This window comes from Leopardus geoffroyi, chromosome X, assembly GCF_018350155.1.
Source record: "Leopardus geoffroyi isolate Oge1 chromosome X, O.geoffroyi_Oge1_pat1.0, whole genome shotgun sequence".
Taxonomy (NCBI): domain Eukaryota; kingdom Metazoa; phylum Chordata; class Mammalia; order Carnivora; family Felidae; genus Leopardus; species Leopardus geoffroyi.
Genome location: NC_059343.1, coordinates 123,376,845 through 123,445,210, shown reverse-complemented (window position 1 = coordinate 123,445,210; position 68,366 = coordinate 123,376,845). Strand labels below are relative to the sequence as shown.

Sequence of the window (68,366 nt, the reverse complement as noted above, 5' to 3'; positions counted from 1 at the left end):
GTGGACCCCCGCGAGCACTCCTACGTCCTGGTCAGCATCCTGGGCCTCAGCTGCGATGGGACGCCGAGTGGTAGGGACGGCATGCCCAAGACCGGCCTCCTGGTGCTGGTCCTGTGGGTGATCCTCCTGGAGGACGACCGTGCCCCTGAGGAGGCGGTGTGGGAAGCGCTGGGGATCATGGGGGTGTATGCCGGCAGGGAGCACGTATTCTATGGGGAGCCCAGGGAGCTGCTGACCGAAGTCTGGGTGCAGGAAGGGTACCTGGAGTACCGGCAGGTGCCCGGCAGCGAGCCCGCACGCTACGAGTTCCTGTGGGGTCCCAGGGCCCACGCAGAAACCAGCGGCGTGCAAGTGCTGCAGCACATCCTCGCGGTCAACAGCAGGCAGCCCGGGTCTCCGTGTCTGTCCGAAGAGGCTGTGAGCCATGAGGAAGAGCGGGCCTGAGCCCGAGGGGCAGCCGGGCCCGTTCCCACCTGGGGTCGAGCAGCTTCTCCTGCGGGGCACGAAGCCAGGCCACTTCTCCCCTGCGAGTGCGAGCAGAGCGGGCGCTGGGCGTTGTGAGTAGTGGAGGGCCAGGGCGGCTTGGGGCAAAGCGGGGCCAAGCGCACGTTTGGGTGGGTTCTTGTTCTCTGTCTACGTGGCCTCGGAAATCGATCTTTGTTTCCTCGAGGAAGTTTTCAGATGTTGTTCCTTGTCATAGAAGGTTTCGTGAGCTTCGGGCTCAGTGTGGGAGTGGCACCCACGCCACAGGCGTTCAAGAGTCAGCGTTTTGCCGTTTGGTGCAACGAGCTGGGAACCCTTCCGTCCTCGTTCGGGATCCAGAAGGGAATCGCGGTGCCTGGGCTGGGCACAGACAGGGATGTCTTGCCAACGTGAAGACCTTGGCAGTAAACGGATGGTTTCAGGACATGGAGAAATAAAAGATGTTCGTTCTTGCTTCTTGTCCCTTGTCATCTGTCATTCTGGACATGGGACATAGAGATGTGTGCCTGCCTTTGCTTGGGTCTCCAAGAAAGGAGGAGACACTCGATCTGAGCAGAGGTCCCCAGCTCACTGGGACATTTGTGGCCGGACATTCGCTGAGCTCTGCTCACTCTCGGAAGGGCCCTGTGTTGGCAGTGAGGACACTAGGAGAGGCAGGACACGTCCCACCCATAGGTGACTATCTAGCAGCTGCGGTCCCCATGGGAAGGCAGGGAAAGGTCCCCTAAGTGGAGCAGAAGAAATGAAAGAAGGCTGAGGCGGTGGGGCTCCAGGGGGGGAGCCCTGCAGTGGCGATGCCCTGCCCGAGCCAGGCTGGCCTGGGATCTCTGTTCAGTGCGATGCCTTCTGGGCAGCTGATCACAATGTAGCGGGGAGGGGACAGTGGCTGCGGTGTGCTCCCTGCCTCTGTCTCCAGGAAGTCGGGGAGTGAGAGCCTGGATCTGAGGCGCACAGACTCAGCTGTGCAGAGGGCGGGGGCACGGCCCGAGCCGGTCAGAGTCAAGGTGAGGATCCCGGAAAGGATGGTGACAGAGGTGGGGGCCTCGGTCTGGGATGCCTGGTTCGGGCCGGCAGAGAGAAGGGGCCCGGCCGGGCAGCAAGGCGTGCACGTCGACATGTGAGGGAGCACGGCCGGCCCCCCATCCCGGAATGCAGGTCAGTCCAGCCGGCAGCCCGAGAGACCCCGGCAGGGTGGTCAGGCGGAGCCCTTCTCCCAGCGGGGCTAAGGGTGGTAGACTCGGGGCCCCAGAGGGACGGGCCCAGGCTCTTCCTGGAGCTGGTGTCTGGACCTGAGGGAGGGCGGTAGGGCCTACTACACCCACCCACCCTGGGTAGAGGCGCTCAGGCCCCGCTGAGGCCGGGGTTTCTGGAGAGGGCGGCCGCAGGCTGCGTCCACTCAACTGTACCTCGGGGGTTTGAGGGAGCTGAGGACCTTGGGGTGAGGGACAGGATCCCAGGTCAGAAAGGGCAGGGGCACGGGCCGGGCTAGGGAGTCCAGGTGGGGACATGGGGGGAGGACCGAAGGACTCAGGTCCCTAGGACACACAGAAGGGACCTGCCGGAGTTCGGGCACCCGCGTCCTTCTGTGAAGGTCCAGGGGCAGGATGGGCATTTGGGTGGACGAGTCGGGCCAGACTTCCACAGCGGAGTCTCACAGACACGGGGTGTGTGTGTGTGGGTTGGGGGAGGCGGCTGGGACACCTCAAGTGGGCAGAGGGCAGGGCCTGGGTCCTGTGGCCATTCTTGGCGAGGATGCAGAAGGAGGACAGAGGGAGCCTGGGCCCCTCAACAGAGTCAGTCCGAGCCTTCCGAATGCCTGCCCCTCCCCCGCTGACATGGCAGGTGCTCCGTGGAGCCAGTCCGATGAGGACCCCAGCAGCCCCGATGAGGAGGGGTCCAGCACCAGAGGGGCCCCAGAAGGAGCCCAGCCCTCGCTCCCAGATGCATTCGGCATGAGGCTGGCTGACCTGGTGGCATTCCTGCTCCTCAAGTATCGCACTCAGCAGCCGACCGACCACACAGGCGGAGATGCTGGCGGCGGTCAGCCAAGATGACCAGGACCACGTCTCCGTGATCTTCCGCCAAGCCTGCGAGTATCTGCAGCTGGTCTTTGGTGTTGACGTGAAGGAAGCGGACGCCAGAGACCACTCCTTCTTCCTGGTCACCATCCATGGCCTGATATGTGATGGGATGCTAAGCAGTAGGCAGGGCATGCCCACGGCCAGCCTCCTGGTGCTGGTCTTGGGGGTGGTCCTCCTGGAGAACAACTGTGCCCCTGAGGAGGAGGTGTGGAACGTGCGGGCTACCAACTGACACCTACTCTGATGACAACGTGAGCTAGGGGCAAGAAATCAGGACGCGTTATCAGGGCATACGTGAGCAGCACCAACTAACCAGCAGGATCAGTTGGAAGAGACCAAAGTGGGAAGCGTGTGGCCACCATGAATGAAAGGGGAGCTAACAACTGAAAACCAACTCTGAGGACAACGTGACTTGGGGGCAAGAAAACAGGACTTTCTTTTGGGGCTTATCTGAGCAGGACCAACTAACCAGATGGAACAGTTGGAAAAGACCAAAGCAGAAAGGGGGGGGGGGGCTACCAACTGGGATCCTACTCTGAGGACCACTTGATCTAGTGGACAAGAAAACAGGAGTCTTTGCTCGGGCCTAAATGCGCAGGACCAACTAACCAGCAGGAATATTTGGTGGAGACCAAAGATGGGAGTGTGTGCTGGGGAGGGGTGGCTGGAATAAAACGGGGGCTACCAACTGGAACCCTACTCTGAGGACAACTTGACCTGGGGGAAAGATACAAGGACTCATTGTTGTGGCCTATTTGAAGAGGACCAACTAACCGGCAGGAGCACGTGGAAGAGACCGAGGCGGAACTTTGTTGGCGGTAGGAATAAACGGGGGGCTACCCACTGAGAAAGTACTCTGAGGGCAACTTGAACTGGGGGCAAGAGAACAGGACTCTTTGTTGGGGCCTATCTGAGCAGGAACACCTAATCAGCAGGACCAGTAGGAAGAGACCAAAGCAGAAACTGTGAGGGGGGCAGCAGGAATAAAAGGGGGGCAACCACCTGAAACCATTCTCTGAGTAGAACTGTACCTGGGGGCAAGAAAAAAGGACTCTTTGTTGGGGCCTATCTGTGCCGGAGCAACTAACCAGCATTAACATTTTGAAGAGACCAATGCAGGAAGTGGGGGAAACGAATAAAAGGGAAGGCAACCATCTGAGACCCTATCCTGAACACCATTTGACCCGGTGGCAAGAAACCAGGACTACTGGTGCGTGTCTATCTGAGCAGGACCAAGTAAGAAGGAGGAACAGTTGGAGGAGACCACAGCGGGAAGAGTGGGGAAGGGAACAAAGGGGGACTAAAACCTGAAACCCTACTTTGAAGACACCTTGACCTGGGGCATGAAAATAGGACTCTTTCTTGGGGCCTATCTGAGCCGGACCATCTAACCAAAAGGAACAGTTGGAAGAGACCAAAGCAGCAAGTGGAAGCAATAAAGGGGGCCTGCCAACTGAGACCCTACTCTGAGGACAACTTGACCTGGGGGCAAGTCAACAGGACTCTTTGCTGGGGCCTATCTGAGCAGGACCAACTAACCAGCAGGAACAGTTGCAAGAGACCAAAGCGGGAAGTGGGGAGGGGCAGGAATAAAAGGGGTGCTACCAAGTGAGACACTGCTCTGAGGACAATTTGACATAGGGGGCAGGAAAACAGGGCTCTTGGTGGTGCCTATCTGAGCAGAACCAACTCATCAGGAACATTTGGAGGAGCCCAAAGCAGGAAGTGTGTGTGTGTGTGTGTGTGTGTGTGTGTGTGTGTGTGTGTGTTGGGGGGTGGCAGGAATGAAAGTGGGGCTACAAACTGAAAACCAACTCTGAGGACAAATTGACCTGGGGGAAGAAAATCAGTCTTTGTCGGGGCCTATCAGAGCAGGTCCAATTAACCAGAAGGAACTGTTGGAAGAGATCAAAGTGGGAATTGGGGGAGGGCAAGAATAAAAGGAGGGTACAAACTCAGACACTACTCTGAGGATAACTTGACCTAGGGGGCATGAAAACATAAGTCTGTTCGCCCTATGTGAGCAGGAACAATTAACCGGCAGGGACATTTGGAAGAGACCAAAGTGGGAAGTGAGGAGGCAGGAATAAAAGATGGGTACCCCCTGAAACCCTACTCTGAGGACTCCTTGACCAGAGACCAAGAATATAGGACTTTTTGTTGGGGCCTATCTGAGCAGAACCAACTAACAAGCAGGAATACTTGGAAAAGACCAAAGCAAAATGTGTGGGGTGAGGTTGCGAGTATAAAGGGGGGCTACCAACCGAGACCCTACCTTGAGGACAGCTTCACCTAGGCGGCAAGAAACTAGGACTTTTCGTTGGGGCCTAAGCAGAGCAAGGAACCAGCAGGGACATTTGGAGCAGACATAAGCGGGAAGTTGGGATGTGCAGGAATAAAGGCAGGGCTACTGCCTTCAACTCTACTCTGAGGACAACTTGACTTGGGGGCAAAAAACCAGGACTCTGTGTTGGGGCCTATCTGAGCAGGATGTACTCATCAGCAGGAACAATTGGACGAGACCAAAGCAGGAAGTGCGTGGGGGGGGGGGCAGGAATGGGGGGGGGGCTACCAACTGAGACCCTACTCTGAGGGCAACTTAACCTAGGGGGCAAGAAAACAGGACTCTGTGTTGGGACATAGGTGAGCAGGACCAACTAACTAGAAGGAACAGTTAGAAGAGACCAAACAGGGAAGTGTGTGGGGGTGGGAATAAAAGGGAAGCCACCAACTGAGACCCGACTCTGAGGACAACTTGACTCAGGAGGCAAGAAAACAGGACTCTTTGTTGGGGGCCTACCTGACCAGGAACAACGAACCAACAGGAGCAGTTGGAAGAGACCAAAGCGAGAAGAGAGGGAGGGGCAGGAATAAAAAGGGGACTACCAACTGAGAACTTACTCTGAGGACAACTTGTCCTGGGGCAAGAAAACAGGACTCTTGGTTGGGGGCCTATCTAAGCAGGACCAGCTAACCAGCAGGAACAGTTGGAAGAGAGCAAGTGGGAAGTGGGGGTGGGGCAGTTATAACAGGGGGGCTAAAAACTGAGACCCGACTCTGAGGACAACTTGACCTATGGGACAAGAAATCAGGACTCTAAGTTGGGGCCTATGTGAGCAGGACCACCTAAGCAGCAGGAACATTTGGAAGAGACCAATGCAGGAAATGTGGGGGGGGGGTGCGGGAATAAAAGCAGGGCTACCAACTGAGACCCTACTCTGAGGACAACTTGACCTAGGGAGTAAGAAAACAGGACTCTTCTTTGGGGCCTATCTGAGCAGGACCAACTAAGCAGCAGGAACTGTTGGAAGAGACCAAAGCAGGAAGTAGGGGTTGCAGGAATAAAAGGGGGCTAACAACTAAGACCTTACTCTGGGGACAACTTGACCTAGGGGGCAAGTAAAGAGGACTCTTTGTTGGGCCCTATCTGAGCAAGACCAAGTAACCAGCAGGAATAGTTGGAAGAGATCAAAGTGGGAAGTGGGGGAGAGAGAATAAAAGGGGGGCTACAAACTGAAACACTACTCTGAGGACATCTTGTTCTGGAAAAACAGATGTTGATCAAGAAAACAGGACTCTTTGTTGGGACTATCTGAGGAGGGCCAGCTCACCAGTAGGAACAGTTGTTAGACAGCCAAGCAGAACGTGTGCAGAAGGGTTAGGAATAAAAGGGGAGGCTACCAACTGAGACCATACTCTGAGGACGACTAGACCTAGGGGGCAAGGAAACAGGACTCTTTGCTGCGGCCTATCTAACAAGGCCCAACTAATCAGCAGGAACAGTTGGAGAAGACAGAAGCTTGAAGCAGGGTGGCAGCGTTAAGGTGGGGCTACCAACTAAGGCCTTACTCTGAGGACCAGGTAACCTGGGGCCAAGAAAACAGGACTCTTTGTTGGGGCCTATCTGAGCAGGACCAACTCACTAACAGGAACAGTTGGAAGAGGCCAAAGTGTGAATTGCAGGGGCAGGAATAAAAGGGGGGCCACCGACTGAGACCCTACTCTGAAGACAACTTGATATAGGGGACAAGAAGACAGGACGATTGGTTCCGGCCTATCTGAGTAGGACCAGCTAACTATCAGGAACAGCTGGAAGAGACCAAAGCAGGATTGGGGGGCAGGAAAAAAGGGAGGCTGCCAACTGAGAACCTGTTCTTCAGACAAGTTGACATTGGGGGCAAGAAACAGGGCTCTTTGTTGGGACCTACCTGAGCAGGACCAACTAACCAGCAGGACCAGCTGGAAGAGACCGAAGCGGGAAGTGTGGGGGGAGAAAACAATAGGGGGGCCACAAACTGAAACCCTACTCGGAGGAGAACTTGACCTGGGGCAAGAAGAAAACAGGACTCTTTTTGGGGGCCTATCTGAGCAGGAGTAACCAACCAGCAGGAAAAATTGGATTGAACCAAGGGAGGAAGCGGGGGGGGGGGGGCAGGAATAAATGGGAAGCTGCAAACTGAGACCCTACCCGGCAGAAAACTTGACCTAGAGGGCAAGAAAATAGGACATTTTCTTGGGGCCTATCTGAAGACAACCAACTAACCAGCAGATACAGTTGGAACATACCAAAGCAGGCAGAGGGGGGTGGCAGGAATAGAAGGGGTACAACCAACTGAGACCACACTCTGAGGATAACTTCATCTAGGGGTCATGAGAAATGGACTCTTTGTTGCGGCCCATCTGAGAAGAACCAACTAACCAGCAGATACAGTTGGAACAGACCAATGCAGCAAGTGTTTGGTGGAGGCAATCAAAGGGGGTCTACCAACTGAGGTCCTACTGTGAGATCAACTTGACCTAGTGGGAAAAAAAACAGGACTCTTTTTTGGGCCTATCTGAGCAGGACCAACTAACCAGCAGGAACAGTTGGAAGAGACCAAAGCTGGAATTGTGTGAGGGGGTGCAGGAATAAAAAGGGGCTACCAGCTGAAACCCTACTCTGAGGACAAACTGACATGGGGGCAAGAAAACAAGACTCTTTGTTGGAGTCTATCTGGACAGGACCAACTAACCAGCAGGAACCTTTGGAGCAGATCAAAGCTGGAAGTGAGGGGAGGCATCTATAAAAGTGGGGCTACCAACTGAGACCCTACACTGAGGACCATTTGACTTGGAGCAAGAAAACAGAACTCTTTGTTGGGGCTTATCTGACCAGGAACAACTAACCGGCAGGAGCAGTTGGAAGAGACCAGGAAGTGGGGAGGGCAGGTATAAAAGAGGCCTACCAACTGAAACCCTGCTCTGAGGATAACTTGATCTGGGGGCGTGAAAACAGGACTCTTTGTTGGGGCCTATCTTAGCAGGACCAATGAACCAACAGCAGCAGTTGTGAGAGACCAAAGCGGGATGTGGGGAGGCGGGAGAAAAAGGGAGGCAACCAACTGAGACCCTACTCTGAGGACAAATTGACCTGGGGGCAAGAAAACAGGACTCTTCTTTCGGGCCTACATGAGCAGGACCAACTCACCAGCAGGAACCATTACGAGAGAAGAAATGAGGACGTGTGTGTAAGGGGGTGGCAGGAATAAAAAGGGCGCTACCGACAGAAACCCTACTTTGAGGACAACATGACATAAGGACATGAAAATAGGACTGATTGTTGGGGCCTACCTGAGTAGGACCAACTAACCAGCAAGAACTGTTGGCCCAGGAATAAAGGGGGGGCTAACAACTAAGACCTTAGTCTGGGGACAACTTGACCTAGGGGGCAAGTAAAGAGGACTCTTTGTTGGGCCCTATCTGAGCAAGACCAACTAACCAGCAGGAATAGGTGGAAGAGACCAAAGCAGGAAGTGGGGGAGAGAGAATAAAAGGGGGGCTACAAACTGAAACGCTACTCTGAAGACAACTTGACATGGGGGTAAGAAAATGGGACTCTTTGTTGGGACTATCTGAGGAGGACCAGCTCACCAGTAGGAACAGTTGTTAGACAGCCAAGCAGAAAGTGTGCAGAGGGGGTAGGAATAAAAGGGCGCCTACAAACTGAGACCCTACTCTGAGGACAACTTGACCTAGGGGGCAAGGAAACCGGACTCTTTGCTGCAGCCTATCTAACAAGGCCCAAGTAATCAGCAGGAACAGTTGGAGAAGACAAGAGCTTGAAGCGGGGTGGCAGCATTAAAGTGGGGCTACCAACTAAGGCCCTACTCTGAGGACCATGTAACCTGGCGCCAAGAAAACAGGACTCTTTGTTGGGGCCTATCTGAGCAGGACCAAGTTACCAAAGTAGTTGGAAGAGACCAAAGGGGGAAGTGTGTGGGGGCAGGAATAAAAGGGGGACTACCAACGGAAACACACCTCTGAGGAAAACATGCCCTGGGGGCAAGGAAACAGGAATTTGGGGGGGGGTGTTCTGAGTAGGACCAACTAACTAGAGGGAACAGTTGGAAGGGACCAAAGCAGGAATTGTGTGGGTGAGGCAGCAGGAATAAAAGTGGGGCTGCCAACTGAAACCCTACTTTGAGGACAAATTGACCAGGGGGCAAGAAAATAGGAGTCTTTATTGGGGTCTACCTGAGCAGGACCAAGTAAGCAGCAGGAACTGTTGGAAGAGACCAAAGCAGGAAGTAGGGGGTGCAGGAATAAAAGGGGACGCCAACAACTAAGACCTTACTCTGGGGACAATTTGACCTGGGGGGCAAGTAATTAGGACTCTTTGTTGGGCGTATCTGCGCAGGACCAACTAAGCAGCAGGAATAGTTGGAAGGGACGGAAGCGGGAAGTGTGGGAGAGGGAATAAAAGGGGGCCTACCAACTGAAACCCTACTCCGAGGACAACTTGACTTGGGGGCAACAAAATAGGACACTTTGTAGGGACTATCTGAGGAGGACCAACTCACCAGTAGGAACAGGTGTTAGACAGCTAAGCAGAAAGTGTGCGGAGGGGGTAGGAATAAAAAGGGGGCTACCTACTGATATACTTCTCTGAAGACAATGTGCCCTAGGGGGCAAGAAAACAGGGCTCTTTCCTGGGGCCTATCTTAGAAGGATCAACTAACCAGCCTGAGCAGTTGAAGAGACCACCTAGGGAAGTGTTGGGTGGAGCAGGAATAAAACTGGGGCACCCAAAGGAAACCCTACTCTGAGGGAAACTGGGCCTCGGGGGCAAGAAAAGAAGACTCTTTCTTGGGGCCCATCTGAGTAGGACCAACTAACCATCAGGAATAGTTGTAAGAGACCAAAGCAGAAAGTGGGAGGAGGCAGAAATAAAAGGGGGGCTATCATCTGAGACCCTACTCTGAGGACAACGTGACTTAGGGGACAAGAAAATAGGACTCTTTTTTGGGGCCTATCTGAGCAGGACCAACTAAGCAGCAGGAACTGTTGGAAGAGACCAAAGCGGGAATTGGGTGGGGGCAGGAATAACGGGGGGCTAACAACTGACACCCTACTCTGGGGACAACTTGACCTAGGGAGCAATAAAACAAACAATACTCTTGGTGGGACCTATGTGAGCACGACCAACTAACTCGCAGTAACAGTTGGAAGAGACCAAACCTGGAAGAGCGTTGGGGTCAGGGAAATAAGTGGGGCTAACAGTTGAAACCCGACTCTGGACAATTTGACCTGGTGGCAAGAAAATGACTCTTTGTTGGGGCCTATCTGAGCAGGACCAACTAACCGGGAGGAACAGTAGGAAGAGTCTTAAGCAGGAAGTGTGTGTGTGTGGGAGGGGGGGGGAGAAGCAGGAATAAAAGGGGGTACCAACTGAAACCCTAGTCTGAGGACAACTTGACCTGGAGGCAAGAAAACAGGACTCTTTGTTGAGCGCTATATAAGCAGGACCAAGTAACCAGCAGGAACAGATGGAAGAGACCAAAGCGGAAAGTATGTGGGGGGCAGGAATAAAAGGGGTCCTACCAACTGAGCCCCAACTCAGAGGACAACTTGTCCTGGGCGCAAAAAAAAACAGGATTTTTTGTTGGGGCCTATCTGAGCAAGACCAACCAACAAGCAGGAACATTTGGAAGAGACCCAAGCAGAAAGTGTGTGTGTGGGTGGGGGGCAGAAATCAAAGAGGAGGCTACCAACTAGGACCCTCCTCTGGCGACAACTTGATCTAGGCCGCAGGAAAATAGGATTTTTGTTGAGGCCTATCTAGGTAGAACAAGTAACCAGCAGGAACAGTTGGAAGAGACCAAACCAGGAAGTGTGTGTCGGGGGGTGGCAGTAGTAAAAGGGGGACTACCAACTGAAATCATACTCTGAGGACAACTTGATTTGAGGGCAGGAAAACAGCACTTTTTGTTGGGGCCTATCTAAGCAGGACAAACTATCCACCCGGAACAGTTGGAAGAGACCAAAACAGGAAGTGTGTGGGGGTTGGGGGGGGGCGGAATAAATGGAGGGGGTGACAAACTAAGACCCTACTCTGGGGACAACCTGACCTAGGGGGCAAGAAAACAAGACTCTTTCTTTGGGCGTATCTGAGCAGGACCAAGTAACCACAAGGAGAATTTTGGAAGAAACCAAGGAGGGAATTGTGTGTGGTGCAGGAATAAAAGGGGTGCTACCATCTTAAACCCAACTCTGAGGACAACTTACTTTGGGGCAAGAAAACATGACTTATTCTTGGGGCCTATCTGAGCAGGACCAACTAAACAGCAGGAAGTGTTGGAAGAGAACAAAGCAGGAATGGGGGAGCAGGAATAAAAAGGGAGGCTACAAATGAGAACCAACTCTGGGGACAACATGACCTAGGGGAGAGAAAATAGGACTCTTTGTTGGGCCCTATATGAGCAGGACAAACTTCCCAACAGGAGCGGTTGGACGAGACCAAGGAGGGAAGCGTGTGGGGTGCAGGAAACAAGGTGGGCTACGAACTTAAACCCAACTCTGAGGACAATTTACCTGGGGGCAAGAAAACATGACTTATTCTTTGGGCCTATCTGAGCAGGACCAACTAACCAGCAGGAACAGTTGGAAGAGATAGGAATTGGAGGGGGGCAGGAATGAAAAGGACGCTACAAATGAGACCCTACTCTGGGGACAACATTTTCTAGGGGGCAACAAAATAGGACACTTTGTTGGGCCCTACCTGAGTAGGACAAACTAACCAACAGAAGAGGTTGGAAGAGACCAAGGAGGGAAGTGTGTGGGGGTGCAGGAATAAAAGGGGGGCTACCAACTTAAATCCAACTCTAAGGACACCTTGACCCGGGGACAAGAAAATAGGACTCTTTGTTGGGACCTATCTGAAAGGGAACAACTCACCGCCAGGAACACTTGGAACAGACCAAAGTGGGAAGCGTCAGTTGGGAGGGGCATTAATAAAAGGAGGGCTCCCAACTGACACACTACTCTGAGGACAACATGACCTTGGGGGCAAGTAAACAGGACTCTTTTGCGGGGCCCATCTAAGCAGGACCAGCTAACCAGCGGGAACAGTTGTTAGAGACCCAAGCAGAAAGTGTGGGGAGGAAGGAATAAAACGGGAGGCTACCAACTGAGACCATACTCTGGGGAAAACTTGACCTCGAGGGCAAGAACAGGACTCTTTGTGGAGGACCATCTAAGCAGGACCGACAAACCAGCAGGAACAGTTGGAGCAGACCAAAGTGGGAAATGTGGGGGGGACAGCAATAAAAGTGGGGCTACCAATTTACACCCTACTCTGAGGACACCCTGGAACAAGAGAACAGGACTCTTTGTTAGGGCCTATCTGACCAGGACCAACTAGCCAGCAGGAGAATTTGGAAGAGACCAAAGAGGGGTGTTGGCTTACAAGGGGCCTACGGACTGAGACCCTACTCTGAGGACAATGTGACCTGGAGCAGGAAAATAGGACTCTTTACTGGGGCCTATCTGAGAAGTACCAACTAAGCAGCAGGAGTAGTTGGTAGGGATCAAAGCGGGAAGTGGTGGGGGAGGGAATAAAAGGGGGGCTTCAAACTGAGACACTACCCTGGGGACAATTTGAATTAGGGATCAAGAAAACAGGACTCTTGGTGGGGCCTATGTGAGCAGGACCAACCAACCAGCGGGTACAATTGGAGCACACCGATGTGGGAAGTGTGTGTGGGGGGAGCAGGAATCAAAGGGGGGCTACCAACTCAGATCCTACTCTGAGGACAACTTGACCTAGGGGCCATAAATCAGGACTCTTGGGGGGCCTATCTGAGCAGGACCAACTAACTCACAAGAACAGTTGGAAGAGACCAAAGTGGGAATTGGGGGGGGGGAAGAAATAAAATGGTGGCAACCAACTGAGACCCTACTCTGAGGACAACCTGACCTAGGGGGCAAGAAAATAGGAGTCTCTTTTGGGGTCTATGCGCAGGAGCAACTAACCAGCAGGAACAGTTGGAAGAGACCAAAGCGGTGAGTGGGGGGGGGCAGCAGGAATAAATGGGGGGCTACCAACTGAAACCCTGCCCTGAGGACAACTTGACCTGGAGGAAGAAAATAGGACTCTTTGTTGGGGCCTATATGCGTAGGAGCAACTAACCAGCAGGAATACGTGGAAGAGACCAAAGCAGGAAGTGGGGGGGGGGCAGGAAGAAAAGGGGGGCTCATCAACTGAGACCCTACTCTGGGGACAACTTGACCCAGGGGACAAGAAAATAGGACCCTTTGTTGGGGCCTATCTGAGCAGGACCCACTAACTAGCAGGAACAGTTGGAAGAGACCAAAAAGGGAATTGTGTGGGGGCAGCATAAAAGGGGGCCTAACTGAGACCCTACCCTGAGGACAACTTGACACAGGGGGCATGAAAACAGGACTTTTTGTTGGGGCCTTTCTGAGCAGTACCAAGTAACCAGCAGGAAATTTTGGAAGAGACCAAAGCAGTAAGTATGGGGGGGGAGGGCAGGTAGGAATAAACGGGGGCTACCAAGTAAGACTAGGACAAGTCCTCTAGGGATTGCCATCTTCTGAGAGGTACCAACCCCAAGGGTCCATCTGAGCCAGGCAGTCTTGGGGGCAGCCCAAGCCAGGACTAACCAGGGCCTGGCTCTTGACCAAATCTGAGAGACCAGCAACTTGTCTCCCCCATCCCTGGAGTGGGAGTGGACCTCGGATCATGGTTTCTCTTCCCATCCAGGGCCTGATCCCATGAAACAATGTTCCTGGCTGCAGACAGGAGCCCTTCCTGGGAACTCAAACCAGATGTTTGCATATACTTTTGGAAAAGAGAGAAGCTGGGGGCCCTGTGCCCATCCCCTCCCCCACACTTGGCCAGTGCTGCCTTGCCAGATCAGCTGTGAGCCACCTTTGTGACATCACATGACAAATAAAGAGGCGATGACTTAGGTAGCTGGTTGCCTCACTACGAGATTCTAGAATTTTGTGGATGGTATATATTGGGCATCCCCATACTGACCGAAGGCATTTGCGACTTGAGAGGTCAGTGAGACATTCTCATGGCAAAAGTGCTCTTGGTCTAGACTAGCTCCATGGCTAGTCAGAGTGCTAAGGAGATACCCAAAGGGAAGCTGGCCCCATCTGATGATGGAGAGCCAGCACCAGAATTACCATCTAGTTCATCCCAGGATCCAAATTTGGATTCCGGGGAGATTTTGGTGATGAATAGGGACCAAGCAGTGATCCAAGATCCAGGCCCCCAAGACAACCCACAACCACAGGCCCCAAACCACGGCGCCGCCAACGTGGGAGAAAACAACAGTATTCTTGGGCTCTCCTTCCCAAGAAAGCTTTGGATGATCCTGGAGGACAACACCTTCACGTCGGTGCGCTGGAACGATGCTGGGGACACCGTGATCATCGACGAAGACCTTTTCCAGAGGGAGGTTCTTCACCGCAGAGGCGCGGAGAGAATCTTTGAAACTGACAGCTTGAAGACTTTCATCCGCCTGCTGAACCTGTACGGCTTCAGCAAAATACGCGCAACCGACCCTTGGAGGATTCAGTCCCCAGGGAATAAGAGAATGCTGGTAAGTAGAAAGTCCTTGGTTTCCCATGTTTTCTGTCTTTTCAGCACCTTCCTAGTAGACCCCAGATGAATGATCTACTGAAAGGGTTTAATTTCCGAGGACAACTTTCTTTCTCGAGAGACATTATGGAGAGATGAGAAAGTCTAGGCTTTCCTATTAACCTACAACCCCCTTAGATGGAGTGTGCAGGTATGACTAAACATTCAGAGGCCAGGTAACGTCAAATAGGTATGTGAATCCCTTCAACTGGGCTTTATGTGTCTTTATTCAGTGAGTTTAGTTAGGTCCCAGGGCATAGTGAGCCTTGTAGACAACTTAAAAGGATCTTTTCTCCATAGTGGAACCAGACCATTATGACTGCTGTGGGAGGGGCCGGGGGCAGGGAGTGGTGGTGGGGGGATCCAGGGGCAGGGAGTGGGGGGGGTAAGGGGGGAGGGGGAATGGGAGGAGGAGGGGGAGGGGGGAGAAGAAGAGGAAGGAGGGAGGTGGAAGGGGATTGTGGGGGGGAGAGGAGGGAGAGGGAGGCAAGGGGGAGGATGGGGGAGAAGGGGAGGAGGAAGGGGGAGGGGGAGGGGAGGGGGAGGGGAGGGAGAAGAGGGAAAGGAGGTGGCAGTCTCGGTGGCAGCAGACACAAATCTTCCCTCCCAGAATGACTAAAATGATGAATCTCGCATCTCGTTTCAGATTTACCGCAACGCCAACTTTCAGAGAGACAAGCCTTTCCTGCTCAGGAACATTCAGAGGAAAAGTGACCTGAGAGTCACCACCACCTGGCTAGGCACCAGTGCACCAACTCCAAAGAGAAAGAAGCCGGTGGCAGCAACAAGACAGTCCCCACGAATCCATCACAAGGAACCCGCCAACGACGACAAGACGGTCCTCGGCGCAGCCCCAAATGCTCAGGGTCCCAGCGGCAGCCAGTCCTTCGCCTTCTCTGGCATTTGGTCTCTGAGCAGCGCAGCCGGGTATGCCATGGCAACTCATGGCCCGAGTGAGCCAGGTGGCCTGAGTGGGGAGGGCACCTCCAGGAACATGACGTTTGTGCCCCTGGCTACTGCCAGAAGGGATGACGCAGGGGAACTGCCCGTCAGCCCCCCAGTTTACCCCGACTATGGTACGGTGATGTCTCTGTATAACACCTGTTTTTCCATCCTGCTGGCAGCCCTGTCAGTCATGTCCCCAAATGAGGCCCCCAGTGAGAACGAGGAGCAGGAGGGCTCCTCAGATTACAAGTGTGCCCTCTGTGAACATTTCAAGGAAAATCCGGGTCCCTAGGCTCACAGGCCACTGATGACAGCTAAAAACTCACCACTGTAACTGTCAATCTATTTTCGGCTTTAATGGAAACAAACACAACTCCGCGGGAGTAAATAAACAGTCTGACTAGAACGGCGAATCTGTGTTCTTTCTCACGTATGATGCTACACACACCTTATGCGATAAGCCCGGGGAGGCTGGGAATCCTGGCCTGAGACAGGTTCTGGCCCCCTACTGTCCTCTGTCCTTCGAAGCGGCAGCGTTTTTGCAGCCTCGGCCAAGGACCTGGCTAGGGAGCATGGAGGAGGCAAGCCCAGGAAGATCTGGTCCCCTGAACCTCGCCCGCGGGTCAGGAGACAGAACCGCCTCACTCCTGACCTTGGGGGTGTCACCTCGTATCATTCGTGTGTTTGAAACAGGAGGGCTTTTCCTCACGGGTGCCCCTGTGATGCCAGGAAGTTTCTGATCAGCAGCTGAGCGCCTCTAGCCCAAGAGCCAGGGGCCTGCCAAAGAGGCCCACCTAAAAGCAGGGCCACCCCATCTGCCAAGGGACGTGGGGCTACTTTCTTGTTGCTCAGAAGAGACGGGCCATTCTAGTCAATGCCTGGGGGTTGGGGGGAGGGACAGCCCATCTTCCCCATCGGTAAGGACCACCAGAAGCTTTGCTAAGAAAGCACACAACGACAACAAAAGATTTCCCACAGAATACACAACACGACTTAATCATTTTCCCATCGGTGCTGTATTTAGGATCCTTCCTTTGGCCATGAAGTAGCTAGCTGTGGGATGTGTCGAACATGCATACTTCATGGGCCAAGGGACGCTTTGACAACAGAGCAAGAGTCATTTGTAAGAACAGACGGATGCTGTGTCTCAGTCTAATGCTGTCGTCATGGTGAACGGGGGCACCCGTGGCTGGCCACCCCTGCACACCCCTTTAGCGCCCGCTCCCAGCCTTCCCACAAGGTCCCCTGGATGCTGTTCAAACGTCCTATGAGTTCTGAGCAGAACAACGAGAGGAGGAAACACGAACCGGTCGTCTTCAGACCTATGTCTTTGTACGACCCGGAAATCAGAAGGACTCAAGTAGTGGCGGCACCAAGACATTTACTGGCCGCTTCCCCTTTATCCCGAACGTCGAAGTCCTGGAGACTGCCGGCGAGCCCAGACAGGCATCTCACGAGGAAAGTCCCGCTGCCCTGTCCCCTGCATCTGAGTGGAGAGACCTGTTTCCACGAACAGCACACAGTGGCAGGGCCGATTCAGACTGAACCTGGCTTGTAGGTCTGCGGCATGACGGTCAGTCGATGGGTCACGATTTAGCCGGTTTCTCGGTAACCTTCTGCACTCGCCAGGCGTCCTGCCCCAAGGGCATCAGGTGCTCTGGGATGTCTACCTGGAAGATATCCTTTCCGCCTTTCCTGGGTATGGGCTCCAGTAACCACCTGGGGTTTGAAAGCACGGTGAGGTACTTCTGCTTCAGGCTGGTCAGTACAGCTTGATTCTCCAGCGCCACAACCTCATCAGGAGCTAAGTCCTCTGGGCACTGCACGGTTTCCCCAATGTCAACAAGCCCTGAGCACAAAGAGAAGCACACGATGGTTTTTCCTTCCAGAAACCAAGGCCCGCCTGTTGGAGAACATGATTATTCAAAGTTACAACCACCAGAGACCAAGAGGGTCTCCCCAAGGGGACACCGGGTACACTGGGCCCCTCGGACTGAGCATGCCCGACACGCCAAAGTCTGCTTAGGGAGTTCTGGGTGAGGCCGAGGGAGGGAGCGAAACGGAGTGGAGGGCCTCGTCCTCAACGACCACCCCCAAATAATGGGCTGGCCCCAGCCAGAGAGCTTAGGGCAACAGGCAGAGGTCAGACCAGAAGGGCCCCAGATGCTGAGCGGAACAGGCACTCAGGTCCCCGAGCACTTCAGCAGGTGGCAGGTGCTCGTGTGGGACCTCCCCCACCGAGGGCTTAGGGGACTCACCCCGGATGCAGGGACAGTGGGGGTGGGGCATCGCACAGGAAGCCCGGCAACAGCCCGGGGTCTGGAGTCTGCCCCGACCCACTGTGTGCACCATGCTGCCTCCACGGTCTCTGTCGCACGCACGCACGCGGGCACACACGCGCAACCATGAGCGAAGGTCACATGCACACTTGGAACCTGTCCCTGTCTCTCAGGTCAGAACCGGGCACTGAGGCCCAGAGCGGAAGCAGGGTTCACCTGAAGTCGTGGGACCTCAGCAACTCCCCCCATCCCCAGTCCCAGGGCCCCCTGCTGCCCCGCCGAAGGTGTGCTGCTTAAAGAAACCACGGCCCCCACACCAAGCAGCTCACACAAGGGAACAAGGCACAAAACTCCTGAGCAAGGTCCTGGGGAGTAGCCCTCGGGGGTGTCTCAGCAGCATGCGGCTTCTCATCACTTGCCAGCAATCACGCCACGGCCATACTTTTCCCCTTCCAGAAGCAAGGCCTGAATCTGAGCAGGGGTCATTCCAAGCCTCTCCGCCAGCAGCTCCCTCCATGCGGTGTCTTCCCAGTCCCTGTGAGCAACGTGGATGGCGATGGTACGGTTCCGGTGGCTGCTCAGCAGAGGACGCCAACGCGTCTCCAGGGTCTTGACCCCGTTTAAGACAAAACCTGCATAAGGCTGCCGGAAGGAGAGGCAGCCAAACTTCATCTCCCCAGAGCGCCTTGGGCCTCACCAGGCCTGCGGAGACACAGAACCACGAAGGTCAACAGGCATCGTGCCCAGCGCTCCAAGCTCATGACCTGGGGGCAAGACCTCTCCCCAGGGTCCCCCGGGGGTGCCCTGACACCCCACTGACCTGGACAGTGGGGGAACAGAGAGCCTTGGCTCCTCCTCCTCTGTCACTACACGGTCAGCTGACGGGCACAAAGGAAGGGGCCGGCGGTCAGGATGACGTGTTCATCACGTGGAGTCGTTGGGGACCTCAGAGAGGAGGGCGGGGATAGCTAGAGAAAGGCATGGCCAGGACAGCCTGTGGTCAGTTCTACATCGGAGGTCACTGAGCCCCAGGAGAGCACAGATGGCGAGGGGCCCCTCGGCTGGACGACTCAGTGAGCTGGCTCTACCCCTCTCCCAGCACAGACAGGGACATCCTGGGCTTTGCCACCCTGGGGCTGCTGAGCACAAACCCTTGGTATCCGACCTCAGCTCAGCGCTGGGGGCGCCCTGTGATCGCACATGGTCCTGGCAGCTGTCTCCTCCCGACCCCTTTGGGCGCCACTCTCCTCTGACCCCTTCCTGCCCCACTGCTCTCCACCATCAACAGACACCCCCCGACCCTGACCCGGGCCTAGAGAAACCAGGAACCAGAGCAGGAACAACTGGTACCAGGGCGCACGCACCGTCTCCATGCCAGGCACTGGGGTGGGCACAATCAACACATCACAGGATTCGATCCTCACATAACCCAGTAAGGCAGCGCTTCGTCACCCCGCTCTATAGCTGAGAAGGAGGCGCCGAGGGATAGAGAGACAGCACATGATTGCAGGGGACCTGAGTGCACCTACCCCTTGTCCTTGCACCTGGACGAGGGGGTCCCTCCTCCTCACGCACGGCAGAGCTGTGCAGTGGGAGGAGCACGACCCCGGCCCGAGCCTCAGCTGGGTCCTGGCGCCTCAAGGAGCCCCAGTCTCCATCGGGGCCGCGAGGACCGGGGACAAGGTGCAGGGGCACCTAGCCCGGCATGTGGCACCTAACAGGACAGCCACAAACAGTGGCCGCCCCTCATCATTATCATCATCCTCATCACAGGGCCTGGGGCACTGCGCTGCACTCAGGAGCACCCCGAATCTGGATCATCTCTCCTCCCAGTTCTCGAAGGACATAAACCTGGCCTCAACCCCTCCTCTCGTTTAAGAGAACACATCTGCTCTCAAAGATAAGGCCCTGGGATCACCCCTTTCCCAACCCACCGTCCTGCCGCCCTGGCACCACACCCCCTGCGTTCCCTCTGTCTGGGGCTGAGCTGCGTGGCCACCTGCCCTCAGCTGTGCTCTGGGCCAAGCACAGTCCTTCACTGGAGGACCTCACTCCGTCTGCTCTTGCTCAGGCAGCTCTACTCCCCTCCCCTGTGAGTAGATGGTCTCGCTTTCAGAAAGCCACACCTGTACACTCCTCACTGCAGGGGCAAAGAACCCCCCCCCCCCCCAGCCCCTGAGCCCGCACGTGTCTCCAGCACCTGCCAACTTGTCTAAACCTCTGCATAGCAGAGGTCCCAGGAGCAGCGGTCTACACTCACAGTCTCTACTTCTTCGCCTCGCACTGCCCGCCCCCCTCCATGAACACACCGGTTGCCGCAGGCACCAGCGACCTGCCCCCTGCCTGTTCCATCTTCATGGAACTCACGGCCGGACAGCCCTGACGCGACTGACACCCCTCCTTCACTTCTCAGCCTTCCACGTTGCACCTCACTCACGGGTTGGTTCTGCTAACCACATAAGGCCCCAGCCGGCAGCAGAGAAAACCATTTCATGTAAGTGGCTCGTGTTCTCACAGCCTAGCAGACCCGTATCCAACAGGAGAAAGAGGACACCAGGCCCTCACACTGTCACACGGGAAGGATTTGGGGGCCCTACAGTCCAGTTCCCCTCAATCAAATCCTGGAAGCCTCCCCCCCCCCCGAGAGGAGTGCCAGGGGCAACAGGCTGAACCCCGCACAGCCGGCGGCCTCGGTGAGGTCGCGGCCCTAAGGGCCCAGCGGGAGGTGGGGAGGGCCGGAATGACTGCGTGCGGATCGGTGCCCGTGCAAAGGTATGGTCGCGTTTCTCCGCGCACACGTACGTCGCAGGCATGTGACGGTGGCGGGAGGAGGGGACAGGGAAGGGTGTCCGCGGCCGCTCTGCGCTTGCTTCCAGACCTCTGGTCCGGGAACCCCCAGCCCAGAGGCACCGTCCCGCCAAGGGTCGAGCAGGCCGCAGCCGCACGGGCTTCCTGGCTCCCTTCGCGCGTGGCGGGTCTCCCCGCCCCGGCCCCGCCCCCACCCACCGCAGGCGCGCTCGGCCGATTCGGCTGCGGCCACCGGGCGGGACCGTCCGCTTCCCGTGACCCTGCGAGGCCACCAGCGCCGGGACGACCGCCTCCCACGCCCAGGCGAGGAGACGACGCGGCCCACCGAGAGAGGACAGAGCGCCCGGTCCGCGTCGTGGCTGTCCCGCCATCGCCGCGGCCCGACACCAGGAACCGCTGACAGGTGCCGGGCGCCGGCGGCCCCTCACCTGACGCACCCGCACAGACGCTGCCGCTCCTTTTTTGCGGGGCATACGCCGGCTCGTACCCACGTAGTTACGTACGCACACGGAGGTACGCAGCACGCCAGGGCGAAAGCCCGTAGGCACGCAGCCAAGCAGTTACGTGGACACGCACTTACGTACACACGCACATAGGCCCGCAGGCCCCGGTCGCTAGGAGACGTCGTTGGACTCAAGGGGCCGGGAGGCGCGCGGAACCATCAGGCTTGATAGGGAGCTGGCGCTAGCGGCTGGAGCGGAACCGGAAGGAGGATCGAAATGGGGGTGGGGCGTTGGGGGGAAAGAGGCGGGGCGAGTCGAGTCTGGGGGTGGGGCTGTGGGCGGGGCGGCGGGAGGCGGAGCTGGGGGAGGAGTAGGTGGGGGCGGACCTGTGGGTTAGGAGCTGGGGTAGGAGGAGCTGTGAGACAGGGCTGTGGAAGAAGCTGGCGCCAGTTGTGGGAAAGAGTTGGGGCAGGACCTAGGGCAATGAGCGGGAAGGAGCAGGACGGAGATGGGAAAGTTGCGGAGGAGTAGCTGTGGGAAGAGCAGGGTGGGCCTGGGGAGGTGTAACTGGGGGAGTTGCAGGGGGGAGCTTGGGGTGGAGCCAAAGGGGAAGCTGGGGGACCACTGGGGAGGAGGGCAGAGCTGACAGGAGGAGCTGGAGCAGGGGCAGGATGGAGCTGGGGCAGTGGAGGCGGAGCTGGGAGAAACTGTGGGGGATGGAGTCAGAGGAGCTGGGGACCCCTGGGGGGAGGGCCCTGGGAGCAGCTGAGCGGAGTTGAGAAGCGGAGCTGGAGAGGGGCGGGGTGGAACTGAGGAGGTTGGGTAGGCGGAGCTGGGGCAGGAGGGGGCGGAGCTGAGAGAAAGCTGTGGTTGGGGGGGGGTTCAGGGGAGGAGCCAGGGAACCCATGGGTGTGGGGGTGGGGAGGAGCAGAGCGGAGCTGAGAAGGGGAGCTGGAGAGGGGCGGGGTGGAACTGAGGAGGTTGGGAAGGTGGAGGTGGGGGTGGAGATGGGCGGAGCTGGAAGAAAGCTTTGGCGGGTGGTGGAATCACAGGAGGAGTGGGGGAACCACCGGGTAGAAGGAGGCAGGGTGGAGCAGGATGGAACTAAGGGGAGCAGGCGGGGAGGAGCGGGGCGGAGCTGGCGGACGAGTGGGACGAAATTTAGGAGACGGAGGTGGAGCCATGGGAAGAGCTGGGGAAGCACAATGGATGAGCACCTGGGGAGTAGCAGGGCCGGGCTGGGGGACCCTCCAAAGGCAGAAGTGGGGGACTAGGAGGGCGTGGCTGGTGGCAAGTTAGGAGAGAGAGGTGAGGATGAGCCGGTCCGGTCTGAGGGAAAGGTCGGAGAAGTAGTAGCTAGCGCCGGGGGTGGGGAGGGTGGCACGGGGATGGGCAAAAGCTGGGAGAAGGTGGGGAGGTGACAAGCGGGGCTGGGGTTGAGTAGAACGACGTGGGCGGGGGAAGCTCGGAGCAGAAAATGGGGAGGAGTGGGGCGGGGCTTTCGAGGCTCGAAGTGGACTGGTGAGATAGCTGGGAGGGGGAACAGGGCTGGGCTGTAGAGAGGCTGGGCGGGACTGCTAGGATAGTTCGGAGGAGGAGCTGCGGAGGGGCTGGTGTGGAGAGTAGCAAGGTTGGACTCGTAGGGTATCTGGAAGGTGAAGCTGGGGTGGAGCAGGGTGGGACTGGTGGAATAACTCGGGGGAGGAGCTGGGGTGGAGCAGGGTGTGGTAGGGGAGGAGCGGAGCGGGACTCGTGGAATAGCTGGCGGGGAGGGGCTGGGGTTGAGCAAGGCTGTGCTGGTGTAGTGGCGGGGAGGAGGAGCTGGGGTGTCGCGGGGCGTGGCTGGGGTGGAGCTACGGTGGAGGCGGGCGGAGCTGGCAAGGCCGGAATGTTGGACCTTGGGAACCGCGGCGCGGGGCTTAGCAAAGGTGTGCCAGTGGCGCAGACCAGGCAGTGCCCTTTATAAGCGTCCAGTCCGCGCCGCACTCGTAGGCAACAAAGTGGCAGCCCCAGGGTCCTCAGCGACCTGAGGTGACCCTTAAAATGGACCCCGGAGAGCACGGAGGCGGGAAGAGGGTGGTACCCGCAGGTTGAATCCCGCACCTCCGGGCTGAACGCCCAGGCACCCTGGGATGGCCAGTGGGGTCCTGAGGGACGGACTTTATATGAACGTATTTTGCAGGTGAGAAGAAAAATTCCTACTCTGTTTCCTGCTGCCCCTCAGACCTGACATGTGCCAGACAGAGTCAACCGCCCTGTCAGAGCTGTTTCCTGCCCTCTACCTCTCAGTCAGGGACCCAACACACTCCCTGTCGCCCTGCTTTGTTCCTGGGGTTCCCTTACCCTCACCCTCCTTCCGCATTTGCTTGGTGACCAAATCCGGTGTCCCTGCCTCCCAAATGCCTGATCAGAATAGATGCTCCTCTTCTTGTCCCCACTGCTACTTCCTGAGTTCAGGTCTGAGGTCTGGGGCTTTTTACCTGAGCCTCCACACCGGCCTGGATGCCTCCTGTCCTTCCTCCTCCAGTGGGTCCTACACAAGCCATCAGTTCACTTCGGTTTCTTAGCTGCACATCTGTCGTCATCAACCCCATACTGAAAACACCGGTGAGCTCTATCCTTTTTACGCCCCACCACCTGGGAGCTCTGGGAGGGCCATCCAGTGGCACCAGCTCTCTCCCTCCTTACAGCCCAACCCTGTCGGTCACCGTGCTGTGGAGTCCCTGTGCCCTGAGCGCACATACCCTACCAAGACAACCTGCAGCGTGGAATGTTCACCTCTTCTGGCCAGGTCCTGTCCTCCTTCCAGGCACAACTTCATCATCCCGTATACTTCTCCATGCCCAAGCATCAGTCACTCTTCTCTGCTAGTTCAGGTAGCACTCTATACCTCCCTCCCTCCCTTCTTTCACTGGGCTCTTATTTCCCAGTGTTGTAACTGCTCTCCCAGAGTCTGTGGTCCTCTCAGGGGCACTGAGTTCCTTGAAGGCCAGGACTGTGTCTTACTCATTTCTGTAGCCCAGGTACTTGGGATACAGTAGTTGCTTAGTAAATATTAAATCAACAGAGAGGGCTGCTGGGGTGCTTGGGTGGCTCAGTCGGTTGCGTATGACTCTTGATCTCTGTTCAGGTCTTGATCTCACGGTTCGTGAGATTGAGCCCTGTGTAGGGCTCTGTGCTGAGAGCACAGAATCCACTTGGGTTTTTTTCTCTCCCTCTCTCTCTGCTCCTCCCCCACTTGTGCTCAGGCGCGCTCTCTCTCTCTCTCTCTCTCTCTCTCTCAAAATAAATGAAAAAACATTTACAAGAAACAGGAGGACTGCTTTCTCTTCCGGTAGCAGCACCATGTCTTTTCCTGGCAGAAGCGGGAGGAAACAGGAATGCTGGTCATGAGGTGAGGGACAGAGGGTACCTTCCTGGGATTTTGGCCTCAGGGCTGTGGAGACTATTTTTCAGACCACGGTTCTGTCCCCATAATACACCCCATCTTCCTTTTATTTTATTTTATTTTTTATTTTTTATTTATTTCCTCCCATCTTCCTTTTAGGAAGTCCTTGCTGTTTTCACCATTGCCCTTTGCAGGGCCTGCAACCCCAGGACATCACCCCTTTGGAGCCCACGACACCTGCTCAGTGCAGAACTCCCTGTCCCCCATGGCCAGTCTGAGCACTTGTCTTTGGTGTTTCTCATCCTTTTCTCCAGTGACCTCTGTCCACCCAGCCCCCTGGCTTCAGCTGTCCCTTAGGAACTGGCCACCACTGTTACTCTTGGTGCTAATCACTCTGGCTCTGCCATCCTCTTTGGCCCAAACGTTCCCCTGCCTAGCTGATCCTTTGTGCTCAGTGTGATCCCTATACACCTCCTCCCTTCCTCTCCTTCTCTGACCCTGTCACCCATTCTTTCACTTGCCAAGAGGTGCAAACTGCACTGTGGAGAATGTTGCCTCCTCCCCACCCCATGTGCTTCTTTGCCTTTGAGGCCCAGAGAGGCTTCCAGTTTGCTCCTGCTGTGTGTTTTGTGGCACCACTGGTCTGGGACCAGCTTTAGCCAAACCCCTGGCTCCCCTCACATACTTCTTAGCAGGTCTAGTTCCTCCTCTCTGAAGTGCCTTTTGCTCATCTTTATATTGAGTTGCTTGTGTTTTTTGTAGTGAGTTGGGGGAGCTCTTTTTTCGTGAAAAATTTTTAAGTTTATTTGAAAGAGTGAGAGAAAGTGAGAAAGCATGAGCCCTGGAGGGGCAGAGAGAGAGAGAATCCCAAGCAGGCTCTGTGCTGTCAGCACTGAGCCTGAGGCGGGGCTTGATGTCACGAACCGTGAGATGACCTGAGCCAAAATCAAAAGAGTCAGACGCTTAACTGACTGAGCCACCCAGGTGCCCCCTGGGAGCTTCTTTTTATTTTTATTTATTTTTTTAAAAAATATTTAACATTTATTTATTATTCAGAGACAGACACAGAGCATGAACATGGGAGGGGCAGAGAGAGGAGGAGACACAGAATCCGAAGCAGGCTCCAGGCTCTGAGCCGTCAGCACAGAGCCCAACGCTGGGCTCAAACTCACAAACTGCAAGATCATGACCTGAGCCGAAGTCGGACACTTAACGGACTGAACCACCCAGGTGCCCCTGGGAGCTTCTTTTTAATTTTTTTTTTTAACATTTATTTATTTTTGAGACAGAGAGAGACAGAGCATGAATGGGGGAGGGTCAGAGAGAGGGAGACACAGAATCTGAAACAGGCTCCAGGCTCTGAGCTGCCAGCACAGAGCCCGACGCGGGACTCGAACTCACAGACCGCGAGATCATGACCTGAGCTGAAGTCGGCCGCTCAACCGACTGACCCACCCAGGCGCCCCTGGGAGCTTCTTTTTAAATAAAATCTTTTTAAGTAGGCTCCACACCCAACCTGGGGTTGAATTCCCAACGCTGAGATCAAGAGTCACGTTGGGAGCCCTTTTTGAAGTCTGGATACTAAATTGGGCCTTGGTTGTTTGTGTTTCAGATTCTTCCTGCTACCCCTCGGGCTTTTTTCCTCCTCTCTTTGCGGACCTGCTTTGGACTCAGTATTCGCATGGACACTTTGTAAGTGACCCCAAAGTTCAGGGAGCGCCCAGGGTGCTTCCTGCTGGGGGCTGCCATCCACCCCCAGCCGTGCCACCTGAGATAAGCAGCCCCCAAGAGGAGGCGCCGGTGTGCCCAGCACTCTGCCCATGAGAAAAGGCTCCTTCTATTCTTGCCTCTGTAGTTCTCTTGGTTACTGCTTGGCTTTAGTTCCATGCCCTGGACTCACACATGACGAGCGCTAGGGCAGCTGTGTGGCTGTGGAAAGATAGCGAGCCTTGTTTCTTCAGCTCCAGCACTCCCCTTTTATCTCCAGATCTTCATCTGTCCTGTTTCCAAGATGCACACTCCCCTAGCCCCCCTTCCCCTCTGCCCCTGGGCAACTCTTGTTGGCGGTGTCTCTCTCAACATGGCCCAGGTCAAGTGGTCCAGCCTGAGAACCACTTACTTCTGGTTTTGTTTAAATGACCCTCCAAGTCCATGGGAAGAAGCTGCACCGTGGGGTACCTGCGGACATGGGTGGGCTACTTTGACGTCGCTGGTTAGGTCTCGGGCCTGCACACAGAATGTGGCACGGCCCAGTTGGAACCTTGGGAGTTGCTGTGAACTTCTGGAATTCTACACCCTTGTATTTATGTTACAGCTTATTATATCAACTTTAATGGGGGGTGGGGAGATGCTCATTTCCATGTTTCCATCACTCCCGAGCTCTTCGGCATTACCCGGAGGCAAGAAGGCTCATAATTTGGGCATACTTCCCTAGACCTTTCTCTGTGTTTTTTCTTTACTCCTTTGAGTTCATGCTGTATTACCATCTTGTCTTGTATTTTTTCACTTAACATTAAGTATTCTTCCATGTTTGGAAAGGTTCCTCAGAAGACATTTCACTAAGCTCTGCACCTCATCCTGGAGTATATCGGATTCCAGACTTGCCCCACTCAAGGCCAACTGACAGATGCTCAGGGATAGCCCAGCATACCTTGGACCCAATGACATTCTCTTTTCAGAAGGTCCGGCATAGGGGGTCCTCCTGAAGCAGATTTGGAGACAGAGTTTATTGAGTCTCTCATATCAGTGTCAACTTGGACACTGTGCCCAACAGCCTTGAACTGTGGTTATCCTGTTTCCTAGTGTTCATTCACCCAGAGGTCCCTTTGGGAAGGGCTGGGGGATCATTCCAGTATCTATTTGCCATGGTGCTGTGGTGTCCTTCTACCTGGGGACCTGGCTACTTCCCTAGTCCATGGTTCTGATGCCAGCAGGCTAATTCTGAGGACCCAGAGGGTTCCTGCAGGACTAGCCAGGAGTGTCTCTGGCTGCACGCAGAATAGAAATCAAATGCGAGCTAGCAGGAGGTGAATGCAGAGTGTATTGAAGATATAGGGAAAGTGCAAGGACAGAGTATTCGGGAGACTCTGGAAGGAAAGAAAGGAGGGAGTCTCGTCTTTGTCTGGGGTCTGGGGTTTTTATTGAGGCCTGGTGTATGTGTCCCCTCAGGAATCCAGGAACCCTTAGAACAAAGGCGGGGGCCCAGGTGTCATTCCTTAGAGCCAGGGGCCTTGGCATCAAGATGTCTAGCACCAGTGGTCTGGAATAGGCATATGGCAGCTTCGTCTGGTCATTGTTACCTGGTACTTCCTTGGATGTCATCTACTCTAGAGAAATCATTATTTGCATTATGAGACGTGTAAAGTAGGGGTGCAGGTCCTACCAAGAATAAAAGCAGGAAAAGGAGCAAAAAAACTGATTTTTATGGAGTCCTTCAGTTTCCCTGTCTCAGTCGTAGGTCTCAGAACTGGCTCAGGGGCAGAAGTGGGGCAAGGGATCATGACTTGTTTATTGGGGTGGCTGCACTCAGCTTCTTACTGTGTATTCTTGCTCTTTTGAATATCCACTTGAGGCTGTACCTTGGCTGGTTGCCTGTCCATTACATCGCTAGGAAGGCCTCCACTTCCACCACGCTGTGGGTCAGACCTCCTGGTCAGTGATGTCTGTGATCATGAGCCCCTGGCTTCTGGCCATTCGGTGCTACCCCAGGGCCTCTACTGCAGTCGTGGTGGGGGAGGGGTGGGAGAATTACCTCTCCCGCCTTTCCTCCCTGACCAGGCCTGGTATGCCCTGCCTGTGCTGGGCATGGTGACTTCACTCTGGTTGAGGACCTGGCAGTAGGCTGCCCATCTCTTCCTGCTTTTCCTGGAACTCTTCTGGCTGGAGCAGGGTGAGTTCTGTAGCAAATCAAGATGGTTGGTCACCCTGCCTCCTGGGACGGAGGGCACCTCTGGGGAAAGACTTGGGGAATGTGTTGCTCCCTCAGAGCTATGGTGGACATACTAGCTCTTTACTATGGGAAGGGGTGGGCTGCTGCCACAGACTCAAGTTTCAGAGACCTCTGGGGAGTCCAGCTCTTCCCCTACACGTCCCTCCCTGTTCCTTGTGTCAGGGATGCAGGTGTTCCCAAGTGGGCTTCTGATGTTGGCATGACAGGCCTGCCTTAGCTGAGTGTTCAGCCATCTTTGAAGTTCAGCCATTCCTATCAAACCTGAGCTTGACCTTTGGCCACTGCCTGAAGTGGGGCTACTTTGTAAGCTACCAAGGAAACTCTGGGGCTCCCCCTTCATTTTCAGCTTGTTAATCACCCGCAGCTTCTCATCCCCTTGTAAGCCACTAGTGCAGAGAAGTCACCTCCATCCATTCCCTTCGTCCTTAGAGTTGTCATTCTCATACATTCCACATACTTGGATCTTCTCACCTGCCAGGAAATTACTCTCCACCTGCCAGCTCAGCAAAAAGTTCTAGTGTGAAAGTTTTAGCGGCTCGACTGTCTCCTTGTGCCTGGGGTTATCTGCACACTACCCGTCCTCCAGGATGGGTCGTCATTGCCAGTAGGGTAGGAGAAGAGTAATCCCATACTAGACCCCATCTTGCCACCTGCTTTTTGGACCACTCTGGAACCAACGATGTCAGATTAAGTCCTTCAGGGAGCTGACCCCAAGAGGGAGTTAGGGATGCCAAAGACTGATTGGGGTCTAACCCCCACTGAAGGAGAGGGAGGAAGCAGAGTTGGGCAGGGTGTTCCTTCAAACTGGATGCCCACCTGACAGTCTACCAGTCCACCAGGGAGCTGCAGAGCAAGAATTATCATTCTAGGGTCAGCATCCCGCTGGTGTGGTCAGGCTCTCGCAGTGCTTGAGGCTATGCAACCCACACTGACTGAATGGATAAATCTACACCTAGTAGTACCTGAGGAGTGGGTGTAAGCTAAGCAATGTAGGGCACCAGCTGCCTTTGCTCAGGCGCACCACGCTCTACCCTGCGGCTGGCTTGGTCAGAGGTGCTTTGGCCTCTTGTACATCAGATACCTGCTGAGGTAGGAAGGGCCTTTGATAACCACGTGTCTGTTAGCACTGGTGTAAACATAGGCTGATGGGAGAAGGCAGATCTGGGGACAGAACATCGGGAGGCAAAGCACATTTAAGCCAGTAGACACCCACCTTGTGAGAGGTTCCTTGAAGGCGTGCACTCTGTGTTCCTCAGAGCTGAGAGGAGGCAGCTTCCAGGCAGACCTGTATGCTGTGGAGCCTGAAACAAGGCAGAATGAGAGGCAGTCAATGTGAATAGGAAGGAACTACCGACTTAGGATGAGGGGCTGGGGCTTGAAGGCAGATAGAGGCTTCTTAGGTTGGAAGTGGGGGAAGGGCTGCTGGGAAGGGCCAGATACCTGCAGGGAACTGAAGGAAGGTTCTTGGCTGGAGCAGATGCATTTGTGGAGCACCTCCAACCTGGCACCATCAATTCAGGTCTACTGTACAATTTTTGGCTTAGGAGTTTGAGAGATTTTGATATGCTGTGGAGTGGCATTCATTGCCTGTAGAGGGAAGTGTGTGTGTGTGTGTGTGTGTGTGTGTGTGTGTGCGCGCGCGCGTGCCCATGCGTGTGTAAAGCAACCTAGATGTAGCTGGTCAGGCTCCTGTCCTCCATAGGGGGATCATAGCAGGAAGTCCAATGTCTATTCTATGGTTACGAACCTGGGATTGATCTGTGGCACCCCCACTACTACAGTGTGAGCCCAAGCAAATCACTTTACCTCTCTGAACCTCAATTTCCTCATCTGAAAGACAGGTCTAATATAAAAATCTACCCGAAGGAGTGATAATATTTTCCAGGTTAACTCCTGAGGGTGAGGATCACATGAGGTAATTCACGTGAGCGCAATCTGTAAACCATAAAGCATTCTACTACTAATAGTGGTTGAAGAGGCGTCTCTTCCCAAGTAGGCTTTGCTAAGTAAGAAAGGATGTGGGGGGTACTGCTGGCCTGTATCTTGAAGCCTACCGATGGGAGATGGGCAGATACTGAAAAGTCTGTAACAGGATGTGGCCTGGTTGGGGTCTTGGGTGCCGTGCATGCATTTTGACCAAAGATGTATGGCGGCCCCTGGGACCAATGGAGAGGCTTTGTGAACCTACGCGAACTGACAGGGTTTGAGAATTGAGGGCTATGTCAGTGCTGGGAATGCATAAATCTGGGAGCTTCTTCCCAGCTGTGTGGGAGTCGACGTCAGCCTGCTGCCTCAGGTAATACAGGTCCAAGATCTGCCACCCACGATTCTGTCATCCATAAAGCTTTGGTAACCGGAAGTGTTTCTGTAAGCTTGACCTAAACGCTTCTGGTGGTAAAACCAAAAATGGACGGCATGAAGCTATTTAGAGAATCCTGAATTTTCTTTATTTTTTTTCTTTATGTGCCTTATTATTAACACTTGGGGTTAATAGTCACTTTTTTTTAATTCTTTATTTGCCTCATTATTAACACTTGGTGTTAATAGTCACATGTTTCCCTGAAGTGATGTCCATGTGTTTGCTAGACCCTGCAAGGGTGTCACTGATACGTGGCCCTTGGCTCTGTCACCTTTCTGAATTCTGAAATTCATCTGGCCCAAGGTTTTGGATGAGGCATGGTGCACATGTGATACTAACACCAGTAAGAGGCAACATTTGTTGGATTTATAGAGGCCTAGAGTTCCTGGATGTTTGTCCTTCCTCCAGCCTTCGGCCGCCAGGGACACCCTTCCCAGGACTCAGGCCCTCCCTGGGTCAACCTGGATGGGTGGATACCTCACCTCCTGCCATACCGCACCATGATGGGAAATCTCATTTGATACCCAGCACAGTTTTCCGTGGTGGAAATGGGATGAACGCAGAGCTCAACATAGGAAGGCCCCTTGGCAAAAGCATGTACGTACACTAGTCATTTACGTTACACATGGTCTGCCCGCAGTCTTGCTTCAGGTGAGTCTCACGGTGCAGCCACCCGGAGCCTGGGCCCACTCACATGACTCGGGTAGTGTGATCTGGGGTCTGATTTTGAGAGAAAGGTGATGACGAAAGCAGCTTGGCAGCTTCAGACGCCCAAGTGCTGCTTCTACAGCTCTTTGCCAGCATCGATAGGGAAGCATGGCTGGAGCAGAGGGGCAGAGAGGACGCCACACAGCCTGTGCTGGTTACTCTTGCACAGGCCTCTGCCTGGGGAGCCTGTCAGTTCTCTCTGGACAGGATGAAAAGATGCCAGAGAGCAGCTTGTTGAGGCTGGTCTGCAGTGGTCTTGTTTTCGTTCATCGTCTCCATTTTTTTCTCGAAGGATTTTGGATATTTTCCCCTCACCCGGGGGTGTCTTGACTAGTGATCTCATGTCTTGCAGCTGACACAGGTAAACATTAAGGAGGCAAGGAGGTTAGGTGAGGCCAGGCAGCCTGGAGGCTGAGGCAGGCAGCACGGGGCCTGGCGCGCTGTGAGTGCTTCCTGCAGGGGAGTGCCTCGCGGTCACACATTTGTTCATTGTCTTCCTCTTCACCAAAGCAGTAAGTGAGAGAGCGGGTCTGGAGTCCTGTCTTTGTCAGTCTTTGTCACTGACAAACTGTGTGACCTTAGCTCACCTCCATTTCCTCCTCATGTAAAATGAGGGTACTAGAACCCACACCCTGGTTGGGATATAAACTTCAGGTAGTGCCATATAGTTCTCACTCACTGCATACTCGGCGACTAATGATATTATCATTAGAATTCATTTGGGCCCCGAATTCCCAAGTGAATGTTTTCCCTGAGCAAAATTAGGGTTTTCTACCAGCCCAAGATCTAGAAGCTCTCTCTTACCTGCCCATCCAGCTTCTGTGCCTCAGTGACCCTCCGTGTACCCTGGTTGCCTGGGAGGACATACAGTGATCACCCTCATAGTACAAGGCTCATTCAGCAGCCCAGGCAAGGCCCTGGCCTGGGTCAGTCTGTGGCATTGTGGCATCGTGGCTAAGAGGTCAGGGTTTAAGTTCCAACCCTTTTGGCTGTGAGACCTTGAGCCAGTGATGCCCCTTCTCCAAACCTCTGTCTGATCATCTGTGTACTGGAGCTAATACAGAGCACACAGTCCCTGGGGCCGCAGTGAGGACTTAATGAGTTGAAAAGGCTGGAATGGATTTGGTGCACAAAGATGTTACAGGAAAGAGAAGCGAGACAGTGGTGCTGTCATCTTTCGTTTGACTTGACCCCCCGCCAACTGACAATGGCATGAGAAGTGCTGATGCCACCCCACCGCCATCCCACCGTCACATCCCTCTGGGAACTTACTCTTTAAGCAGCTTGTTGATGTAGAAGACCAGTTACACAGGAAATGGAAAACCAGGATCCCCCTGATCTTAGTACTGTGAAAGGCACACTTGGGAAACGCCACATGTGCTCCCTGGAGCCTATCTGGCATCTGGACAGGCATCACTTGGGTGAAGACTGAAGCCCCCCCACCCCATGCCACAGGCTGTGGCTTTGTAACTGGAAATGTTTCGCTGGCCCAGCTGGCATCTCTGTGAAGTTCACGAGCCACGGTGTGAGGCTCAGGTGAGCCGGTGATCACTGCAGCTGTGCCCCCGTGGGGCTGGAGCCGGAGGAGGCGGGGATCTGGGACTCCATGGGCTACACACAACCCCTGTTCACTGAGTGCCTACTGGAGGCTGGGGAGTGGCACCAGCTGGTCTCTGTGGGGTTCTTACTTCCAGGAGACCCAGGGAAGGTTAGCAGTAGGCGACGTCCACGCTGCAGACCTGGGATTGAAAGCAGCTCTGTCTGATGGCAGAGCCCATGCTCTTTCAACTGTCCCATCTTATGGCCACTCAACACACTGTCACTCAAGGGGGAGGACTGGGACTTATGAGGCTTTGCTCCTGCCCAGGATTCAAAGGCTGCCCTTGGACTCCAAGACTCAATGGAGAGACATCCCAACTTTGAGGACTTTTGAAAACTTTAAGTGTGAACGGCACATGCCGTTTAACAAGAACCCCCTTTGGTATGCCTTCCACCCCTCAGTGTTTTTATTGGTCCCTTACAGGCCCTTAGAGAAGTTTCTCATATTGACAGGCTTTGCAATGATGTTACAGACATATCACATCACACCAGTTCCACAAGTGATAACAGCCACTGCTTCCCAAATGGCACATTTCTTCAAGTAAAAAGCAGATGGCTGCATGTAGCATAGAAGGACATCATGTCTTGGTAAAGACAGAATTGAAATTCTTGGCAAAGCAGGACATCCCTTTTAGTACTTGGCCTTGTGTCATAGCAAACAAAGGCCAGTTTTCCTCATCAAACCAGCAAGATAGCTCTTACTACCTTTTTCAGTGTCAGCTACTAACTTCATGAGGGCATATGTCTAACAAGGCATATGGTAATTGGGTGCAACTCCGAAGATTCCTTGTATGCTCCTGTTTTTATCCCTTGATGGTGGCATATTTCAAGCCGTCTTTAGCTGTTCCTTCTATCGATGCATCTATTCACGCCTGAGGTGTGTTTCATAAGGGCACCAGCAGAAGGCCCCCTGGAAGAATAGCACCAAACCTTACAGTGTTTCCCACTCTGACTCGTCCTCCGGCTTTTGCTTCAGAAGTGCAGGGGGTGATGGGAGCTGCCTTGGCAACCTGGCTGTGGGCTCCCCTTTGCAAGAAGCATCTGCTTGTCAGAGTCTGAGTGTGCAAGCTGGCAACGCCCGGTGACATCTGGGCTTTGCCTGCAGACCCAGCGACCAGAAGTGCCTCTCCTGGCTCAGAAAGCATTCTACCAAGAGTCCTTTTTTTTTATTCCAAGAGAGCTGTCATTGTTTCTGTTCCCTGAGGTTCTTTGTCAAACTGGATCTGAGGGAATAAGCAGAAATCCTCCCTAAATCCAAGAGGAACTGGGAAAAGGGAGGAAGGGGAGTGACCAAATGTAAACTCATCCCGATGAATGCAACGCAAACGGAAAAAGAACCGGTCATACCTCAACTCAGTGACAAAGCAATGCTTACAAAGGTCTGATTCGGCATTTCTGTTTTACTTATTTTGTTTTAAGCTCATGCTCTACGAAAAATGCATACTTGTGAGGAAATGAATCACCTAGGAAGCGTTGCTAGCAAACACTGGCTCTCGGGAGACACCTGGTGGAAGATTTTAGAAATGCTCTGCTTCCTGGCTCTGACAACAGGAGGTTTGCTTGTTCCAAGCCCAGCCTGTCCACCCAACCCCCGCTGAGCTGGCGGGATCAGTGAATAACAAGATGGAAAAGTCTGGGCTTTAAAAGAAACAGGAGAGGGAAGGGGGAGAGGAGGGGAGCAAAGATGAGGGAAGGGAAAGCTTGCTTGCAAGATGTCCAGAGGCACATGGGACTGTGACTAACCCCTTCCATATGAGAGAATCCTCTCACCTTATGGTCCTTGGCACAGAGCGCGACCCAGGGTAGGAGCTCAGCAACTGTCAAGGCTGCCGTGATGCCTAGCCCTTCTACCCCGCATGCTCCAAGGGGCTTCTACTTCAACAGAATCAGATGCCGGTTGTGATCCAATTCACTTTCACCGCCTTGAGCCCCCAGCCAGGAGCCAGGATGTTGCCACTGCATCACAGACCTCAGGGCAGCCCAGGCCATTGGAGAGCAGACCCCCAGAACTGCCTCACACGAGAGCAACTTCCAGGAACGGGGTCCTCGGTGCCCAGCATATTTGGTGGCAGTCAAAGCCCACATCAGGCTCCTCAGAACCATTTCACCTGCCCACGGAGACCAGGGCCCTGCCCGCCACTCTGTGTGGGGTTGAGACAGCCCCTCTTCGCGGTGGGCTGAGTACAGCCTGGGCCGCTCTGCTTTCTCATCCAGGTAATTCTGATCATGGCTCTCATCCCAGTCATCCTCTGAAACCCAATGAGCAGTGCTAGTCCCGGGGACACAGCAGCAAGTAGAAGGGGCGGGGCCTGTCCTCAAAGAGGGCCCACCTGAGGGTCCTGGCTCCAGAATGAAAGCTAAGCCTTGAACTCTCCCCTGAATCCTCACCCTTGGGCTGTGGTGAGGTATCATGTAGTATTTACCAACTTACCGATGTGTGCTGCCCTCAGCCCTGAGTTAGGGTCAACGGTGGGAATGCAGTAGAAGTCCAAGGGCAAGGGACTTGTGTTCTCTTGCTGGACTATGGAAAGTGCACTGAGTCTTAGAATTCCCCTCACACTGGATCAGCATGGCCTAGCTGCATTAGTGCCTGAGGCAGCACCCGCCCCCCCCCTCACCGACCTTCCTGTGGCCCTAAAGTGGCATGGAAAAGCAGCTGAATATACCTGTTCCCTAAGAAGGGCACGGAAATTTTGTGTGTGTGTGTGTGTGTGTGTGTGTGTGTGTGTGTGTGTGTGAGAGAGAGAGAGAGAGAGAGAGAGAGAGAGAGAGAGAAGCACCCTCCAACGAATGTCACAGTGGAAAGTGGTGTGGATTGCATACCAGGTTAGGCTGATGCCTCATTGAAAGCTGGCATGAAGGCGTGCTATCTCAGGGCTGGGTGGGATTGCACATCACAGTGGAGGCCGGCATGGACCAATGACAAAGATCAAATGTGCTTGCTCACTGTCTCTCCAAATGTCATGAAACTCTGCCTCACAGGATTTAGGTGGTAGCCTAGGCATAAGAAGGAGAAAATCCTGAATTGCCTGATAATGCTATTTGGTAATTAGTAAGAAAATCCCAAAGTAACTGGAAAAATGTGGAATTGACTAGATTAATATTTCTGATATGGACTTAAGGCTCAAGAAAGACAGGGTTCCTCTGTGGTAGCCACAGGTCTATATAGCCCTTATTATATAGCTTCCTACTTCTGTAGTGTACCTGTCCTTGTATAATCCCCTCCCTTGGTCCTTGTATGGGCAGAATTCACTACTTATAAACAATAGAATGTAGCAAAGCTGAAAGGATTTTGCAGATATAATTAAGACCCCTAATCAGTTGCTGTGAGTTAATCAGAAGGGAGATTATCCTGGGTGGATCTGACCTAATCAGATGAGCCTCTCAAAAGAGGGCCAGGCCTCCCCTGAAATTAGAGCAATTCCCTGCCGGCCTCAAAGAAGTAGACAACCATGTCGTGAGAGCACCTATGAGAGGGTCATCTGGCAAGGAACTGTGAGTAGTCTCTAGGATCTGAGAGTGGCCCACGGCTGATGGCCAGCTAGCAAACAGGACCTCAGTCCTACATCCACAAGGAACTTAATTCTGGCAACAGCCAGAGCCAGAAGGGAAGGGAAGCCAGAGCCTCAGATGAGAACACAGCCCCAGCCAGCATGTTGACTGCAGCCCTGTGAAACTCTGAGCAAAAGGCCCAGCTAACTTGCACCTGGACTTCTAACCTATAGAAACTACAAGGTAATAGATGGGTGCTGTTTACAGCCACTAAGCTTGTGGTACAGATAATGCTACCGGGAATTGTACGTGTCTTTTGGTGGCCGTGAGTACACTCACACGTTTTGAGTATATGCACCGGTGTGGCATTGCTGCTTCCTAGGGCAGGCACACGTTCAGCTTATCCTTAGGAAATACTTCCACCAGGTTTTCCAAAGCAGTTGTAGCAATTAGCACTGCTACAAGCAAGTAGGAGAGTTTGAAGTGCTCCATGTTTTTGGTAGCACTTGGTATCATCCTTTCCTGTACTTCTGTTCTCTGTTTTTTAATGTTTATTGATTTTTGAGACAGACAGAGAGAGAGAGAGAGAGAGAGAGAGAGAGAGAGAGAGAGAGCAAGCACAAGCAGGGGAGGGGTAGACAAAGAGGGGGACACAGAATCCGAAGCAGGCTCCAGGCTCTGAGCTGTCAGCGCAGAGCTCGACGTGGGGCTCGAATTCACAGACGGCAAGATCATGACCTGAGCCAAAGTCGGAAGCTTAACTGACTGAGCCACCCAGGTGCCCTGTTCTATATATTTTAAGTTCCTCTCAACTTGGTTCTTTTACTGAATTTTTAATTTTTCAATTGTAGTTTTAATTTCAAGTGATCCTTCACGTTTTATAGTACTGTTTTTATACCAATCTGTTTTTGTTCTATATATTCAATATCAAGTCTCTCTGAGGATATTAATAAAAGGTATTTTTTTAAGTTTTTTAAATGTTTTTTTGTTCTTGAGAGAGAGTGAGCGAGCGAGCGAGCAGGGGAGGGGCAGAGAGGGAGACACAGAATCTGAAATAAGCTCCAGGCACTGAGCTGTCAGCACAGAGCCCAGAGCGGGGCTCGAACTCATGAACCGTGAGATCATGACCTGAGCCAAAGTCAGACGCTTAACCGACTGAGCCACCCAGGCGCCCCTAAGTTTTTGTGTTTTGGGGCTTTTTTTTTAGGTAATTTATACACCCAGCATGGGGCTCAAACTCATGATCCTGAGATCAAGAGTCTCATGCTCCACCAACTGAGCAAGCCGTGTGCCCCAATAAAAGGTCTTTTTGTTTTTCCTTTTTAACTTGTTCTTCCCTGTCCCTTAGTCATCTCTTTCCTATAGGGCCAGCTTTGCTATTTCTTTTTCATGATACTTCTCTGTCATCTTGTACACCATCCTCAAATATTTAGCTTTTCTTTGTTGTCTGGTTATGCTTAAGAATGAGGTTGACCCGCAGCTCTGTGGCCCCAGGACTTATTCAGTGGCATTTAGTGTGTTCACAGTGTTGTACAATCAGTGCCTTTGTCTAGTTCCAGAACATTTTCAGCACTCTCAAAGGAGACCCTGTACGTGTTCAGCACTTGCTCTCCGTCCCCTCCTCTAACACCTGGCAACCATCAATTGGTGTTCTCTCTGTAGATGTACCTATTCGAATACTTTCTCTAAATGGAATTATACCATATGTGACCTTTTGTGTCTGGCTTCTTTCCATTGGCATGATGCTTTCAAGAGTCCTCCATACTGCAGCACGCATCAGGACTCCCTTTCTTCTTTATTGATGCATAATAGCCCATCGTGTGGCTAGACCACAATCCCTTTATCTGGCGACGGACATTTCAGCCAGTTTGGCTGTTGTGAATAGTGCTGTGTTGAACACGCATGTACAAACACTTGTTGGAGCACCAGTGTTCAAATCTTCTGGGTATATATGTAAGAGTAGAACTGCCGAGTCACATGATACTTCTATTTTCAACTTCTTACAGAACTGCAAAACTATTTCCACAGCAGCTGACTCATTTTGCATTGCCACCAACGATGTCCAGGTTTTCCGATTTTTCTCCACATCTTCACCAACGCTTGTGATTTTAAAAGTTTTTGATAATGGTCATCTTAGTGGGTGTGAAGTGCTACTTCTTTGTGGTTTCGATTTACGTTTCTGTAATAACTAATGAATTTGAGCATCCTTTTCCATTCTTTATTGCCATCAGGCTATATTGTTTCTGTTCCTTCATGATTATTTTAAAGGGAGGAAGAGGTGTGGTGAACAGAGGGATGTGTCACCCAAACCCCCTTTCAGTGATGGCCTTCTTGCCCCAGTTGCTGAGAGGGCACCTCCTTTGGGGCTGTCCACCCCTTCAGGGCCTGCCTCAGCTGCACAGGGCCACCTTGCCTAAGTTCGGACCCCTCCCAGGGTATATCTGCATTCAATGACTTATCAAGGTGATGTAGAAATATCTGGCCATATTGGCCTAACCCCCATGGGGTTAGCCGGGGCCTGAATCACAGCTCAGCTGCTGCCTCTTTCCACTCTTGCTCCCTTCTCATCCTTTCCACAGGTATGTCTCCCAAAGGCACTCACTGCGCACTTCACTCTGTTTTAGAGTTGGCTTTTGGATGAACACAACCCATAAAAGACAATAAACGTATGTGTCTGGTTCATTAACTTAAACTGCAGGTGGAACCAATCATGTTTTCTTTAACATTCCAGAAACTTAGGGCACCCAGGTGGCTTAGTCGGTTTAGCGTCTGACTCTTGATTTCAGCTCAGGTCATGATTTCATGGGTTCATGGGTTTGAGCCCTGCATCGGGCTCTGTGCTGATGGCATGGAGCCGGCTTGGGATTTTCTCTCTTCCACTTTCTCTCAGGCCCTCCCTCACTCGTGCTCTCTCTCTCAGAAATAAATAAATAAACTTAAAAAATTAAAAAAAAATATTCCAGAAACGTAATACTTGCTTATGTATATACTGTATGTAGAAAGATTGGGGCTGTTTTCTTTGGATGCCTCTATTAAATCTCATGCAGGCACTGAGCTACAAAGTGGCGCCTGTCTTGAGACATTGGAGGCCTGTTTTTATGATGCTCTCAGCTGAATATTTTAGTCTTTAGTGAAACCAGGCTACTCCCCTAAATACTTCTCAGTGAGCTGAAGCTACTGTGTGAATGTCCTTGATATTTAGGAGGGCATTTCATATTCTGGTCTGCTGGGGTGTGTAAGTACTTTGGAAAAATATCTGCTTTGTGTTCCTTAAATTGGACTTTGTGGTCAAAAATTCAGTCTTCGGCTTTGCTCTCACTTCTCGTGCATCATCATCTCACTCTACTTCTGCATTTCATCCTTCACACCGCTCCATTTGCCCTGCAAGTTCAATCTCAGCCGTGTCTGTGACCTCTTGGGCTTTGTTGGAACATTGAAGGGACCCCCTTCTCCATTGGTCTTTTCTTTGCTTATGTCCATAGCTAGATTGAGGACAGAGAGGCCATCTTTCTGCAGAGAATTGGGTAGCCATCACATACCCTGGCTGCAGTCCCTTCTGGAATTCAGAGTCCTTGATCAGGCTCATGTGGTTGTTGGCCGAATCCATTTCTTTGTGGTTCTAGGGCCAAGTTTTCAGCTTCTCACTAGCTGTTAGCTGGAGGCCACCCTTAGGTCCTAAAGCCATCCAGAGTTCCCTGCCACGTGGCCCTCTCCAGGGACAGTTACAATATGGCATTTCCACGACCAGTGGGAGAATGCCTCTAAGTGTGTGCTAACAAGATGGACTCATAGATACATCCTACTGTAGTCACACATGTGAAATGCTATCTCACCTTCACCATATTCTACTGGTTAGAAGCACAGGTTCTACCCACGCCCAAAGGGAGGGGATTATACAAGGGCACGACCTAGTGGGGGTCACCTTAGGGTGTGTCCACCGCAGCTGTCAATGAATACTAATGAGGCTTTGCCTGACCACCCTATCAACAATAACATGCAAATCCACCTGGCCTTATATTTGTCCAGACCGTGTGTGCCCACGGGCGTTCTTTGTTTATTTGGTTATTTAAGGTCTGCAAGCCCCACCAGGGCAGGCACTTTGAACTCCCGAGCCGCCAACAGTGCTTGGTATACGTATCTGCGATACTTAGTAGGTATCTGTCGAACAAATGCATAAACGGGGGGACCTTTCAGATGGAGGAAGGCAGCTTCTCAAAGAGCTGCATTGAAGGAGAATGTCATTGGGCTGGTCTGCAAGGAAGTGTAACTTTTATGGAGTGATGACGGAAGGGAAGGGCTTCCAGGTGGAAGGCATAACAGGAGCAAAGGCAAAGAGGCAGAAAACTGCTGGATAAGGACAGGGGTTGCATCGCAAAACTTTGGACACACCTGGAAAGATTCCAGCATAGCTCCCCAACAAGGGAGTAACCCTCGGCTTGGCTGGTCTGCCAAGCGGGCGGGGCAGCTGGGCGGTGCTGGCTCTGCGCTCGAACCACGGCCCCGCCCCCTATGGCCGGGATCACGCGCAGGGGCCTCGCGCAGCACTAAGCCCCGCCCCGGAGGGGCGGGGCGGGATACGAGGTGCGCAGGCGCACTAGCATCCGGGCCGGCTCCAGGGCCTGTGGGGCCGGCCGCGGCCACTTCGCGCAGATCGCTCAGGTGACGCTGGGCTAGCGGCAGGCCCATCCGCCGCAGCCTGTCACCATCGGCCCGGAGTGGCCGCGCCGGGACAGAAATGCCGCCGGCCGGCCAGTGTCTGCTTTGGCTTGGCTTGGTCCTGGCCTCCGTCTGCGCCTCCCTTGAGTCTGCGGCGCCCAGCAACTCGACCACAGGTGCAGCCTTGGCTCTCGCTCAGATTTCGGGTTTCGTATCTCCTTTCCTGCCTACACCGGTCCTTAACTTCCTGTCTCCGTCCCATCTGCTATTCTAACATCCAAACTTACTTTCCTCCCTCTCTCTGTCCCTCCCTCCATCCATCCTTTCCTCCCTCCATCCATCCTTCCCTCCCTCCCTAAATTCTTCTTTCCTTTCGTCTATCCTTCCCTCCCTCCCTCCCTTCCTCCCTTTCTCTCCCGACTTCGTCCAGGCTTGAGGCCATGCCCAGAGCCGAATCTTGCCACCCAGGACTGGGGCTGCTTCTGTGCACCCACTCCCACCCTCCCTGAGACACAACCTTCATCGCCCCCTCCCTGTCTTGGTTGGCTGGGCTGTCCAGGGTGCAGGGGCCAGCCTAGGACCATTCAGTACCCTAGCACCCCCCATGGGTGGGGGTTCACTGTCAGTGCAGGTGATCTCACTGAAGCTTCTTTCTCCCATGCAGGTCCTCTGAATGTCCTTCTAATCATCGTGGATGACCTGCGCCCCTCCCTGGGCTGTTATGGGGACAAGGCCATAAGGTCCCCAAACATTGACCAACTGGCATCCCGCAGCCTCCTCTTCCAGAATGCCTTTGCCCAGGTATGTCTAGGGACCTCTAGGTGTGGATGTGTACCTTGTGCACTGAGGGTTGGGGGATGGGGTCCTCTCAGCTATGCTTAGGTGACACTGATGGTGCCAGGCATGTGTTTTTTAGAGCGAAGCATAGTCTGGAAAATGGCAAAAGAGAAAACTTGGTTTTGCACTGGCAAAGAAGTTTGTGCCTTCAAGCTTGGCAGAGGGTGACCATCCCCTAACATGCTCAGGATGGTCCTGCCCAGCTTGCTTGCCCAAAGAGGATTGTCTGGTGCTGAGAAGGAAGGGGCATTGCAGAATGCCGCTCTCCGGTCTGCTGACCAAACTTGGGCAAGCACCATGCAGCTTGCCTTGGTGGCATTCCTCCCTGAGCCCCCTCATGGGTCTGCCCTCAAGACCCTTTCCTGCTGTGTGTACCTGTAAGACTCCATCACATAAAAGGACACAATCATCTGCTGGTTTGAGGGATTGAGTCCTCCCCTGCCTCTTCCTGGGAAGACATTCCTGGCATCTGGGTGAGGCCCAGATCCCACTGGTTGGCTTTGAGATCTGCATGACTCAGCTGCCAAGCTGTTTACTGAGGACTCTTGAGGTTGCCTGGTTACCTTTTAGCATCCAGACTGTTTTCCTCTGAGGACATTTTCCTCTGCTTCTGCTCCCTTACAGCAAGCAGTGTGTGCTCCGAGCCGTATATCCTTCCTCACTGGGAGGAGACCAGACACCACCCGCCTGTATGACTTCAATTCCTACTGGAGGATACATGCTGGAAACTTCTCTACCATCCCCCAGTACTTCAAGGAGAATGGCTACGTGACCATGTCGGTTGGAAAAGTCTTTCACCCTGGTACTGCCTGCCGTCCAAAGTCTGGGTTCTCTTGTGTTCCGTGCCTGAGGGCCAGAATCCCCTGCTGGGGCTGAGGCTATCTTTGCAGAGGGCTGTATGGGTTGGGTGGACCCCTCATTAGTCACCACTGTCTTTGTACAAACTCCTACTTCTCACCTTAGCTTCCTGTCCTCACCATACATGAAAAAGGGTAGTGGGACTTTCTTCTTTCAGAAACGAGTCATGATGCTGTTTGGTTCCTTCGACTTCTCACGCAGAAGGAAGGGCACTGGCTGGGGAGGTGCCAATGCTGGGTGTGAGTCCGGCTCTGTGCCTGACCCTCTGAACCCCAGGATCCCTGTCAGTAAAGTGAGACCAGGGCAGCTATGCTGATTTGTCCAGTGAAGAGGCTGTGCTTTGGTGGGGCTACTGCTCCCCGCCTGTAAGGTCAGAAGGGAGAATGTAAGCTGGTGCCCTTAGCCTAAAGAGTGCCAGGGGCCACCAGCACTGACTTTCAAGACTGCCTGATAAACTGGCTCTCTTGAATGCCAAAAGGGGAATGCTGAAGCACAAACTTTAAAATGGTTTTTAAACGTACTGAAGCTAACGCATGATTATTTGACGGAAAGTTGGGGGGGGGGGTGGGAAGGAAAGCAGGAAGTAAAGGATATGAATTACTTGTAATTGCACCACACTGAGGAGGACTATATTTTGAGGTTCCCTTGTTGCAGACATATTATTTTTCTGATTTGAGATTTTTCCTGTACAGACAGCTTTATGTTGTGAATGTTTTAAACATAAACTCTTCCCCACATAGCTGCCCTTCGTGCAGAGTCACTGTTAACGACAGCGTGGTAGTCTCACGTGCAGATATGCTGTGCTTTCATCCAGGTTGATTTCAGGTTTTCTGTGTCACACGGAACCCTGGGTTGAACATCTCTGCAGGCAGGGTGAACTGATGGGCAGCAGCACCAGGGGTCCGGGCTCCCGCGTTCCAGTCTCAGCTCTGCCACTTCTGAGCTGTGCGGTTAACCTTGGGCAAATTGTTCTTCCCCCTTGAGCCTCAGATTCCTTCCCTGGCAAATGAGTTGTAGCTGCCTTGATCACCTCCCAGGGTAGCGACCCAATCCAGGTAGTTCAGGAGCATGAAAGGGTGTTGAAAGCCCCCTTTATACGACAGTGGTGCTTATTGCTAGGGACTACGACTAATGTTTTCAGGAGCTTTCCCTTTGCTCACTGGTTACACGGGCAGGCTCAAGAGCCTTCTGGAGCCCAGCTGGCCGGTGCAGGTTGAGGATAACGCGTGGCTTGGCTGAGTCGGGCCTGGTTTTAGAAAGCAAGTGTGTCAGGAATGACGTTGTGTAGCCAAAGGCCCACCATCAGGGACTTCCTGCGCTTGGTGCTTACCTCATACTACCCCTTGCCTGAGCACAGCTGGAGGGGAGAGACGAGCCTGGGGAGCAGAGGGACTAGAGCAGAGGGGAGGTTGTGCTTCAGGAAGGGAGGCTAAAGAAGGCCCGAGTGGCGTTGTTTGGCTTCATTCCTCCTGGTAATTAGATTGTGGAATCCGGCTGTAAGCACCACGTCTTAGCCAGAGAGCGAGAGCTTTGCCTGCGGTCCTTGTGGAAATCCATTTTTCAACTGGGTCTTTGTTCTTAAGACCTTGTTCCATGAGGCAAAGACCTGTTCAGGGAAGACAGCAGCCACTGTTGATTGATGGCCAGCCCGTGCCAGTTCTTGGGCTGGCCACTCCTGTAATCCTCTCCTCAACAGCAAGCACAGTGGGTTTTTATCATCGTCATCATCTTCTGAGAAGGAAATTGAGGCTAATGGAAGTCAAGTGGCTTGCCCAAGGTTGCATGGGTGATAAGGAGCAGTGCTGACATTTGAACCCAGCCTCCTCTGGGTCCAGCGGCTTCCTCTGCTCCCTCCACTGTGCATTCTGTGTCGATGAGCCCTCCACCCACTGCCCCCTTTCCCTCCAGTCCTTCCTTGCCCGGTGCTCCCTGCTGGAGCCCTGGGTCACTGGGCTGGGGATGCTCTTTCTCCTGTGGTTCTGCCTACATTACCCTCCCTGCCCCCTCCTATCTCATCCCGCTGGGCAGCACTTTCTGTCGGGTCCCACACACGCCCCACTGCCCGCTGTCACTCGACCCGTCGTGTCTGTGGCTTCCCTACTTACACAGTACTTCTACTGTCTAGACAGGGGGCTGTCCTTCCATGGTTTTGCTGTTATTTTGTCTTCCCAAATAGACGAAGGCTGCTGAGCTTAGGGGTGGGTTTCTGCTTTGTGAATGAGCACTGAACCAGGTGTCCTAGGGCATGGGTTTGAGTCCCAGCTCACTCCTCTATATCTGGTTGGCATCAGCTAAGGCACTGACCTTCCCTGAGCCTCCCCTTCCCCACCTGGCCCGTGGTGGTGCTGCTGCCTCTGCTCCTCCATTGTAGGACAGGGTAGAGGCTCCAGCGAGGGCTCTGTGGGGTTCTGTTGCTGCAGCTGGCTGGCTGACCTGAGGGGGCCTTCCTCAGGGCCTAGCATGAATAGCTAGGGCTTAAGGGACTACGGGGTCGGATGCTTACTACTCAAATAGAAACCTAGTGAGTTAGCTTTAAGGTACATTTTTTAAATGTTTATTTATCTTTGAGAGACCACAAGTGGGGGAGGGGCAGAGAGAGGGGGACAGAGGGTCTGAAGTGGGCTCTGCACTGACAGCAGAGAGCCCGATGCAGGGCTCGAACTCATGAACTACGAGATCATGACTTGAGCCAAAGTCGGACGCTTGACTGACTCAGCCACCCAGGTGCCCCAGAAACCTAGTGAGTTGGCTTTAATGGGGACTTCTCATCATCTGCCTAAGCTCTTGATTTTATAGATGAGGAAACTGAAACCCAAAGAAGGAAGATGATACTTCCCTCGTTCACAAAGTTTTAATTTGGAGTGGGGAGGGCATTGGAGGACCCTTCAGATTTTATTTAATGACTTTCTTTTTTCCCCTCTCAAGGAATATCTTCCAATTATAGTGATGATTCTCCATATAGCTGGTCATTTCCACCTTATCATCCCTCCTCTGAAAAGTATGAAAACACCAAGGTAAGGATGTGAAAGAGGTGGTATTCTGTAGAGGAACTGCTTTTTTTTCCTGTTTAGCAAATTAAGGTTAACTGCTGTGTATGTCACATGTTCTTTCAGGTTGGTTATACAGTGAAGTCTGTGATCGTGACGTGGCAGAGACAGATGTCAGGATCTTTAGCATTAGATCCGCTGGGAGAGGTGGCTTCGTTTTAGAAGCACATGGATATGGCTTGTTCTAGAACCTTATGCTCTAGTGTGTAAGGCTCATTTAATGGCTGCCGGGTGCTTACTCTGGGTAGGGAGAAGAGTGGCTTGTCCTCCAGGGGCCTTGGCCCAAGTTGGGAGAAAGACATATGTACATATATATGTCTGTCTCTCTGTCTCAGGCCTAACGGATAGGATCAGGTGCTGAGACCTTTGACGGGGGTTTTGAAATTTTAGAGCATTACAGAAAAAAAAGGAGTCTGCAGAGAACTTTAATCTTAGTGTAGAGGAACCTGCAATGTAGAAATGAAACTAAACACCACATTTAAAACATTCAGAAAAGCAGCTGGAGAACTGAGATAGGACATAACTCCTCTGAGGTTTTTAAAGACCTCATATGGAGGAGGACGTGGATTTGGGGGAGGCGGTTGGTCAGGGGAGAGGAGTATTCTAAATTTTTGACAACCTTCCATTTCAGAATACACAGCAAGAGCTCAGGGCTCTGGCCTTTGGCCTGTGCCTTGAGTACTACCAGAGTGACACTGGGAAGACATGTCTCAATGCTTTCATCCCCTGAAGCCATTTTGAGAGTTTTTAGTGACCTCACTTATAAATGCTGGCTTCTGTCCTCACTCCCCACATTCATCCTCAAAGCAGTGGGTCTGACTGTCCCAGACCCCCGTGAGTGCTGCAGCTCATGTGTAGCTATAGGGTGAGCAGGCTGGGCTGTCTTGCCTGGGGGCGGTGTGGCCAAGATTGGCCTGTGAAAGAATGCTGCTTTTTAGGATGGGGCAGCAGCAGCTGGGTGTTTGTGAGGCCAAAATCATGGTCAGAACTGACCTTGGCCTTGTGGGCACTATGACCACTTTGGGCAATGAAGCAATAGGTTCCATTCTGTGTATGGCATCGTTGAAGATGTGGAAATTCCATGGATTGTGACCTTATCCAGTTGACTGGGACTTTGTCACTCATAAGTCTTAGTCTGTCTTTGAAATTGAAGACGGGTTTTTTTGTTGTTAAAAAAATGTTTTGAGATATAATCGATACACCATAAAAGTCACCCTTTTAATGTGTGCAATTCAGTGATTTTTAGTATGCTCAGGGTTGTGCAACCATCAACAAATCCATTTAAGAGCATTTCCATTACTCCGGAAAGTACGTGGGTACCCGTTACCATTCATTCCCCATTTTCTCTGAACCCTCGGCCTGTGGCAACAACTGATCTACTTTCTTTCTCTATGGATTTGCCTATTCTGGACATTTTGTGTAAATGGAATCATACAGTATATGGCATTTTGTGTTTGGCTTCATTCATAGTGTTCCTGAGGCTCATCCACGTTGTAGCATGTATCAGAACTTCATTACCTTTTTTTTTTAAAGATTTTATTTTTAAGTCCTCTCCACCCAGTATGGAGCTTGAACCCACAAACTCGAGATCGAGAGTTGCATGCCTACTGACCGAGCCAGCTAAGCTCCCCAAAGCTTCATTACTTTTTATAGCCAAATGGTATTCCATTGTACGGAGGAGATAACACGTTTTATTTATCTGTTCATCAGCTGATGGACATTTGGGTTTCCACTCTTTGGCTACTATCAGTAATACTGCTATTCACGTACAGGTGTTCGTGTGGCTTAACTTTTCATTTCTCTTAGGTGGAACTGCCAGGTCAAGTATCTGTGTGGACGTAGGTTTTAATTTTTTCCCGGTATCCACCTAGGTGTAGAATTGCTGGGTTACACACTAACTCTATGTTTCACTGTTTGAGGAACCCCCTGGGTGTTTTCCACAGTGACTGTAGCATTTCACATCCCCAGCAGCATGTATGAGGGCTCTGGTTTCTGCCCATCCTTGCCAGCACTTGTTAGTGTCCAGTTTAAAAAATTCTAGCCATCCTAGTATTCTTGTCTGTCCAGTTTTAAAAATTCTAGCCATTGTAGTGGGTGGGAAGCGGTATCTCATTTTGGGTTTCACTTGTGTTTCCATGACGACTAATGACATGAAGCATCTTTACATGTGCTTTTTGGCCACTTATCTGTCTTGTCTGGAGAAATCTCTGTTCAAGTACCTTGTCCATTGTTTAATTCGCTTATTTTTTTTTTTTTTTTTTTTTATTGAGCTGGAGACAAATTTGTTTTGGTCATTCGTTTACATGGGCTTCCTTTAATTAATTAAGGCCTGGAGACAGAAGATGAACAGCAAGAAGCTAAGTGCTGGTGGATTTCTGGCCCAGGCCCTGCCTGCAAAAGACGAAACGTTTCTCTGTTTTAGTTCTAGTTCGTGTGTGCCCGACCACTTTGAATGATGAAGATTTACAGGCTAGTGATGTGAATGTTAAATCCTCTGTGTGTGTAGCATTCATGACTCCTGTTTCTTGCATTTCAAGAGCTGACAGCGTTACATGTTTTGTTTTCAAAGACATGCAGGGGGCCGGACGGACAGCTCCATGCCAACCTGCTTTGCCCTGTGGATGTGGCGGATGTGCCGGAGGGCACCTTGCCTGACAAACAGAGCACCGAGCAAGCTATACGGTTGTTGGAAAAGATGAAAACATCAGCCAGTCCTTTCTTCCTGGCTGTTGGGTATCATAAGCCGCACATCCCCTTCAGATACCCCAAGGTGAAGATCTGGCTGAGGGTTGATCCAGCACAGCTGTGACAGCTCTGTCCTTTCTCGAAGGAGAGATTAGTGTAGTGAGGGCGGCCACATCCTGCCGGCCCTGTCGCTGGGGTGCCTGATGGCACTACTGTACTCAGTGGTGTGGAGATGGGATGCAGAGGTCAAGGCTAAGAAGTAGACTTGGAGTATGTAAGAATCTTGTTGGAAATGCTTGGTTTTCTGCCTCCCCCACTGGAGGGTTTTAGTTTTTTTCTCTTGGACTCCGTGAGCATGTGCTGGGTTGGATGGTAAGATCACCAGAGAGAAGGGAGTCAGAGCCGGCTGCCAAGGCCCTCGGTAAGGGATGGTCCTTGGGGGCACGGTTCCAAGGAACGTGAAGCCGTGTTCAGTAGTTGGCGCTCCCCCTGAGCCTGGTGGGTCAGATCCCTTCAACACAGGGCACTGCTTGCATGTCTGTCATTCAGAGCATGTAGTCTCTGCTGTTTAAAAATCCTTTTCAGTTTTTCCCTGTCGTGTCTTCCCCAGGCCTAAGCAGCCCATTCTTTTGACTTTGTAAAGAATGCCCCTCACTAGTGATGGATGTAGAGAGCAAAAGACATGTTCTTTGATGCTCTGACTGGCGCAGGGGATCTGGCCCTCCCAGCCGGGGTTAACCTGGCAGGCCTGGCTGCTCTCCTTAGAAAGGTCTGCTTGCGAGGCTGGGCTTTGGCTGGCCCCTGGGAAGCTGGAGTTGGCACCGCTCCCAGAGCGATGAGTGGCTTTCTGTGCACAAACTGTTGACGCAAACCCCCACTCTCCTGCCTGGAGTCTGCAGTTTGGGTATGTGAGGGCAGAGGGTGCCCGGGGGAGTAACCCCAGGAAGCAGCCCGGGTGCTGAGGCTTTAACGAGCTTCTGTGTCGGCAGCATTTCACACATGTTGGCACACCACTCCCTGCTGGGAGGATTAAGCACATCCTGTGTGACCTCACTGGGAGAGGATTCTGGAAACTTGTGCCTGGTCTCCCTTGGGCATTGCCCACGTGGCTTTGCTGATTGTGTCTGCTGCCCTTGCACTGTCATCAGGCACAGCCACGGGCGTGCCTGGGCACGTTCTGTGAGCAACTCCCAGGGTGTTGCCAAACCGGAGGGAGGTTTTGGGAACTGGAAACACCCTTCCACGCCTTTTCCACTTGGAGGGGAGGTGGGAAGTGGGGATGGGAATAGGAGGGTATTGATATATAGGAGAAAAGAGAGCCGTTGCTGCTTGGTTCATAGAAAACGAGTGGCGATGTCATTACCATTGGCATCTTGTGAGTGTGACCTCAAGTCTGACTTTGTAGTGTCAGTGAGCTGCCGTGTAAGTGCATCACAGGCTTAAAAAGGCAGTATAAATATCTGTACAGTCCCAGCCTTGTGCCTCTGCCAGAAAAGAATGACAACCTGGTGTCTTTGTGTGCTTTTCCCCCAAGGAATTTCAGAAGCTGTATCCCTTGGAGAACATCACCCTGGCTCCCGATCCCCAGGTGCCTGCTGGCCTCCCTCCTGTGGCCTACAACCCTTGGATGGACATCAGGCAGCGGGAGGACGTCCAAGCCTTGAACCTCAGTGTGCCCTATGGCCCAATTCCTGTGGATTTTCAGGTACCAAGGACATATTTGAGGGAATTATTGGGCACTTCTGGTGTGATGTCATTGGTGACACCACTTTTCTCCGTAGACACCACTCTACCCATCGTGTTTTCCTAAGAATCTTCTCTGTGCTAGGTGTCTTGTGAGGTGCTGGGGGTGGGGTGGTCTGGAGGAATTTCGGATGTAGGGGGTGCTGAGTGGATGTAGTCTCCCAATCAGTGTCTCCACTTCCAAAGAAGGAGGCATCTGGAGATTTGGTGATTCACCAGACGTAGGCACCGGGATAGGGAGGAGGCCTGGACGACCATCACTAACTCATGGGGGGTGCTGTTCAATCCAGGTGACAGCTCATCAGCTATGGGACGGCGGGCAGCTCCTGTGTAGCCCAGAATGTTTGTTTTGCTGGCACTGGCAGGTCCTCTCTGTGGGGAAGCCTGCACAGGTACCCATCACTCTCAGGCAGTGGTGTGTGGGCAGGGCCTTGACACAGAGGGAGCTGGGGCACCGACGTGGCTGTCCCGCTGCGACATCTGATGTCCCTTTGCCATCGCGTGGGGGTGGAGCAGCCAGAATTAGAATCCTCATGCTGACTCATCAGTCACCCTCCCCCTGGAGTACAGAAACCGTGCTGACCAATGCTCTTTCTGGACTATTCCACACGCAGCCCTGCCCTTCTGTTACTATGTGAATACACCAATAGGCAATCTACCATGGATGGTAGATGGCAGTGTTTTTAAAGGCTGCTTCCTGGACCGCCTGCATCAGAATCCCCACAGGGGCTTCTTAGAAGCACAGAGTCCTGGCGTCACTCAGACTTAGGGAGTTGGGAGCTTGAAGTGGTCCTGAGAACTTGCATTTGCAAAAGCACACCTGGCGATTCTGATGCACTCAGAGGTTTGGAAATACTGCTACAGTGCACAGTTCCAAACACCACAAAAGGGTGAGGGATGTGCGCCCCTCATATCTGTTGGACTCCTGAGGTTCGGAGGGCAGTGGTGAGAGTTTGGAGAGGAGTAGATTCACCACTTGGTCCCATTCCTAACTTCCCGATGCCGGGGTTCTGAGAGCAAGGCTGCGCGAATCGCAGCTCTGAGGCCACACCTGGATGTTAGTGACGGCCACTTAAAATGTTCTTCAAATGGGACTGTGTCCCAGGAAGGGTGCCCAGTGTTTAATGTTGCTATCTCGCTTGGTCTGCATGGGAAGCTAGTGAGGTACCTGCCGTTGCTGTTGTCCAGGCTTCTCAATGGTCTGGGTTCAAATTCCCGTTCTGCCCCATACCAGCTGCACAACCCATGGCAAGTCATTTTACGTCTCTGAGCCTCAGCTTCCTTCTCTGTAAAATGGAAACGAGGTGGAGAAAGGTTTTCGGCAGGGAGCACAGAGCACATATGAAAGCGTCTAAGTGCGAGCTGCGTGTGGGAGCTCCTTCAGGTGCTCTCCTCCCCTCCCCACACCCCTCCTCACGGGTGGTGCAGCCGCCCAGAGGACCTCCCTGGTGTGCTTGTGTGCTCCTGCCTCTGCACACTCACCTTGAACTTGGGCCCTGCTCACTGTCCTCTTGCAGCTTGGGGTGTCTGTGCCCAGGCCGCATCTCACTCCACTCTTGAGTGTCTCAATTCTGCCCTCTCCAGCCTCTGGCCCTCTTCCTCAGCTCCACATGAGCCAGTGACCTCAGGGGCCACACTCGGGGTTTGCCACCTCCCGGGTCCACTCCTGCTCGGTCATCACCCCGACTGACCGCAGTCTCTTCTTCTCACAGCTCCCTCGCTCCATGTCTCCGTTCTCCACATGCCTCATGGGGATTGTGAGTGTGGCCCTCTCCTCTCCCCCTGGGTCCTGTCCCCTCTGGAGTCTCCTCCTGGGCAGGTCGCTTACTGTTCTTGCCAGCTCCTCAGTACACTTGTGCTCCGATCCTTGCCTCACCTGCAGTGCTCCGATCACACAATGGTCCCACCACCCACTCTGCTCTGAAACCCAAGTCCTGAGGCTGCTGGAGTGAACCCGGGCAGCCATGAGGTGGAGACACACTCATGGGCCCAGCCTCCAGCCCCAGCAGCCCATCCATGGGGGCTCTCTGCTCAGCACTCCCTTGACCTGTGCGGCCGCTCAGAACCCGTGCCACTCTCCTCCTGCCCCTTCTACCCCTCTGCCCCATCTCTCGGCAGATGATGCCACTTGGGATTTCAAAATGGAGGCTGGTGGACAGCCCCGGGGAGGGGACACCCAGGATGTGTGTGGGTACTGACCTGGGCCATGTCCCCCTGGCCAGCTGTGTGTCTCCAGGCAAGTTAATCCACCTCTCCGAGCCCTGGAATCTTCCCGTGTCATATGGGAATGTTAATGCTCACCGTAAAGGGTGGCTCCGGGGATCGGGTGGCACCCGGCAAATATTTGGTAAACAGCGCTGTTGGTAATGCCCCTTACCGGTCGCCAGAATCGTGCATGCTCGTGTGCTGGGCTGTGGCCATCTCCCTCATCTCGGAAGAAGAACAGCAGGGGCCACCCCCACCCCACCCCCTTGTCCCATCGCCATGAGCTCCTCCTTCCTCAGAATGGAACCTTGTTTGGAATCAGGGTCATTGCAGATGTCATTAGTTAAAATGAGGTCATACTGGAGGGGCACCTGGGTGGCTTAGTTGGTTAAGCATCTGATTTTGGCCCAGGTGATGATTTTGCGGTTTCGCGAGTTCAAGCCCCATGTCAGGCTCTACGATACAGCACAGAGCCTGCTTGGGATTCTCTCTTCCCTCTCCCTCTCTCTGTCTCTCTGCACTTCCCCCGCTTGTGTGCATTTTCTCTCTCTTCTCTCTCTCTCAAAAATAAACATTTTTTTAAAAAAAAGATGAGGTCATACTGGAGTCGCATGACCTGTGTTCTTGTACACAGGAAGAAGGCCATGTGAGGAGGGAGGCAGAGATTGGGGTGATGTGGCCACAAGCCCATGGGCACCAAGGATGCCGGGCACCAGCATAAGCTGGAAGAGGCAGCCCCCTCCCTCAGAGCTGGCAGAGAGAACCTGGCTCTGCCGACACCTGGATCTCGGACTCTGGCCACCGGAACTGGGAGACAGAACAATTCTATTGTTCTAAGCCCCCCAGTTTCTGGTCCTTTGGGAGTGAATGGAGCTTTGGTGGGGTCTTTGGTGCCACCCTCAGTGGGAGTTTGGAGTGCCTGGGGGATAAGTTTTGGTGTACGGGGCCATTTCCTGGGACCCGTAAGATTATGTGAAGGAGACAGAAGGGGATAATAAGTGGCACATCCATCTGCTGTGATCTGTGCCCTAAAGTGAAATCTGATTCACTTAGAAAATAATCTTCCTTTTGGATCTGCTGCGGACCCAGATTTCGCCAGGACCATGTGGGCAAGGGGCTATGGATGGTGGGGAAACACACGTTATGTTTTGGCTGAGAGAGTTAAGGGCGTCAGTGGCGGAATGCTCAGGTGACACTCTTCTGCGCGCCACTGCAATTCCAATTGCACTCACTCTCTTTTTTTTAATGTGCAGCGGAAAATCCGCCAGAGCTACTTTGCCTCTGTTTCGTATTTGGATACACAGGTTGGCCACCTTTTGAGTGCTTTGGATGATCTCCAGCTGACCAATAGCACAATCATTGCATTTGCCTCAGATCATGGTAAGCATTTTCAAATACCTTGGTGAGTCACGCAAAACATAGGAACTTTTCTGTGAAATGTGCTTTTCTAGATTGCCTTAAACATAGGCGTGTTCTCTTTTGGGAATCAGCAGTGCCCCAAGTCTGGGGTCTCAGGGTGCTTTTATGATTGTCTTATTAGTCCTGGGACCTCTCTCCGTGGGGGCGGGGCCTCTTTTGGGTACAAGGAGCGTCTTGGATGCTTGGGAGGGGACCTGATAGCAACCTTTTTTTTTTTATTGATGAACTCAGCAGGAACCCTCCATTTGTGTCGGGAGCCCTTTTAACCCACGCTGCTCATCTAGACTGTTGGAGGATTTCAGTTTTTCTTAGGAGGATCCAGAAGAATCCTGGCAGGGCCCCACAAGGCCCTCAGACCTGACTGCACCCCTCTACTCCCAGCCCCGATGTTCTCTCTGCCAAGAGCCTGGGGCTCGCAGTGCTTTCTCTCTTTTAATTAAGGCAGTTTCCTACTTTTCCAAAAATGGAAACAGTTTATTTAAAACTTTATTTCTTAATTTGAAATTTTTATCAAGCTCAAGAATAGAGGCTAAACAACACCCCCCAGTCCCCATCACCCTGCTCCCACATGCCCAAGGCTAACTAGTGCTGACAGATCTGGGATCCGTTTGGCAGCCTTTGTTTATACATATACATGTGGCGGTGGAGTGTGTGTGTGTGTGTGTGTGTGTGTGTGTGTGTGTGTGTCATATATAGTCATGGAACAAGGCAGAATCGATTGTGCTTATAAACTGTTTTGTTCCCTAGTTTGCTTTTTCCACCTAATGTCACAGACAGTTCTCCATGTGATTTCTCACAGGCCTGCCTTAAGCCTTGTAAAGTCCCACATCATTTTGTCTTCTGTGGAGGCATCCTAAGTTTTCGCTGTTTCCTGATGGTTTGCCATCCCCTCTGGCCCCTCTTTCCCGTGCCCAGTTCCTCTTCCAGTGCTCACACAGTCTGGTGCACCCATGAAGGCCAGGCCCACATGGAAGCTCTCTTTGCTCTGAGGCAGCTGCACTGATGACAGATGGCCCTCCTGAGACTTCCCACCTCCCAACCACAAAAGCCTTCTCCAATCCGTACATGACAGCTGGATGTGGCTTTGGTTATTTTGTAACACGAACTACTCAATGTGCAATCTCTTTTATCTTTTTTATGTCAAAACGGGTGCTCCGATGCAGACATTAGAAATTTCCAGCTTGGGGTATTCAAGCTGTCTTTTGCAAGGGATGGATGTTTTAAGTCAGGGTTAAGAGGTTTTTTTTTTTTGTTTTTTTTTTTTTTATCAAGGTTAAGGATCTCAAATCAAGTTATATTTGTTTGGTCTGTGGTATATTTTAAAAATTGAATAAGCTATCCTTGTCTTTTTAAAATGTGAGTGATAGTGCCACAGTGTCACAGCTCATTGTTCGGCGGCATGCCATCAGGTGCAGACCTGAGCCTGCGGGACTTGTGTCAAGGGAGGCCAGCCCAGGGCTGGGCAGCGGCAGTGCTGGCTGTTGGAGCCCCCGTCCAGGCAAGGGGAGCCCCTCTCAGCAGGGGCGGCATGTCTGTGCGGGGCCATGGGTCCCTCAGCACCCAGCCTGGGTGCAATTGCTAGTTGTTTGCTAAAAGAAGATAGTTTCATTTGAGAATTTAATATTTTTTTTTTTCCTTTTAGAGTTTCCTCATTCGGGACAAAGGTCTAACTTCAAATAAAGCAATACTTAGATTTAGGGGAAGTCCCCTTTTTGTGGTCATTATAGAGGAATTTCTTCTGATGAGTGTTTGTTTCCTCTGGTTTTTACAACAGGAAATGAAACGGTATCTAAAGTGGGCAATGAATAATATCATTATTCGTTTTCTGTCGTTCTGTGCTTTTTATGACCCAGGGTGGGCTCTAGGTGAACATGGAGAATGGGCCAAATACAGCAATTTTGATGTCGCTACCCGCGTGCCCCTGATGTTCTATGTTCCCGGGAGGACGGCTCCGCTTCCAGAGGCAGGAGAGGAGCTTTTCCCTTACATCGACCCTTTCGATTCTGTGTTGGAATTGATGGAGCCAGGTATAAAATACACCGGAGTGATGTTGCTTGATAGTAAGCTTTCTTTAGTTTACATGTAAATCACCTTACCAGTTCAGAGCCCAGGGCTTACCCGGTCCGTCTTCCTGCCCGGTGTTGGCATTCCTGAGTACCTCCGGGTCAGAGAGGGGTGGCAGGGCCAGAGCCACCAAGTACGGCCCTCGTGCACGAGGAGCATGGAAGATGGGGAGTGAGGAAGGAGTAGGTGGCACCCCCAGGATGAGGAGGACTATCATGGTGGTGACAATAGTGCGCTCCAAAGCTGAGAGGCGGGGTGACAGACTCCACCAGGGCCGGGGCTGTCCCCCTACAGATGAGCATAACTCTTGCCTGCACACTTCTACGGGGACTCGGCCCTTTGTGAGGAAGACATTTGCCGTTTTGGCAGCTTACCGGTCTAGTGAGCCACTGGATCTATCAAGTAGGCCAGGTGACCTGCTTCTGCACTCCGCAACAATGAGCAAGTTTCCTTTGACTTCCACGTGCCAGTCCATCCCAGCCTTGAAAATGACACCAATACCTCTCTTCTCTAGGCTGAGATCCCCAGGCCTGCAGCCGTTCTTTCAGGCCCACGGTTATTGTGGCTTCTGTCTTCCAGAAACTCCAGTTTAAGAAAAAGATTTCCAGAAATGTCCCTTGAACAAGATACCCCTTGCTACAGCATGGGGCAATCTGTGCAGGTTCTTTGTGAATTACTTCCTAGGTTGATCTGCTCAGCGCAGAGACGAGTCATGTACTTCAGATGACATTTGCTTTTTTAGGGGTACGTTTTCCATGAACTCTCAGAAGCCAGGTTGTTCCCTTTCTGGACTTCTTTCTTTATTTAATCCATCTAAATCCATTTAACATCTAAATCTTGCCCTTTATATTGATTTCTATTAAAAATTTTTTTCCTTGGTTCTGGCCTATCATCCTGGCCTTTCTGGATCTTTCTCAGTTTGCTTTAAACAGCCCAATTTTATTTTCTCTACACGTGATTTTCATGTGCTGCATGCTTTGCCTTCTTTCAAATCATTGATAAGGTTAAACCTTTTCAAGGCATGATTATAGCCCTTTGTTTCCTTGGAGAAATCTGACCGGTTGAGAATGTTTTGTGTGTTTTTTTGAAACTTTTTTGGGGAGGTGTTCAGCAAGTTGTAAATTCACATAACTGTACTGTTCCCAGTTTATGCCCCAGTTTTATCTCCAGCCTCTGTCTCTTCCCTGAACTTTGGGACTTGGGTTTCCAACAGCTTGTCCCACTTGGCCAGCCTGACGTGCCCAAGCTGGGCTTCTGGCCTTTCACTGTAAGACCCTCTTGGCCCTCTTTTCCTTCTCAGGGAATGGCTGTGCTGACTCAGGCCAAAAAATCGTGGAGTCCTCCTGACCCCTGCCCCTCTTCTGTCCTCCATATGTAGTACGTAGTCCTCGTCAGCAAGCCTGTTGCTGTCCATTCAGTCTGTCTGTACTGCTTCTCACTGAGTCATGCTGCCACCCTGGGCCACACCGCCACCATCTCCTGCTGGATTCCTGCAGTGGCTTGCTGAAGTCTCCCTGGTTGTGCTCGTGGTCCCCTGGAGTTCCTCCTCCTCGCAGTGGCTGAAGTGATCCTGTTAAAACCCGAGTCAGGTGGTGTCACAGCCCTGCTCTGGAGCCTCCCACATACCTCACTGAGTGGAAGTCCTTATAGCAGCTGACAAGTCCTGATGGGATCTGGGCCCCCATTTCTCCCTGACCTCACCTTTTTACAGGCATCTGGGGTACCTGTCTTGGGCAGCAGCCCACAGTCTGGATTTGTGTCATTGCTTCCTCATGACTAGATTCAGGGTAAACATTTTTGACACACACACTGGACATGAGGTTGTGTGCTTCCTTGGTGTCACAGTGGGGACACTTGGTGGTGGCATGTGCCATTGTTAGTGATGCCAGATTTGGTCCTGATTAAGGTGGCCATGTCGGCCAGGTCTTGCCATTTTGTAAAAGTATCTTTCTTTAAGCTTCTTTTCTTTTTATTTAACTTACAAATTAAATATGTTGAAATAAAATTGGGCAGTATAAAACGAATTCTTAAAGATCCAGAAAGGCCAGAATGATGGTCCAAAGCCCAGACCGGTTTTAATAGGAATCAACAGAAAGTATAGGATTGAGACTGTAAAGGTGGATCCACCACAATGAGATGCCATTTCCTATCCATTATCAAAATCAACAGAAAACTCTAGCACTGGGATGGTGTGGAGAAACTGGAACCCTCACACTGCTGGTGGGGATGTAAAATGGTGCAGCCACTGTGGAAAATGGTTTAGCCATTCTTCAAAAAGTTAAAGGTAGAGTTAGCGCGTGACTGGGCAATTCCACTCCTAGGTATATAGCCCACAGAATTAAAAACAGGTATTCAAACAAAAACTTGTATCTGAATGTTCATAGCATTATTCATAATCGCCAGAAGGCTCAAGCACCCCAAGTATCCACTGCCGCATGAATAGATAGGCAAAATGTCGTCTCCCCACACAGCGGAATGTTACTCAGCCTTCAAGAAGGCAGGACATTCTGACACCTGCTACAACATGGATGAGCCTTGAGGACATGATGCTCAGTGAAGTAAGCAGTCCTAAAAGGACAAATACTATGTGATGCCACTTACACGAGGTCTCTAGAGGAGCCAATGTCATAGAGACAGAAAGTAGGACAGTGGGTGCCAGGGGCTGGAGAGCAGGGGAGATGCGGAAGGTAGTGTTTAATGAGGAGAGACTCCGGTTCAGGAAGATGGAAACAGTTCTGGGCATGGATGGTGGTGATGGCTGCGGAACAGGGTGAATGTTTGTGATGCTGCTGAAGTGGACGCTACAACATGGGTCAGGTGGTAAGTTTGATGTTGTTCGTGTTCTCCCACAATCTAAAGGAGATGTGCTGACATCCAGGAAGGAGTCGTCTGCAGGTTGACACTGTTGAGATTCTGAATATCCTGTCCCACAACAGATTTTTACCTGGTGGCTTGGGCTTCCGTGGGTGATCCTTGCCTGAATCAGTTATTACACTGATGGCTCCAAAATTCACATCATTTTTAAAAGTGCCAGCTGGTTGCGGGCACCTTCATTTTGTATCCTCTAACTGGGTGAGGTGCCGAGTTGGCGTTGTTCATAAACTCTTGGGCCAAAAATACATGTAAAAAAACAAAAGACAACGCGTGGTGCCCAGATGGGCTCCTGTCCTCATCCTGTTGGCTGTGCAGGCTTCCGTAAAGTAGTCCATTCAGCAGGATCGCTTCCTGTTTCAGGCCGGCGAGTCATGGACCTGGTGGAACTTCTTTCTCTCTCTCCTACGCTTGCGGGACTTGCTGGCCTGCACGTCCCACCTCGCTGTCCTGTTCCCTCGTTTCATGTACAGCTGTGCCGAGAAGGCCAGAACCTTGGGAAGCATTTTCAACTCCAGGACCTGGGAGAGGACCCGCACCTTCGTGGTAATCCCCGTGAGTCTATTGCCTATAGCCAGTACCCCCGGCCCGCAGACTATCCTCAGTGGAATTCTGACAAGCCGAGCTTAAAAGATATAAAGGTCATGGGCTATTCCATACGCACGATAGACTATAGGTACACTGTGTGGGTTGGCTTTGATCCCCGTGAATTTCTGGCTAATTTTTCTGACGTCCATGCAGGGGAACTGTATTTTGTTGATTCCGACCCTCTGCAGGACCACAACATGTATAATGACTCCCAGGGCAGAGACCTTCTCCAGTCATTGATGCCTTGAGTCTTGCCAAGCACTGAGGAGGGCGTACGTAATGTGCTCCCTTCCAGCTGGGGAGAGGAGGAGTTAGAGCTGGTTATTTGGCGATTACCCACAATATTGGAAGCAACCTGGGGGTAGGCAATCAAAGCGTGCATCAACAGTTTGGCCTAAGAATATGTAATAGCCCAGCCCTTTGATTCTTTATTAATTTGAGTCTTCATTTCTACTTGGTGATCGGACTGAACCATTCTTTCCCATTTTGAACAATCATAGCTTATTTATCGAATGGATAAGTGTAAAGCGAGCAAATGAAAATTGTCATTCTTTTAGCCATCAAGACCATAATAACCTAACGTAACGCTATAGTCAAGAAATACTGGAATTATTTGCGGAATTTAGTGCATTTCAAAGAGTAACCGTATGTCACATGCTGTTTAACACTAAGTTCCTGGTTGTTTTGTTTATAATTTAATAATTTATGTAGCCCAATATATTCAAAATATTATGTCAGTATTTCAGGTTTCTTTTTAAAATGTTAAATAATAATGCCAGATGCATTTAAGTCTTATCTTCAATTTTTGTTCTTAAGATTGCAAATTTTCAAAATCCAAAGATAAAACAGGCATGAAGTGATTAATGTGGAATCTAGGCATGAAGTGATTAGTGTGGAATCTCTATATCAAATGATACGTAATGCTCAGTAAACCAGAGGCATGAAATGTATGGGAAATTCAGTTAAAAATGTTCAAAAAAATGTTCAGAGATGTCTGGCCCAAGTAATAATTTGTTAGCAAGTAATATGACCCTTGACCTCAGAGATCACCTCTTGAAAGGCACTGTTATGTGTTACGTTATACCTGTATCCATGAATTGAGTCACTCAAAACTGTTAAGTGTTTTCCTTCTTCAGGAATAGTTGGTTGCAGATATCCACTTATCCAGGAGGCCAGAAATATTTGACTTTTAATTGCTGATTAAAGACAACACTAATTTTATTAAATTCTAAATTATTTTGAGAATTGTTAAAACTTCATTAGCATAATATTAGGTGATTTCTAATCCCCTGGAATGTAGTTCCGTGTTCCCCAAACATGAAAGTAACCAGAAGGCAGGTGGTAGTAATAAGCTTAGCCTATTAAAGAGGGTGGGATCGTCACAACTCCTGTTAATAACAGTGGAAGCTGATCAGTTATCAGTAGTCATCAGAGGAGTCAACCGCATTCTAAATCAATATCATGTGTAGTCCTGTATCAAAGTGAGTCATTTCTAGTAATTGTGTCTTTTAAGTGCATCAGTGCTTAAAGGTAAATGCTTGTGAAACAAACTTCAGCAAATTAGGTTAAGTTACTTCTGTGTATTAAATTGTAACAAAAAAGACAAGATATCATGTTAAGAGATTACTTCAAATCAGTAGTTTCAGACGGTTTTTTGTTTTTGTTGTTTTTTTTTACTAATTAGCCTACAGTAGAGGTGCATATGGTAACACAATGCTCTTCTAATTGATTGTGACTTAGTGTCCCGGCAACAACGGTTTCTAGTTGAAGAGTGAAGGGCCCTATTCATCTCTCCTGATCCTGAGGCTCATCTTTCTTCTGGATGCCTACGCTTTACTTGTCGGTGGGTTCCCTGGGCCTTTTATTTCTCCTTCTTTGTCCTTTTTACCGCTCTCATCACTTCCATGAAGATTTTTACAATCCAGTCTGCAAATTCCTCGTGACATATGTTCAATGTGTTTAGCTTTATCTCCTCCTCCACAGTTACAATGATAAGTTTGAACACAGGCCTTTATCTCACATCCGTGTGCTGTGCCTGTTGGCTGCAGTATGTACACTTCCTCATTTTTTCTCGCTCTATTTCTTGAGGCACAGCTTTAGTGTCAAAAATCGCCACGTTCTGCTTTCGCCGAAGTTGTTAGCTGAACTGCGCCAGAAAAGAGTGACGTGGCAGATACATTGGGTGTGCAGCTGCTGTTTTGGCCCGTAATTCGCCAGGGTGACCAAAGCCATATCCGGAGCCGGGTCCACGTGGGGCGCTTTTGTGTGTGGATCCGCCTCTACCGGAAGTGCTTCTGTCTCGTCTTTCCTACTTGAGCACGCGGCGTCAGAGTGCTCCTTAGCTTTTAGTTTTTCTTGGCCTTCCCTTTACAGATCTCTCCCTTTAGAAGTTAAGGCTGCATTTCACATTCGATGGGATGCACATACTCTCACAGGTTGTGGGGGGGCTTGCTATTTTTGGCACCGAACCCAATTTAGAGCCACTTTTTGTTTCCTTTTGCACGTCTCTGGCACACGTTGGGATGACTAGCCGCTATCTGGGTTTCCGATGTCCAAGCTGACCACGTTCCTTATCTTGACTCGGCCTAGAGTAAGCATATCTTTGTGGCTCCACGTGACCTTTCTCTGATCTCACTGAGCTCGACGTGTTTTATTAATGGTTCCACAGTCACTTTATTTGTAGAAAGCCCCATATCACCTGAGCAGGGGTTCTTTGATACAGTTCAGTTGAAACCAGACTAGTGACCCAAGAAAGGTTGAGTGGACCTGTCTCCATGGCTCACAAACATGAGGGTACGCCAGAACCACCCGAAGCCTTGCTAAAATCCAGCGTGCCAGACCCTGCCTGCTGAGGTTCTGATTCATTGCATCTGGGTGGGGCCTGAGAATGTGCATTCCTTATAAATTACGCTGCTCCCCCAAAGGCCACACTTTGAGAATCACTGCCCCTAGTTGTGTGCTGTCCAGTGGCAACTAGGCACATGCAACTGTTTACATTAATTAAAATGAAATAAACATTTCAGAAGCAGAATCGAAGTTGCACTTGCCTATTTCAAGTGCTCATCAGCCCTGTATGATTAGTGGGCACCATATTGGATAGCACAGATCTAGAACCTTTCCATCGTGGCAGAAAGTGGAACAGAGCTGCCCAAGACTAACTGCGTGAGCTGGGTCCACCTAGCTGTTGGCAAGTCCCTTCTGTGAGCCGATTCTGCACCCTAGGTTTGCGTGTGAAGACTTGTCTGGAGGCGAGCCAGGGACGTCAGGTTGAAGCGTGGCGCCGGGAGCGCCCTCTGGCGATCGGCTCTTTCCTCCCCCACCGCTAGTGCCATCACCATCTCCCCAGCCCTTCTCACCTCCTTCCGAGTAGCTTACCTCCCCCTCCTCTTTCCTCCCTTGCCCCTGAAGAATCCACGTGTCTTCCTGAACTCCCTCTTTGATCCTGCCCTTTGAGAACACCGTCAGTGCCTACTACTGGGTCTCCTCAGACCTTCGTTGAGCAGTCAGAGTCTTCCCTGACTCCACAAAGCCCCTTTCCTCGGCTGACCAGTTTTCATACTGGTCCCTGACTCTCCCTGGCCAATCCCTACCTCCTTACCCACCCCTAGGTTGTCCTACCCCCCTGTCCATTCATGACCATTCTTCACAGCCACTCACCTGCTCCCATCTCCAAGAAGCTGAGGCTTTGTGACTCTAGAGTGTGTCATGGCATGAAATGAACAGGAACATCACTAAAGAATCTTATGGCTGCTTTGGAAAAAGGTATCTTTTTCTGAACGCAAAATTAATGTGTTAATTACAGAAAAATTGGAAAATAAATACAGTAAAAGGTAAGAATATGCATCAGTATTTTGCCCCAAGATGGTCACTGAATATCGTGTCTTCTCTGGGGTATGAATGTTTTACATTGCTGTGATCATGCTCTGTGTTTTATCGTGCAGTTTTATATTATTTTTTTCACTAAGTATTATGTGTGGTTACTGCAAATTTCTGCAGATACTTTATGATGGTGGTAATATATTTTGTTGTGTACTTTTACCATAATTTACTTAACCTTCTTTCAAATTATTGAAAATTTAGCTTATTTCCCGATTTCCAGTATTGTAAATAATGCTGTGATGAACAACTTTGTGAATAAAATGTTTTTATGTACATCAAATGACTCCCTTAGGCTGGTCTCTCAGTGCCAAATTGTCAAAAGCTTCTCGATTTGGCCCCTCTCCCCACTCTCCTGCTACCTTAGGGTAGTAAAACTAAAAATAAAGCAAACAAGCATACAATAATAAAAAACATAAAACCAAAAACCCCCAGCAGACCCCACCCCTAATGATAACAGGTGAAAGTGGCATCCTGTTTTACCTTCTAACTCTTTGCTTATTACCATCCTTAAACATTGCTCTCTCTGTAAAATTGTTGGGCATTTGTATTTCCAGTTGTATTTCCAGTGAATTTGCCTTTAAATCTTGGTTATGGGTTTCACTTTTTAAAATAATCAAACAAATTACTCTTTCCCTGCATGATTTTTTTCCCCGGTAAACACGGGGATCCTTCCAAATCTGGAGATTGAATAAATATTCATTTTCCTTTCCTGATTTTGTGGTTGCTTTTATACTTAAGTTACCCTGTCTCTTCACCCTGTTATCAGAATAATGTATGCTCATTGTATAAAATTTGGAAGACATACATGCCAGGTGGTGAGGATGACCACCATGTCCAGAACATAGCCACTGTAGACATGTGTGCATTTCTCTTGGCTCTTTTTCCTACCCACATACATATGCACAGATGAAGACGTTTTTATCTGTACACAGATGAAATCCACATCCAATCCTGTATCCCACCTCTGTGATCTGAAATAACGTCGGCATTTTTTTTACATCATTAATGGCTTTTGGCAAGAAGTCATGATGAGTGTGCCACCCTTCCTACATTAATCCTTTTTTACTGAAATTTTCAAATTTTTGTATGCAGTAAAAAAATTGTGGTAAAGTGCGTATAACATAAGATTTACCATTATGTGTGCAGTTCGGTAGGTAGCATTAAGTCCCTTCACGATGTTGTGCCATTGGAACCTCATCCACATAACTTTTTCCCTCTTGCACAACTGAAACTCTGTCCCCATGAAACACCCAACTCCCCATCTCCCCCTCTCCCCAGTCCCAGGAACCACCATTCTCCTTTCTGTTCCTACGAATTTGACTACTCTAGGAACCCCATGGAAGCCAAATCATAGAATATTTGTCATTTTGTGTCTGGCTTCTTTTACTTAGAATATCTTCAAGGTCCATCCATGTTGTGGCATATATCAGAGTTTCCTTCCTTTCTAAGGCTGAATAATACTCCATTGTATGGATAGATGACACTTTGTGTCTCCATTTGTCCCCTGATGGACACTTCAGTTGTTTCTACCTTTGGACTATTGTGAATAATGCTGCTGTGAACATGGGTATACGGTTATCTGTTCAAATCTCTCCTTTTAAGTACTTTTGAGTATATATCTAGTCTGCATTCGTCTTTAATCACTTAAAACTGTTGGGGTGTATGCTGAGAGATGAGCAAGCTGGTTGGCGGAGCCTCACCCTGGCTACAGTGGGTAAGGTTTCTCTGAATGATGGCAGCAGGCCGACCTCACTGATGCCTGCCGGGGTTACCAAGCCATCATTGCTCACTGTGTGAGGGGGGCTTTGGGTATCAGTTCCAAAATGGAGCTCAGCCCCTTCTCCTTGCGCAAGTCCAGCCTGCAGATTACGGCTCCTTTGCAGAGTCTCTTGAATTTGGCCTGGGATTGGAAATTGAACTAGAACCCAGGTGCCCCCTTTGGCTCCGCCCATTATCTCTTTTGGCCTTAGGTAGAGCCCATTGTGGTTGAGCCTGCTGTCAGCCTAGCCCCCTTCTGCCCCAGTGCACTTGGTGTCCCCTCACCTCTCTCAGGCAGTCTCTCCTCTATACACGAGAACTTGTAGCTGAGAGGGTTGTCACTAGCCAGTGCCCTGGGATTGCCTACAATGTTACGATGATGGGTAAGAGCCCTCACCGCTCTCAGGACTTGCCTCCCACGTGTATCTGAAGTTCCTGCTGGTGTCCCGCCCATTTGCCTACCTAGTGGGGCAGATATTGCTTTCCTCTCAAGTGTCTGCTGAAATACAATCCGATGTGGTGGAAAGCCCATCCTTGAGGGCTTTCCTTGGGGATCTGAGTTTCCTGGCTGTTGCTCCATATCCCACCAAGATCGCTGGCAGGCACTGCTAATAATCATGAAAGGATATTTGACTCCGGATTCTGGACCGTGGTCCTAGGCCTCTGATGGGGGCGATTCCAGGCTGGAGAAAACAGACATGGCTTCAGTTGGCTCTGGGTGCTGTGTCTGGGAGGCCACCTGCAGGTGCATGCAGAGGGCAATGTGGCACACCCCGGGCAGAAGGGAGCCCTGCTGGCAGCAGGGAACAAAGGCTCCATGTCTAGTGTCTTTGGCACCTGCTAGGAAGCCAGAGTTAGGACGTGGACAAAGAGAGGAGCAAAGGCCAGGGGTTAACGCTTTTGCTTTTTCCTGTCTGTAAAAGTCAGGAAGTGTGATTTATGCGGGTGAGATGGTTTAGAGCAGGACTGGGGCTGACATTTACAAAACCCTTGCCCTAATTTATTGTCGTTTCGGGTGTGCTTTGGAAAGAACCTTTGCAGGTGATTTATATTCAAAATTCATTATTTACTTAACAGGTTTTATGAATTCATCTCCTCCACACTATTGAAAAAGGTATCCTTGTATTTGTGTTAAGTGCAGCATGAGTTATTGTATGAATAAATCATATTAAATTTGCCATTATCATTGTGTGTGCAATTCTTGCTGCTGTTTTGGGACTGCTTGATGCAGCCTTAAAATAAGTGAAACCATTTAACGGCCCTCCATCCCATCGTACGGTTTTGCCCCCTCACAGTACCCAGCCTGCCCCCACCCGTGTGAGGCCAGGGCAAGTGTGCTGTGGGATTTGAGAAGCGGCTGAATTATGGGAGGGGGGCGGTAAGTTGCACTTGGGCATAGAAGCGCCTTGCTGGGCAGTGCTATTTCTCTCAGCTTACCCTGCAGTTAGAGACTCCCCAGAAAGAAGGAGGAAGTGGGGTGGCCGATCTAGTGGGCCTCTTTAGGGAAACCAGATGTGCAATAGCAGCCACTGAAAGGAGTGCTGGCTTGTCATCTTGAAGGAAATGGGTGGGTTTGTGGGGTGCCAGCTGGAGAAGCCCCCACTTAGTGCCTTAAGTACCTTAACAAATCCTGGCTTGTCTCTTCCGCCTTTCCTTGTTGATGGCTTTGAGTGAAGATTTGGATGGCACGCTTCTCATATTTGGGGAAGAAAATGAGGACACTGGAAGACATCGTAAGTTTCCAAATGGATCAGGACAGGCTGGGAGCATTGGGTGAATCTGAGCAGGTGAAGTATGTCCAGTGTGTTTATTGGTTGGCTTATTTATTGCGACTGGGCAATATACAAAGCTTACTGGCACAGAGTTTTAAAAAGCACACATGTGTGCAGCGATGAGTCATTTTCTATCCTGTCCCATTCCCCACCCATCTCTGTGTCCTCAGGGGCAAGCATAGGTACCGATTTCTGGTGACTTGGTGAAGTTTGAGAAGGATAAATATGGGCCTAACAATTGAGCCCCGGGACCCAGGTGTCAAGGAGGGGTGACCCAAGGGAGCAGTGTCCCCTGTGCAAACCTTCAACATTTTGGTCCACAGCTCAGCGTGGGACTTAGTGGGGCTTCGCTGCCCAGAGTGAAAGGGATGTCTGGCTGCGTAGGCGGGCATCTGCCCGCGCTCTGCCGGCACCTAGAGAATTGTGTTTAGGTGCCGACGCGGAGCTGTCATGGGCGTGTGCACGAATGGGAGACCCCACCTGTCGTGTGAGGAACACTGGAAGGAGGAATGTTCAAGCTGGAGGAGAAAAGACTTAGGAGTGGGTGGGGGGCGACGAGGAATGAGGGGCAGAGGATGGCATGATCTTGAAATCTGTGTGGAACCATCCTAGGCAAGGGCGATCGGACGTGCTCTCTCATGGCTCCGAGGTGTCACCCCAAGCGTCACCTAGGCCAGTGGTTCTCACTGGGGGTGGGGAGCAATGCTGCCGTTGGGGCACATTTGGCAATGTCATAAGTCATTTTGGGTGGTCGTAACTGAGAGGGGGGCCGCTACCGGAGTCGAGGAGAGAGGCCAGAAAAGATAGCAGGCACGCCCAGGTCAGCCCCCACGACAGCCTTGTTGGGATGAGCGCTGGGTGTCCTACGTGAGCGATGAGTCACTGGGTTCTACTCCTGAAACCAAGGCTACACTGTATGTTAGCTAACTTGAATTTAGATAAAACATACATTTAAACTAAAAACAAGTTCAGTGTGCTTCTAAATTTCACATGCAACTTTTACCAGATTAAACTCATTTTGTACTAAAAAAAAGAGAGAGAGAAAAAAAGAAACTCTGATCCTGACACAGGGAATCGTTTGCCAGAGCACAACTAACTACTAAAACCCCTTCTGTCTCTGAGACGTGTTTGATTTGGAGACAACATACTCAGCTATTAAAATAACTTGCTGGCTATACAAGGTAAGTGGCCCTTTGCATGTAGACTTGAAAATCTTTCAAGAGGGCAAGCAGCTCTCAAATAAAGATGAAGAATTTAAAACAACAACAAAACCCTTGTCTAGTAACGGTTGGATTTCTCCCTGCACCCCATCGAGAGACCTCTCCTGTGTCAGTTTGCTCCCTCTCCAGAAGAGGAGTTATATATACTAGGTAATTTCCTTTAAAAAATTGTATTGGAGGGGCGCCTGGGTGGCGCAGTCGGTTGAGCGTCCGACTTCAGCCAGGGCACGATCTCGCGGTCCGTGAGTTTGAGCCCCGCGTCGGGCTCTGGTTTGATGGCTCAGAACCTGGAGCCTGTTTC

General features: G+C 51.7%; 4 protein-coding genes across 38 annotated transcripts in view; 3 read left to right on the top strand and 1 right to left on the bottom strand.

Annotated features, from left to right (window-relative positions):
• LOC123594854 (melanoma-associated antigen 9-like) overlaps positions 1–937 on the top strand; it is a 1,346-nt gene extending 409 nt beyond the window's left edge. The window contains exons 1-2 of one of the 4 annotated variants that reach the window (XM_045471836.1): positions 1–557; positions 704–937. The exon at positions 1–557 is cut by the window's left edge and continues 409 nt beyond it. In XM_045471836.1, coding sequence (XP_045327792.1) covers positions 1–444 — 444 coding nt within the window. In that variant the 3' untranslated portion in view covers positions 445–557; positions 704–937. The other 3 variants (XM_045471834.1, XM_045471835.1, XM_045471837.1) reach the window with 3 other exon arrangements.
• Positions 938–13,921: 12,984 nt separating this feature from the next.
• Positions 13,922–15,730, top strand: LOC123594473 (heat shock transcription factor, X-linked member 3-like). The gene is made up of 2 exons (XM_045471201.1): positions 13,922–14,455; positions 15,140–15,730. The coding sequence occupies exons 1-2, from the start codon at positions 13,958–13,960 to the stop codon at positions 15,728–15,730; spliced, it is 1,089 nt and encodes a 362-aa protein (XP_045327157.1). The 5' UTR covers positions 13,922–13,957.
• Positions 15,731–16,435: 705 nt separating this feature from the next.
• Positions 16,436–21,240, bottom strand: EOLA1 (endothelium and lymphocyte associated ASCH domain 1). 20 transcript variants are annotated; one of them, XM_045472756.1, is made up of 4 exons: positions 21,110–21,230; positions 18,538–18,685; positions 18,137–18,419; positions 16,436–17,341 (listed from the first exon to the last, which is right to left on the bottom strand). In XM_045472756.1, the coding sequence occupies exons 3-4, from the start codon at positions 18,387–18,389 to the stop codon at positions 17,025–17,027; spliced, it is 570 nt and encodes a 189-aa protein (XP_045328712.1). In that variant the 5' UTR covers positions 18,390–18,419; positions 18,538–18,685; positions 21,110–21,230; the 3' UTR covers positions 16,436–17,024. The 20 variants fall into 20 exon arrangements, 16 of the variants coding, with proteins under 16 accessions (XP_045328712.1, XP_045328720.1, XP_045328710.1 ...); XM_045472764.1 differs by having other exon boundaries at positions 16,436–17,287; positions 21,110–21,225; XM_045472754.1 differs by lacking the exon at positions 21,110–21,230 and adding an exon at positions 20,954–21,095.
• Positions 21,241–22,792: 1,552 nt separating this feature from the next.
• IDS (iduronate 2-sulfatase) lies at positions 22,793–63,595 on the top strand. 13 transcript variants are annotated; one of them, XM_045472745.1, is made up of 11 exons: positions 22,814–23,150; positions 25,969–26,048; positions 41,784–41,920; positions 42,581–42,758; positions 45,740–45,828; positions 48,431–48,631; positions 50,081–50,251; positions 53,748–53,874; positions 55,767–55,940; positions 59,212–59,394; positions 61,177–63,595. In XM_045472745.1, exons 1-11 carry the CDS (start codon positions 23,101–23,103, stop codon positions 61,209–61,211), a joined length of 1,425 nt encoding a protein of 474 aa, XP_045328701.1. In that variant the 5' UTR covers positions 22,814–23,100; the 3' UTR covers positions 61,212–63,595. The 13 variants fall into 13 exon arrangements, with proteins under 13 accessions (XP_045328699.1, XP_045328695.1, XP_045328693.1 ...); XM_045472744.1 differs by having other exon boundaries at positions 22,815–23,150; positions 59,212–59,403; XM_045472737.1 differs by having other exon boundaries at positions 22,809–23,150; positions 53,799–53,874; positions 59,212–63,595.
• Positions 63,596–68,366: the final 4,771 nt, after the last annotated feature.

Bases quoted from the DNA above. Each gene is read 5' to 3' on its own strand.
- LOC123594473 (XM_045471201.1), top strand. From the start codon at position 13,958: ATGGCTAGTCAGAGTGCTAAGGAGATACCCAAAGGGAAGCTGGCCCCA. The intron at 14,456-15,139 runs GTAAGTAGAAAG...ATCTCGTTTCAG, and splicing joins CAGGGAATAAGAGAATGCTG to ATTTACCGCAACGCCAACTT.
- EOLA1 (XM_045472752.1), bottom strand. From the start codon at position 18,389: ATGAAGTTTGGCTGCCTCTCCTTCCGGCAGCCTTATGCAGGTTTTGTC. The intron at 17,342-18,136 runs GCAAGTGATGAG...GTTCTCCAACAG, and splicing joins TGGCCGTGGCGTGATTGCTG to GCGGGCCTTGGTTTCTGGAA.
- IDS (XM_045472734.1), top strand. From the start codon at position 23,101: ATGGCCAGTGGGGTCCTGAGGGACGGACTTTATATGAACGTATTTTGC. The intron at 50,252-53,747 runs GTACCAAGGACA...TTTAATGTGCAG, and splicing joins CAATTCCTGTGGATTTTCAG to CGGAAAATCCGCCAGAGCTA. The intron at 53,875-55,766 runs GTAAGCATTTTC...TTTATGACCCAG, and splicing joins TGCATTTGCCTCAGATCATG to GGTGGGCTCTAGGTGAACAT.